The following is a 60,371-nucleotide window of genomic DNA, read 5'->3' as shown; positions in this document are numbered from 1 at the left end:
CAGGCTCTGGGAAGAGCAAGACCCAGCCTTTACAGGAAGGGAGTTGCCCTCTCATTTAGAGTCAGTGGTGGGGAATTTCAGGGGACTTACCGATGCCATCGATGCCATCGCATGCCAGAGCAGTAGTGTGACTTTGCCGCTGTCACACCAGTTTTTTTGTCAAAGCTGAGTTTCGCTTTCGCTTTTCTTCTCTTCTTAAAAACTACAAAGCTGTAAACTTTTTTTTTTTTTTAAGGGAGACTATGATTTGCTTTTGGAGAAGGCAATGGCAGCCCACTCCAGTACTCTTGCCTGGAAAATCCCATGGATGGAGGAGCCTGGTGGGCTGCAGTCCACGGGGTCGCGAAATGTCGGAAACGACTGAGGTACTTCACTTTCACTTTTCACTTTCTTGCATTGGAGAAGGAGATGGCAACCCACACCAGTGTTCTTGCCTGGAAAATCCCAGGGATGGGGGAGCCTGGTGGGCTGCCGTCTATGGGGGTCACACAGAGTCGGACACAACTGAAGCGACTTAGCAGCAGGATTTGCTTTAAGTGGAAAGGTCAATGATTACCTACCTCAAAACATAAAATTGTCGGGACTTTAAAGCCCCTTGGAAGTAGAGTAGGAGGCCGGTGCTATCATCTGGCCTTGTTTGAGAAACCCAAGGTCTCTTCCAACAAAATCTCGGACGACTGTTCCTACTCCAGGAAGCGGGACATTTAGAGGCTCAGAGGTGCCAACCCCCTAGTACACCTTCCAGGCCATTGTAACGACTCTAGGAAATACTGGGTCAGAAGCCATGGGGTGGGCCAGATGGCGTGTTGCACTCCACGGGGCAAGCCTTCAGGAGGTGGGTGCCTCGTGGCATGTGGGACCCAGGACCTCGATGCCCCTGTAGGATGCGTTTGGCTGCAAGAAGCAGAACTTAACTAAAACAGGTTTTGACAGCCTGGACAGTCACTGACTCTGTAACAGGTATCCAGAGGCCGGTGACTCAGATCCATTTCAGTAGCTCATTGAGGCCACTAAGGACCTAGGCTTTTCCATCATGCTGGTGCTGTGTCCCCAGTGACACCCTGCCCGGTCACCATGGCTGCAGCAGCCTCAAGGGGCACATTTTCTCCTGGTGATGTCCAAACGCACTAAAGGAAGGTATTTCTATCACTTGTCTTTTTTTTTTTTCTCCTCCAGGGAATACAGTCTTTCCTATAACCCCCGGCTGGCCTGCTCTCCCTCTTCACTGGCCAGAACTGTCAAGCTTCCCCTTCCAAACCAATCATGGGCAAAGAGAAAGGGGCTTCCACAGCAGCTTCAGACCACTCACGGTGCGTGGACTGGAGCCGGAGGGTCGCCTGCTGCCTGATGAACAGCAGGATCGTGAGCCTGGGAGAAGGTGAGTGACCGTGGTGTGTGTGTGCATCACGGGGAGAGATGGCTCCTGACTATACAATCGACATATGGGATGCACTCCCCTGCTTCTAATTTGGGTGAAAAACAACTTATTTCAAGGCTACAAACAGACAGGAACCAGTTCTCCAACAATCAGACAGCATCTGGCAGGAAAATCCGGGGCGACAGACTCACTGGGGATGGGAGGAGGATGCAGAGAAGGCTTGTGGGTATGTAGAGAGCCTCCGAATTACTGAAACTCGGTCAATTCCTGGAAAAGGTATCCTATTTCTCAGGAAGCATGGGCCTGTGTGCCTTTGCTGTGTGCAGCTCTGCGCCTGTATCCTGCCCCATTTCCTTTCCAGGTAGAGACACAGCTGATTGCCTTTCCACCATCTGCTGTTGTCAGCGTCCCAGCCGTGGTCTTAGACAATTGGGGACATTTGGGGATGGAGTGAATAGTCTCCACATGCTCTCTGCATGTCGACTATCTCTGGCCCTGCCCTGGCAGACGGAACACTTGGCCTGAGAGAGCAGAGGAGCTGGGCTGGAGTCCTGGCCCCACGGAGCCCCAGCCCTCCTCCTTACACAATTGCTTTTCTCCTGTTCCAAGCCAGAACCCTCACTGGTGCTGGAGCCACAGGGAGGGAGGGCCAAGCACACAGGATCCTACCTGGATGGAGGTCCACGCCCAGAGGGGGTGAAGGCAGGCATAGGGAATCCCAGCCAGACACGACCGTGGGGAAGAGGGGGAGGTCCCGGGGGCCTGGTGACCCAGAGGGGATCAGCTCACCAGGCTGGGGCCTGCAGGCCAGCTTCTCAGAGGAGATGGGGGAGAAGAGGAAGGGGGTGTGGGGAGGGGTTGGGATCAGAGAGAACCAGATGTGCAGAGGAGCAGAGGCAAGGTTGAGAAACCGGTCAGGGCAAGGGCACGTTGTCCAGTCAGCCTGGGAAGGGGGAGGCAGGAAGGGGGAGGAGGGGTGAGGAGGGTGGGTCAGCAAGGGCCTGTGAGCTGCCGAAACCATGTGCCCTGTGCTCTAAGGTGAAAGGAAGGTCATGGGCAATATGCCCTCAGGAGGCCACAGGGAGTCTTGGGGAGACTGAATGTGGAGTGGTGGAGAATGGAGGTGGGGGGCACGGGCAGAGGGTGGAGGGGTCACAGTAGCAGGGTCGGGGCTGGCCTGGACCAAGTCAGTGGGTGGGAGCTGGACAAGGCAGTGAACTCAGGATAAACTTCCAGGGTGGGCACTGACCAGACTTCGTGGTTGGATGTAGGTGGCAGGGGTGTGGCTGAGGGTGGGCAGCAGGAAAGAATGTGTTCAGGAGATGGAGGACTTAAGATGGCCCTCTCTGGGGACTAGGAAAGCTGGAAGAGGTGTTGGAACAGGGGATGTCATTCCCTTGATTATGAATGTAGAGGGAACAGAAAAATGATTCATTTTTGCAGCTGGGGTGGCCTGGGGTGGAACACAGGCCATGAGGAATGGGGTGAGGAAAGGGAGTCAGGCAGGACTGTGGGGTGCCTAGTGAGAGCTGTGGGCAAAGGCCCGGCTTGGCCTCTTGGCACAAGTGACCTTGAGCGCGTGGTCACCCTCTGGGAACCCTGGTTCCTGCACCTCTACAATGGGGTGAGGCTCACTTGTTAGGGTGTTGTGTGGGCGGAAGGGCCACAGGGCAGGGGTCCACCCCATTTCTGACAGCTGTGTGATCCCACAAGGTTCTGGCCCCTGGCCGAGCTGCGTGTTGGGTCCCATTAAGATCCCTCCAACTTGCATCTCTCAAGACATCAGCTATGAGAGGAGGGCATCCTGAGGGCAGGAGGGGACCCAAAGATGGGGCCCAATGAGGCCATGGACTCCACGAGCACAGGATGGTGGGCTTGAGGGTCTGTCCGCAAGACTGACTGCCCAGCATTGCCCTGGGTGGGCCTGGTGCTGGGACATGTTGGGAAGATGCTCTGCATGCTCTGTCAAGAGTGCACATGTGCAGAAACACATCCACACAGCCCTGGGTGTACAAAGGTACACCTGAGTGATCACGGACTCAGCCAACACAGTCCCAGGACCCTCCCTCCCTTTCCATGTCTGAGCAGGGTTGGGGGCTGGTGCCCAAGACAAGTGCTTGCACCATCCTGGCTGCCCATCACGTGATGAAGATTAAGCATCACCCCTTCTCCCCAAAGAAGCCACTCTCTGCGCGACAGATGACTTAGGTTCATGTACATCTGGTTTTTCTAGGGCAGGCAGGCCAAACACTGTACCTGGAGATCTGGCTGAGATTTTTTTCAAAGTGTCTATTAGATAAGAATGCGGTCCATCTGTTCCCTGCAAGCGAGGAAGGATTTTCTGTCTAAATGTCAGTCCTGTCCGACTCTCAGTCGTGTCCGACTCTTTATGATCCCATGGCCTATAGCCTGCCAGGCTCCTCTGTCCATAGGGATTCTCCAGGCAAAAATACAGAAGTAGGTTTGCCATGCCCTCCTTCAGGGGATCTTTACAACCCAGGGATTGAACTCAGGTTTCCCACATTGCAAAGCGATTCTTTACCATCTGAGCTACCAGGCAAGACCAAGAATACTGGAGGGAGCTGCCTATCCCTTCTCCAGGAGATCTTCCCAACCCGGGCATCAACCCGGGGTCTCCTACTCTGCAGACAGATTCTTTACCAGCTGAGCTACCTGGGAAGCCCTATTTTCCATTAAGTAGTCTTTTTAATTTTTTAAGTTGGGTTGGTTGTTTTTCAGTTGCTAAGTTGTATCTGACTCTTTGTGACCCCATGGACCCCAGGAAGCATGCCAGGCTTCCCTGTCCTTCACTATATCCTGGAGTTTGCTCAAACTCAAGTTCATTGAGTCGGTGATGCCATCCAACCATCTCACCCTCTGTCTGTTTATTGAGTTATCATTTACATATGGTAAAATTTGTCATTTTTAAGTTCAGATCTGTGAGCTTTGGCAATTATTATGTAACTACTGCCACAAGCAGGATAGAGAATATTTCATCACCCCTCAAATGTCACTTGTAGTCAGCTCCTCCCCCCACCTAGTTTCAGGCAGCCACTACTCTGATTTTTGTCCTTTGCAGTTTGCCTTTTCCAGAATATCATGTGAATGGAATTGACCATATGGAGCTTTCTGGGTCCAGATTCTTTCATTTAACATAATGTTTTAAAAAATTATTACTCATCAATGTTGTTTCATGAAACAGTAGTTTGTTATTTATTTTCACTGGGTAGTGTTCCATTATGTGGCTGTACTATAACTGTTTAATTTTAATTTTAGCTTTTATTTTTAAACTAATTTTTATTGGAGTATAGTTGATTTACCATGCTGTGTCAGTTTCTACTGCATAGCAAAGTGAATCAGTTATACACATGCACACAGATACACCTACTCTTTTTCTGGTTCTGTTTCCATATAACTCATTACAGAGCACTGAATAGAGGTCCTTGTGCTATACAGTAGGGCTTTCTAAGTGGCTCAGTGGTAAAGAATCTGCCTGGCAACAGGAGACGTGGGTTTGATCTTTGGGTTGGGAAGATCCCCTGCAGAAGGAAATGGCAGCCCACTCTAGCATTTCTTGCCTGGGAAATCTGGTGGACATAGAAGCCTGGTGGGCTATAGTCCATGGGTTGCAAGAGAGCTGGACATAACTTAGCGACTGAACAACTGCTATGCAGATGATTCTTAATAGTTATCTAGTCTATCTCAATCTCCCAAATTATGCCTTCTTCCTCCTCTCTTCTGGTAACCACAGGTTTGTTTTCTGTATCTATGACTCTATTTCTGTTTTATAAATAATTCATTTGTAATTATAAATTACAGAATCTGCCTGCAATGCAGGAGAGACTGGTTTGACCCCTGGGTTGGGAAGATCCTCTGGAGAAGGCATAGGCTACCCACTACAGTATTCTTGGGCTTTCCTTGTGGCTCAGCTGGTAAAGAATCCATCTGCAATGCAAGAGACCTGGGTTCGATCCCTGAGTTGAGAAGATCCTCTGGAGAAGGGAAAGGCTACCCATGCCAATATTCTGGCCTGGAGAATTCCGTGGACCGTGTAGTTCATGGAGTCACAAAGAGTTGGACACGGCTGAGTGACTTTCATTTTCTTTTTTCTTTTTTTTTAAGAAGGACATAGTCTCAGGAATTTTTTAATCCTTTAAGACAGAATAAATTCAGCTTTTTAAATAACTCAATACATTATCTTGGTTTTATTCAAATTTCACTGGAAAAGGAAAAATGTTGCCAAGCAGTTCTAGTGCATAGTCTTTTTTTTTTTTTTCATTTATTTTTATTAGTTGGAAGCTAATTACTCTACAATATTGCAGTGGGTTCTGTCACATGTTGACATGAATCAGTCATGGATTTACAAGTATCCCCCATCCCGATCCCCCCTCCCACCTCCCTCTCCACCCGATCCCTCTGGGTCTTCCCAGTGTACCAGGCCCGAGCACTTGTCTCATACATCCAGCCTGGGCTGGTGATCTGTTTCACCCTTGATAATATACATGTTTCGATGCTGTTCTTTCTAAACATCCCACCCTCGCCTTCTCCCACATAGTCCAAAAGTCTGCTCTGTACATCTGTGTCTCTTTTTCTGTTTTGCATATAGGGTTATTGTTACCATCTTTCTAAATTCCATAAATATGCATTAGTATACTGTATTGGTCTTTATCTTTCTGGCTTACTTCACTCTGTATAATGGGCTCCAGTTTCATCCATCTCATTAGAACTGATTCAAATGAATTCTTTTTAATGGCTGAGTAATATTCCATGGTGTATATGTACCACAGCTTCCTTATCCATTCATCTGCTGATGGGCATCTAGGTTGCTTCCATGTCCTGGCTATTATAAACAGTGCTGCGATGAACATTGGGGTGCACGTGTCTCTTTCAGATCTGGTTTCCTCAGTGTGTATGCCCAGAAGTGGGATTGCTGGGTCATATGACAGTTCTATTTCCAGTTTTTTAAGAAATCTCCACACTGTTCTCCATAGCGGCTGTACTAGTTTGCATTCCCACCAACAGTGTAAGAGGGTTCCCTTTTCTCCACACCCTCTCCAGCATTTATTGCTTGTAGACTTTTGGATAGCAGCCATCCTGACTGGCGTGTAATGGTACCTCATTGTGGTTTTGATTTGCATTTCTCTGATAATGAGTGATGTTGAGCATCTTTTCATGTGTTTGTTAGCCATCTGTATGTCTTCTTTGGAGAAATGTCTGTTTAGTTCTTTGGCCCATTTTTTGATTGGGTCATTTATTTTTCTGGAGTTGAGCTGCAGGAGTTGCTTGTGTATTTTTGAGATTAATCCTTTGTCTGTTGCTTTGTTTGCTATTATTCTCTCCCAATCTGAGGGCTGTCTTTTCACCTTACTTATAGTTTCCTTTGTTGTGCAAAAGCTTTTAAGTTTGTTTAGGTCCCATTTGTTTATTTTTGCTTTTATTTCCAATATTCTGGGAGGTGGGTCATAGAGGATCCTGCTGTGATTTATGTCAGAGTATTAGTTTTTAATAAAGTCACTATGGTCATTCAAATGTGGGTTTTTTGCATTGACATGTATTTTCATTTCACTTGGGTGAATTAGGAGTGGGATTGCTGGTCATATGGTAAGTGTATATTTAAGCTAATAAAAAACTGCCAAGCCACCAACCAGTCTTTGAAGTAAATCTGTATTTTGCAGACTTGTTCTTCAGGTTCTCACTACTCACCCTCTCGCTCCTGCTTTCATTGCTATTCCTTCTTTCTCCTCCATCTCACCATCACACATGCACACTCTGCCCACCCACTCCTCCCACCCCACCCCAGGCCCCCTCATACACTTAACATAACATACACCAACCCTACAATCCAGCAATTTCACCTGTAAGTGTTCACCTATTCACCTAAGTGAACAAACAATGTCTTTAGTTAAAGGAAAACCAAGAAAATTTATTACCTGCATCTGCTCTATAACTATTGCTAAAGGAAATTCCTCAGAGAAAAAGAAATGATACTGGGACTTCCCTGGTGGTTCAGTGGCTAGGACTCTGTGCTTCCAATGCAGGGGGCCCGGGTTCAAACCCTGGTCAGGGAACAAGATCCCATGTGCTGTAACTAAGACCTCATGCAGTCAAATAAATAAATAAATATATATTAAAAAAAAAAAAAGAAATGATACTAAAAGGAAATCAGGAACATCAGGAAGGAAGGAAGAACAACAGAAATTAAATATAATAGACCAGTGGTTTTCAGCTGGGGAAATTTAAACCCCCACCCTCTACCACCCTGGACATTTGGCGGTATAACTGCATTGTGTCCAACTTTTTGTGACCCCATGGATTGAAGCATGCCAGGCTCCTCTGTCCTCCAGTATCTCCCTGAGTTTGCTCAAATTCATGTACATTGAGTTGGTAATGCTATCTATCCATGAGAAACAATATCATATCTAAAGCACTTTAATATGCATCAAAAAACAGAACTTCAAAATAAAGGAAGCAAAACCAGACAGAACTGAAAGGAAAAACAGACAAACATGTAATTATAGCTGAAGGCTTTAACATTCCTCTCTGAAAACCTTACAGGACCTGTAGATGGAAAACCAGCAAGAATACAGAAAAGTTGAACAATACCATCAACAAATTGGATCTAACTGACATTTATTGAACAAGTAACATCAGAGTACACATTCAAGTGCCCACAGGAACTTGAAGTTTATATTCTGGATCATGAGAAAATCTTAAAAATTTTAAAATAATTGAAATTATACAAAGTGTGTTCCTGACCATAGTGAAGTTAAACTATAACTCAATAACAGAAAGATATCAGAATGATCTACAATACTTGGAATTAAATAACACACTTTTAAATAATCCACCCATCAAAGAGGAAGTCTCAATGGACATTAGCAAATATTTTAAAATGAACAAAAATGCAAACACAAAATATCAAAATTTGTGTGGTATAGGTAAAGTGCTGAGGAAAAATGTATTATCTTAAATGCTTATACTAGAAAAGAAGAAAAGTTTAAAATCAGTACTCTGAGCTTTCAACTGAAGAAATTAGAAAAAAAGAGCAAAATAAACTAAAGCAAGTAAAAAGAAGGAAATAAAAAATAATAAGGGCAGAAATCTATAAAGTTGGAAACAGAAAACAGTAGAGAAAATCAATAGGGTTGAAGCCATTTTTCTGAAAATACCAATTAAGTTGGTAAAACTCTAGTGAGACTGACAAAGAAAAAAAGGGAAAAAGATTTAAATTACCAATATCAGAAATGAAAGAAGGGTTTTCACTAAAGACCCCATAGACATTGAAAAGATAAGAAAATCATATTATGCCCTGTATGTATGTATTACATTTGATGACTAAGATTAAATGTAGATTGGTACAGCCACTATAGAGAACAGTATGAAGATTCCTTAACAAATTAGGAATAAAATTACCAGATGACCCAACAACCCCACTACTGGGCATATGCTCTGAGAAAACCACAATTCAAAAAGACACATGTACCCTAGTGTTCATCGCAGTACTGTTTACAATAGCCAGGACATGGAAGCAACCTAGATATTCATTGATAGATGAATGGATAAAGAAGATATGGTACATATGTACAATGGAATATTACTCAGCCATAAAAAGGAACAAATTTGAGTCAGTTGTAGTGAGGTGGATGAATCCAGGACCTGTTATACAGAGAAGTCAGAAAGAGCAAAACAAATATTGCCTATTAATGCATATATATGGAATCTAGATTAAATGGACCAATTTCTTGAAAAACACAAACTAACAAAGCCAACCCAAGATAAAATAGATACACAGTCTATTTCTATGTCCTATTAAAAGAATTGAATTTTTAATTAAAAAATCTTTGAAATGGAAATATCCAGGTCTAGATAGCTTCCCCAGCAAATTTCATGAACAGTTTAAAGAAACAATCCCAATGTTTACAAAATTCCAGAAAATAGAGAAGGGGACAGCACTTCTGAGAGAACACACAGATGGAAAATTAGCACATGAAAAGATGCTCAACATCTTTAGCTGCTAGGGAAATACAAATTAAAGCCATAATGAGATACCTCTACACATCAAGAATGGCTAACATAAAAAATCCTGACAATAACAAGTATTGATGAGCATGCAGAACAACTGGAAATTTCATAGATTGCTGGTGGGAATGTGAAATTTCCAAAGCTACTCTGAAATAACTCTGGAAAATAGTTTGATGGTTTCTTATAAAATTAGACATGCATTTACCACATAATCCATCAAGCCCAGTGGTAGGTATTAAACCAAGATAAATGAAGTTACATTCATACAAAGACTTGTATACAAATGTTTTTAGCAGCTCTATTCATAATTGTCAAAAACTGAAAACCACCCAAATGTTCTTCAGTGGGTCAACAGATATATTGTGGTACAATAGAATCATACTGAGTATTAATAATAAATAGAAATGACTCAGTGTTATACACAGCACTTAGATCAGTACCCAAAGGTACTGCTGATTGAAAGAAACCAATTTCAAAGGGTCACATCCTACCTGATTCCATTTATAAGACATTCTCAAAATACAAAATATAGTAATGGTGAGCAGATCAGTGAGTTGCTGGGGGTTAAGTGAAAAAGTTAGCTTAAAGCTTAACATTCATAAAACTAAGATCATGGCATCTGGTCCCATCACCTCATGGGAAATAGATGGGGAGACAGTGGAAACAGTGTCAGACTTTATTTTTTTGGGCTCCAAAACTACTGTAGATGGTGACTGCAGCCATGAAATTAAAAGATGCTTACTCCTTGGAAGGAAAGTTACGACCAACCTAGATAGCATATTAAAAAGTGGAGACATTACTTTGCCAACAAAGGTCCGTCTAGTCAAGACTATGGTTTTTCCAGTGGTCATGTGTGGATGTGAGAGTTGGACTGTGAAGAAAGGTAAGCGCCAAAGAATTGATGCTTTTGAACTGTGATGTTGGAGAAGACTCTTGACAGTCCCTTGGACAGCAAGGAAATCCAACCAGTCCATCCTAAAGGAGATCAGTCTTGGGTGTTCATTGGAAGGACTGATGCTGAAGCTGAAACTCCAGTACTTTGGCCACCTCATGCAAAGAGTTGACTTATTGGAAAAGACCCTGATGCTGGGAGGGATTGGGGGCAGGAGGAGAAGGGGACGACAGAGGATGAGATGGCTGGACATGAGTTTGATGTAAACTCTGGGAGCTGGTGATGGACAGGGAGGCCTGGCGTGCTGCGATTCATGGGGTCGCAAAGAGTCGGACACGACTGAGCGACTGAACTGAACTGAACTGAACTGAAGGGAGGGGGTGGAGAGGTATGATTACACAGAAGTGACACCAAGGAATTTTTTGGAATGACAGAGTTATATATCCTGATTGTATTGGTGGTCATCACACAAATCTAGAATTTTACCCATCCTGGAAAGTCAATTTTACATGTTAATTAAAAAATAAAATAAAAAGTATGGATAACCACTAGAAGTATATAAAATGGAATTCATAACTTTCAAATTAGCTTAAGAAAAAAATGGGAGAGTGATAAAGGAGACTTCATCAATCCAATAGTAAGTATGAAAGCTGAAAACATAAGGACAAAATAGCAATAGTAAGTAGAAAACACAAAATCAGATCATATGAATGATACCAAATATGCCAGGAATCACAGTTGTGGACCTGTGACCAGGCACATGGTCATCTCACAGAGAACACTTCCAGCCTCCCTTGTAGACAGTGTGGCCATGTAACTATTTGCCAATGAGATGTGAGTGCAAATAGTGTGTGCCAATCCCAGGCCTGGGCTTATGACATCAGGTTGCCTTCTCAGTGGTTGAAACCCAGATACAGTGGTGATCATGCCTCAGCCATGCAGGTGATGCTGATGCTCTGGGGTTTGTGGGATGACCCAGAAGGTCCACAGCGAGCAGTTACCCACTGACCTGAACTATTTTCTGTTTATGTGAGAAGGAAATAAACATCTCAATTTTTAAAGCTGCTGTATTTTGGGGTACCTTCATTAGTACCTTTGTTAGGCTTCATTTGGAGTATCTACCTCCTTTTAGAGGCCCCTGAAGGACAGCAGAGCCAAATCCCAGGCTCTCAGAAGAGGGAGCTGCAGAGTTTCTGGAGCCTTCACGTTCTTGTGCCCACCTTCTGCTGTGGGGCCCAAAGCATCTGCAGACTCAGGCTCCTGGTTCCGGAGGTGAGCCAGGCCTGACATCGTGGTGACACTTTTAATGAGGGGAGGAGAGTGGGGTCAGCTGGTGGGGCCCTCGGTATAGGCAGGTCCTCTTCTCTGGCTGGGCCCTCTGGCTCCCTCCTCAGTAGTGGACACAGTAGAGCTGGACACTACCACTGATCCGCAGTTCCCGTAGCTGCTCCAGGACCTGCTGGTCCAGGCTGGTGGCCCCGACGCCCTGCCCATTGACTGCCAGCTTCAGGCCTCCCTCCTGGCACAGGAGCAGCACCTGTATAGAAGGGCATGGGGTGCTGCAGGCTCCCAGGCCCTCCCTTGCCTGCCTGACGCCCCACCCAGTGAGCTTCTCCTTCCATCAAAGGACACAGGGAATGGACCCATGGGGCACCCACTGGTGAAAAAGACAGGATGACGGAGGGGCCCAGGTTGTCATCAGCCCTGCCACAAGGATCTGCCCAGGACTTGGCCTCTGTTTCACCATCTGTAACAGGGGTTGCTTCCCCTAGGGGAGTGGTCTCAACCTCAGCTGCACACTGGAGTCATTAGCAGGGCTTTTTAATAATGCTGAGGCCAGGGCCCACTTTGATTAATTAAATTGGTGTTTCAGGGTGTGCGATCAGGCCCACTGATTTCCTCTCTTCTAGTGGCTCTGGCTCCACATACCGCGCCCCCCCTCCCCGGACGTACCCCCACTCTCCCGGATGGGAGTGCAGCTCTGCGCTCCACCCCAGAGGGACCAGGGGTCTGGGCTCTGACCCACCTCGAAGAATCGCTGGGGGTAGAAGAGAAAGGGGGCCAAGATCAGCTTCTTCCGGCCCCAGCGGGAGACCCAGGCCAGAGTTCTGTCTGCAAAGGACGCCCTGAGAGTCACGGGAACGTGGGCGGCCTCGTCTCGCAGACTGAGCGTGAAACTGTGGGAAGGGGCCGGAGAAGGGGCTTACAGGCTTGCTAAATAAACACCAGATGCTGTGCTAAGCCTTGAGGTCGGTGGCCCAGGGCTTACCTAACCTGTAGAAATGTTCTGGCTGGCCCCCAGTATTGTTCAACTTTAAAGTATTAACATTTTCAAAAACTGAGAAAGTTTATACAAAAGAGAACTTTTGGCTTCTTTTTTAAAAAAAAATTCAGATCTGGCATCAGAAAATCTACAGAAATATTCTTTCCACTTCACCACATTCCCAACCTGGTGCCTCACTGTTTACGTGACCTGCCTGGCCTCTGAGGACATGTGAATTCACGGCCCTTGAGAGAGAGCAGTAAAATGATCTGTGTGTCAACTACTAATAACCATGTGACTTTGAGCTAAGATCTGGCTTCCTGTCTCCAAATTTGGGAAGGAGCGGGGGTTCTTTTCTTCACTGGAAACTTTTCATCTTCCCTGTTCAGGTGGGGTTATCTTTCTCCTTTTTTTCTGATGGGGGAACTCAGGGCTCAGAGGGGTGGAGTGACTTGCCCAAGACCACAGTTTATAAAAGGCAAAACCAGGAATCCAACCCAGTCGTGCCTGGTTTTCGAGGCCCATGCTGCCGAGAGCTTTGCTGCAACCCGCCCAGAATTCACGAACCTGATCAAGAGCATGGGGGGCAAGGATTTAGTCAGGTCAGTGACTTAAAAAACAAGAGCAAAATAGAAGGCGATGGGGCAGGGAAAATACACGGCATTCTCCTTACTCCCCTGCTCTTCCACCACATTTGTGGACCACTTGTTATATGCCTGGCATAATCCCTAAAGCCGGAACTATTTTTACCCCCTTTTACAGACAAGGAAACGGAGGCACAGAGAGGAAAGGTCACTGCTGTGAAGCTGCTCAGATTCGAAGTGTCCTCAACAGAAGTCAAGGGCTTCCCAGGTGGCGCTAGTGGTAAAGAACGCACCTGCCAATGCAGGAGACCTAAGAGACATGGGTTTGATCCCTGGGTTGGGAAGATCCCCTGGAGAAAGAAATGATGACCCACTCCAGTATTATTGCCTGGAGAATTCCATGGACAGAGAAGCCTGGCGGGTACAGTCCCTAGGGTCACACAGAATCGGACACAACTGAAGCGACTTAGCACGCAGGCATGCAACAGAAGTACACCCAGGAAATCGGGTCCAGAAACGTCATGAGATCCAGTGCAGTTCCGGAAAGAAGGAGAGAAGGAAGGATGATGAGGAAGAAGGAAAGAAAAGAAGGAGAAAGAAAGAAAGAAAAGAAAGATACTTGTCTTACTGGAGCCTGCCGGTTTGAGGGATGAAGTAGTAGCGCCCCCTGTGGGAGAGGCCAGGCAGCATCCACTTGACTAGAGTTCCTCTAAGCCCCCACCTCCCAGTGCCGGGCCTGCTCTCTGGGGTCCTCTGGCGGTGTTTCCTAAACCAGGACACTATGGGAGATCACGTGCTCCCATCTGTACGCGACTTTTCAAGTTGTACACTTTTGTTCTCTAGTTTTTATTTTTTTGGCTGAGAGGCATGAGGGAATCTTAGTTTCCTGACCAGAGAGCAAATCTGTGCCCCCTCACTGGAAGCGCAGAGTCCTAACCACTGGGCTGCCGTGGAAGTCCCAGCCTGTGTCTTTAAAGGGCCTTTCCTGAGGCTGCAGCTGGGGCCTGCGGTGAGAGGCTGGCCGGCCTGACCACACGTCCAGGCAGGGAAGACACTCCCAGAATTGGAGCTGCTGGTGCCACAAAGCTACCTGAGCCCTGGAACCAATCCCAGGTGAGACTTTCACAGGCTCTGTGACCTTGGGCAATGTACTTCTGCTCTCTGCTCCTCTGTCTCCTCACCTGGGGGCTAAGCAGTAGTCCTGGAGATTGAAGAGGTGATGCTTCTAAAGCTTGTGCCTGGCACAGAGATGCGTCCCGTCTCCCACCCCGCCCCCCAATTCTGCATACTTACTCCTTGGGCTCCGGTAAGACCAGTCCCCGCACTATGATGACCTGTCCAGGCCAGAGACCCTGGGGAAAGGCATGCGAGCAGGGCACCTCCTGAAGGAACACAGGAAATGACTGAGAGGCGGGGGTGGGGGGGGATCTCACAGAGGGGGTTGGGGAGGGCTACTGCCCGGAAGAGCTGCTTCCTGGGCTGTCCTTAGGGGCCAGGGAGCCCCGAGGCAGGTAAATCTCTGCCTCTGTGCCTGCAGCCAGGAGGAAACAGCCCTGCTCAGTTATTATACACCTACTGCAGGCCGGCCTCCTGTACTCTGCTCTCCCTGTCCTCCCCTTCTCTTCGCCTGCCCCCCTGTGCTGCGAGCCCCTAATGCTGAGCTCCAAATGGTAATGGCTCATTCCTTGGTCTGCCTCCCCACCAGCCTGTAAGCAGCTGGAGGGGTGGAGCTGATATGTACCTCCACCCTGGAGCCTGGTGCTGGGCCTAGCAGGGACGACTATCAGAAAATTGTGTGCAGGATAAATGGAGAATAGGTAAAATGAAGCTGGAGCTTTAGCCTGAAGTTGCCCGTTCACCCACAACTTGCAATTCAAGGGGAAATCCTGGTGCTGGGGGCCATTTCCCGCCAGGTGGGGGCGCCCTCCCAGCCCTGATAGAGCAGGTGAGGGACTGTCCCTCCACCAGATGCAGGAGCAGCGGTCACTCACCAGCCCCGGGCTCCTCAGCAGGAAAGGCTGTCAAGGAAAGAAAGAGGCGACATGGAGGCCACGTGGTGCTCGCTCAATAAAAGGGATCCTTAAAAGTTGGGGATGCTGGGGATTTGCTTCTCTCAGAGACAATACAGGAAAATGATTGGCCCTCCAGTGGGGCCCTCTTGAATTCAGGTGGACACTGGCTCTGGAATAATGGGGAAGAACTGGACGGAGGGTCTGTCATTCACTCACTGCGTGACCCTGGCCGAGTCCCTGGGTCTCATTTCCCTTCTGCCCTGCAGGCCAACCTGCTACCTTGCAGGGTTGCTGAAGCTCCATCTGAGATGGATTCGGCAGAAAGGCTGGGCCCTGCCCACTCCGGGAAGTCAGCCCACCGCATCCGTCCTCCCTAGCTGGCCTTGGCACCAGGGAGAGGCAAATCCAGGCTCCCATGGGCTGAGGCAGGGCCAGCTGTAACCATGGTGTCCGCACAGTGAGGGAAGGGGCAGCTGGGCCTTGTGCAATGTGAGCAGCAGCCCAGAGAATGGCAGGTCCTGCTGGGGTCAGAGAGAGGGGCACCGGCTCAGCTGGGATGGCTGGGACAGCAAAGGCTAACCCAGCTTCCAAGACTCACGTGTCCAACCGGATACTCGCTGCCACCCTCCACGAATGGCTATTGGGAGAAAGAAAAAGCAACAGGCAGGATTCAGGACCACTGCAAGCCTAGAGCTTGACTGTTTTGGCTCCCGTCTGCCCTTCTGTGCCTGGGAAGGAGGGCAGAGGCTGGCTGTGGCTTTGGTAGCTCTTCCTCTCCCCAGAGGCCTTGTCAGGGCTTCTCAAACCTGGCATTTTGATCATGCTGATTCCTGGGCCCTACCTTCGACTTACTAAATCAGAATCTCTGGTGGTGGGTCCCAGAAATCTGCATTTTTAAATCAACTCCTCAACTGGGAATGATACAGCCAGTGCTACGTTTGGGTCCCACGGCTCCAAGACTCCAAGTCATTTGCCACTGTTCCACATTGACCAGACCCCACGCCCGGGATAGCTCCTCTGGCAGCTCAGTTGGTAAAGAATCTGTCTGCAAAGCAAAGGACCCTGGTTTGATTCCTGGGTTGGGAAGATCCCCTGAAGAAGGGATAGGCTATCCATTCCAGTATTCACGGGCTTCCCTGGTGGCTCAGACGGTAAAGAATCCTCCTGCAATGTGGGAGACCTGGGTTTGATCCTTGGGTTGGGAAGATCCCCTGGATAAAGGAACAGTTTCCCACTCCAGTATTCTTGCCTGGAGAATTCCATGGGCCGAACAGCCTGGCAGGCTACAGTCCATGGGGTCTCAAAGAGTCAGACACAGCTGAGCGACTTTCACTTTCACGTCCAGGATAGACTTCTGCCCCAGGCTCTCGGGCCCCTCTTCTGTGGTCACCTCTTCCCTCAGCCCCGCCATGTCCCACACCTGGATGGGTGCCCTCCACCTTGGCTGTAATTGGTGTCAGGACTTGTCTGGGATGGAAAGGGGTCCCAGGCTTGTCCAGGCATCAGGAGAAGTCAGAGGCTGCTGCCACCTAGGCCTTGGCCCCAGAGGAACTTACATTGGCGTTCAGGAATCCAACAGCCGTCACCAAGATGTCGCCAAATATGCCCAGGGTGTCTACCCGAGACAGCGGGAGCCGGTAGCGGTAGTGGAGGAAGTGCTGTCCATTTACACTCACCTGGAGAAAAAGACGAGGCTGAGACCATACTGACGTGCCAGACATCCACTGAGTCTCTTACTGGAATTTTCCTCTTTTAACTTCACACCAACTCTAGGAGGCAGGTATGTTTTACAGACAGGTGCCCAAGGCTTGGGGGAACTTAAATAGCCTCCCCGAGGTTGTGGAACTGGCAGGCAGAGCACCTTCAGGCCTCCGCCTGGTCCCTGACACACCACGCTGGCCCCCTTTCGCCTCTCAGCTGACCTGCCAGCAGCTGCAGCAGCCCTCCGCCTGCCCCATCCACAGGTGAGGAGCCTCAGGGGCTCTGGGACCCCTATCTCTCTCTGCAGTGCTGGCTCGCACCAGCTCCCTCTGCCCTGGAGAAGTCTGAAGATCCTTCTGGCAGGAGTTCGCAGCAGCGGTGAAAGCCTTGAGGCCAAGTTTCTTTCTCCCTTCCTTCCCCACTGTTCTGTGTGATGGGGAGAATGAAAGTTCCCTCCTCATGGGTTGTTGTGAGGAGTCAGTGAGCTGAGAACAGCGTCTGGCATCTGCAGTGCTCTCTAGACGCTCCCTAGACAGTGGCAGCACCTTGGCATCTGCTGAATACCGCCATGTATACCGGGCCAGGTGGGCCCAGGGCAGCTTGGAACCGGGGCTGGCAGCTCCTTGGTGCTCTGAGTACTGGATTCTGTGCTCCATCCCTCCAAATATCCCTTAACTCAGTGACAAGGGGGACGGGTGAAGGAAAGAGAGGCAGAAGGACACGAGTTCTAGACCCCGTGATGTCCCCTCCCGTGCGTGCGTGCTAAGTCGCTTCAGTCGTGTCCGACTCTTTGCGACCCTATGGACTGTAGCCCTCCAGGCTCCTCTGTCTATGGAATTCTCCAGGCAAGAGTACTGGAGTGGGTTGTCATGTCCTTCAGGGGGTCTTCCCGATCCAGGGATCGTCTCTTGCATCTCCTCCATTGGCAGCCAGGTTCTTTACCACGAGCACCAGCTGGGAAGCCCTGGTGTCCTCTCCTGCTCACCTTCATCTCCTCATTTCCAAAGAGGAAGAGGATGAGGAAGCTGGCCCCTCTCTGCAGGGCCACGTGGGGCCACCGGGCCTCGGCTTGCCAGCACCCACGGTACAGGGTGTTGCAGATGACGTGGGGTTTGGTGGTGTGGAAGCGAGGGTTGAAGTGGATGGCGATGTCTGGTCGGGGGTGCAGGCTGCAGCCGCACTGGAAGTCCACCATGAACCTGTGGGGAGGTGAGGCTCTCAAAGGGCACCTCTGGTCAGAGACTCCCAGAGACCCTCAAGGCAGAGAGGAAGCCCTGTGGAGCACTTCCCTTACCTGCGTGCATTTAGAGGGACCGCTCCCTGGAGCATGACCATCTTGCCTGCTCGCAGGCCACCAAAAATTGTTGTGACATAAGGAATCACCTGAACAAAGAAGAAACTCATCCGTACAAGGTTGGAGAAAGGGCCTAGGGACCCCTGTGTTGGGGGTGGGATGGGGAGGGAAGAGGAACAAGATAACTCTCCCACCCCAAACAGAAAATGTCCTGATGGGGAAAAACAAGTTTTCTCTGAAATGTTCTCTTTCGTCTCCTCTCCTGTCTTGGACCTTCACAACATCCAGGCCACACCACACAGGGGAAGCTGGATTCAGCTCCACTGCACCCTGGGAGCACCAGCCCAGCCCCCGCTCAGCTCCTAGGGCACAGCAGTGACCCCACTGAGGTTCACAGTCCCCTGGCTGCCACCCTGGCCTCCACCAGCCTGGTGTCCAGTCTCCCTGAGGACTGTTTATAGGCCAGAACCTGGGAACTGGGAGGCAGAGGGATGGACAAGTTGGGATCTGAGCACAGATCCTGGCATGGATGCCTGATAATGACTCAGTCTACCTTCTCAGCTCACCTTTCCCCCTGGTATTCCTAAAAGACGACGCACACTTTTACCGCTTCTGGCCCTTTCTGGGACTGTTTCCTCAGCCCTCCCTCCACCTTGTGAAATCTGACTTGACTTCCCAGGCTCTGATTGCTTTTTCAAGCATCATCCATTTTGGTGCCTGAATTATCCCTTCCCTCACTGTGCTCTCTACTGCCGTGGCTAGTCTGGCCCTTGGCTGACTGGCTTAGAGACCTATGGCTGGTTGTTGCTGCTGGGAGGGACAAGCCCCTAAGACAAAGTCCTGTCTTTAGCTTCTACAGGCTCAGTGCCTGGCCTGGCACAGAGTGGGCTCTAAAGAGGTATCTGCAGAATAAACATGAACTTGCCCAGGTTCATACTGGGCAGTGTCACAAGATGGGCCCTTACCCAGTGTTTTCCAACTCCCGGCAGCTTTCAGAAGCCCAAACTGCCGAGAAGAGCTGAGACCCAACAGCTCTGCCCTCTCGGTGGGAGCTTGCAGCTTGCAAAGCAAGGGGTCCCTCTAACCTGGGGAGGATCGGGAGGCCCCGGCTATCAGAGTGCCCACAGCTTAGCCGGGCTCAGCATGTCAGTCCCTCCCACTTCCCAAGCTTCTTCGGGCCTGGCCTGTAATTAACTGAGCTGAAGCTGTTCTCCTGAGAGAGGACCAAGGAAAGAGAAAGTATAATTAGTGCTCATTAGTGGGAGGGTGGGTCTCCTGGGAGTTTGGTCTTCTGTAATGCACTGTCAGGCTTCAGGAAATCTGCCGGGCACTGGGCCAAAGGAGGAGTCCAGGAAACCCCAACCCCTTGTCTGACTGGGAGGTTCTGACCTGACTCCCAGGCTGGAGATGAGACTGCCCTTCCTAAGTGATCAGGGTCCCCTAACGATACTACGCACTCCCCCCCACGCCCTCTTAACCACCCACTGTGGAATAGGAGACAGCACTGTCTTCAGGCTCTACTGCTTTTAAAATGCAATCATCCCATGAGCTCATTGAGAGCAAGTGAAAATGAGCTGTCAGTCACTCTAAGCTCAGGAGGACCTTCCAAGAGCCATGGGCAGGGGCTGGGGAAACAGGGTCCATGACTCAGAGCCTCTCCAGCCCCCTGCCAACCTGGAAGACCGGGCCCAGCTGGAAGGGGGAGCCCTGAGACCCAGGAGGTTCCAGACCTGAGCGGCTGCTCACCGGGTGGAAGACTGGCGGCTGCAGGATGAAAGTGTCAGGAAGCGGGTCCAGTTTCTCTCCAGGTGACATGGGGGTGGGGTGGGGTGCCTGGGGCAGCTCTCCCAGCAGTCAGTCTCACTCGCACTCTGCAGGGTCCTAGTGGCGCTGGGAGGTGTCTACCCCCAGCGCCCGGCCCCAGCTCCAGCCCCACCGGCTGGATTGGGTGTCAGCAGAAGTCCAGGTCGAGGGGTGTGAAGCTTGCAGTAACTAATCCTCAGGGTCTGAAGCACGCAGCCTGTTGCAGAGGGAAGCCAGAAGCTGGTTCCTTTGAGGTCCGTAGCGGGTTGTGGTTTCCAGGGCGGCAGCCGGAGCCCTTCAAGGTTCAGAGGCAGAGCTGGTGGTACATGTGGGCAGGTTCTAGGAGAAGCCCCGCCCCCAACTTCCTAGACACCAATGGGGGGCTTCCCCTTCCCTCCGCATAAAAGGTTTCCACCTCTCCCTTCTTTTCTGCCGCTTTCCCCACTCTTCTCCTCTTGGCAAGTTTCATAGTCCTTTGGGGCTCCACTTCAGCAATGGCTGGAAATGCCAGGGCCCAGTTGGGGTCACAAGGAAGTGGCATGGGGAGAGGTAAGAACAGGCAGGGTGAGAGGAGACCCTCTCTGGCTCAGAAGAGGCAGGTGAGCAGAGGGGAGCACACAACTACACCAAAGGAGGCCTGGGTTCTTGCTCAGCCTCTGCTCTAGTGTGCTGTTCCCCAGGACAAGTCACTTACCCTCGCTGGGGCTCCTTTTGATAATTTACATATAGAAAAGGTGATCACAGTAGCGTGTCTTCTGTCTTGAAGGGAGGTCTGTATCTGGGAGTGGGTCTAGATTTCTGTTTTGTTTTTTTTTTTTAAGCTACCCTGTTCTCCTTTGGTGGAGAAGGAAATAGCAACCCACTCCAGTATTTTTGCCTGGAGAATCCCATGGACAGAGGAGCCTGGTGGGCTACAGTCCATGGGGATGCAAAGTCAAACACGACTTAACTGAACAACAACAACAACAGATGATCCTTGGGACTGGAACCATTCCAGTTCTGGTTCAAATTCCAATAAGCCTTTTCCTTCAAAAAGCAGCACAACCTCTCAACTTTATCCTGAGTTGGGAAGTCCCAGGATCTGACCACTGTGTCGACTTGGCAGCAGAGAATTCCTGGCAGGACGAAGCTGGGCAAAGGTTCAAGGGTCCGCGGTGGGGAGGGGAAAGGAAGCAGCTGCTCTGATGGGTGAGCCCTTGGGGGGTCCTAGGGAAAGAGGCTGCATCCGTAGCTCCTGGGAACTTGTTGGGTTTCCCTGGTGGCTCAGATGGCAAAGAATCTGCTTGCAATGCAGGAGACTCAGGTTCAATCCCTGGGTCTGGAAGATCCAGAAATATAAACTTTGAGCCCCACCCCAGAGACATTGGGGTGGAAGAGCCCAGGAATCAGCATTTTAATGTTTGAGAAACACTGACTTATTTTTTTTTTAACTTTCTTTTTCTTTTTATTTTTTTTTCATTTATTTTTATTAGTTGGAGGCTAATTACTTTACAATATTGTAGTGTTTTTTGCCATACATTGACATGAATCAGCTATGGATTTACATGGAAACACTGACTTAGATCCTAACCTGCAGAGCTCCAGGTACAGAACCAGGCTGTTTACTCAGACCCTGCTGGGTAGGGGGAGCTGGGCAGCTGAAGGTGTTCTGTGTGGGAAAATTGGATCTGAGGTGCGTTCAGGAAGAATAATCTATATACACAGCAGGCGGGAGAAAACCAGAGGTAGAGAAACCAGCTGGGCAGGGATGGGGAGCCCTGCACCTAGAGGGCGGAGCTCAGCTTGGCGGCACCCAAATGATGCCCATCCCCCACACCCTTTCCAGCCTCAGTGCCTCCTCCCTGAATTGAGGAACTAGGGCCAGCATAACAGAACACTGGGGGCTGGGTGGCTGAGACAACAGGTGTTTATTTTCTCACGGTTCTGGAGGCTAGAAGCCCAGATCAAGCTGTCAGCAGGGTTGTTTTTTCCCTGGGGTTGTTTTTCTCCTTGGTTTGCATCCTCATCTTTTCTTGTAGGGAGGCCGGTCACATTGGATTAGGGTCCACCCATCTGACCACATTTTACCTTCCTTTTCCTTTCAAAGGCCTTATCTCCAAACAGAACACACCCTCACATTCTACATACTGTGGTTTTGTTGTTTAGTCTCTAAGTCGTGCCCAGCTCTTGGTGACCCCATGGACTGTAGACCACTGGGCTCCTCTGTTCATGGGACTTCCCAGGCAAGAATACTGGAGTGAGATGCCATTTCCTTCTCCAGGGGATCTTCCCAACCCAGGACTGAAGCTGCATCTTCTGCATTGGTAGACGGCTTCTCTACCACTGAGCCACCGGGGAAGCCATACTTGGGGTCAGGACTCAACAGATGATTTGGGGGTGGTGGACACAATTCAGCCCATAACAGGAGAGTGGTTCTGAAACCCCAGGTGGTTATAACTGTTTCTCTTTGCAACGGTCAGGAGTGGAGGCTGCTGAGGGCCTGCAGGAGGGAGGCAGCAGAAGAAAGGGGGATGGTGCATGTCATTTCTCTTTTCTGATGACTCCAACTTTTGACAGCTGGTGGCAGATGGGGACCTGGTTGGTTTAAAGCACACATCCAGACTTGCTGGATCTGATCCGAGAGGCTCCAGAGTAAGAGAAGGTCTTAGTTAGTCTGTCCAGGGGTGGCATGGGGCGGTGGAGTAAATTTCTCTTCCTGAGCCAGAGTGAGGGGGCACTTGTGGGAGAGGTTCAGGAGGGGGCTGAGGGTGACCTGACGCTGGCAGGTGGGGTTCCCCTGCCGCAGACTGGCACTCGCCCACCCCACCTCCATACCCTCCATCCTGTACCTTTTCCTCAGAGCATTTATCATAGCTTGTCATTATGTATTGAAGAATTGTTTAATGTCTGTCTCTTATTCCCCCCACTCCTCACCTGTAAGTTCCAAGAGGGCAGATTCTTACAACCAAATGCCTGACACAGGGAAAGTTCTCAGAATATAGACTGGGTGACTGTGAGAGGTGATGGTTTATAGTTCCTGTCCTGTCTCTGCCTTTTTCTCTGTCTCTCCCTTAGCAGGTGTGGAATCATGGCCCAACTGCAAAATAGCCCACATACTCTTCTAACTAGCTACAGATTGTAACTGAGACATTAAAAAAAAAAATCAATATTTGTCAATTACCAATTAATAGTTTGGGAAACATAATCCATGCTCAGGGACCTCAAGATGCCCCACTTCCCCCATTCTTTGATCTAGGAGCCTCTTTCACTGCTCCTGAATAGGTAGAACTCTCTGGGCCTAGGGAGGGACTACTGCATAGATTAACCTACTTTGATCTATGTCTCCATCCCTTTCTTCTATCTAATTCCCTTCTAGGTCACTGAAAATGCTCATGGATTCTTTTTCTCTCGGAACCAGTTTTGCATCATCCTAAAACATAGTGGCAGGATAGAAGAATTGACAAGGCGAGAAGAATTGGCAGAACCTGACAGCTGGCTGGATAAGGGAGACAGGGAAAAAGGACTCCCAAAAGGGACTCCAACATCTTGAATTAAATGATTCAGAAAATTCTGGAAAAACAGGGAAGATTGAGGTATAATCTGGAGGGGGTGGCAAGCTGGTTAATTCCAGCCAAGATCATTTTGGAGGAGGTGGGGTATAAGAATCAGTTTAGGTGGAGCCTGGACACAGGGGATGTTCAATCAGTGTGTTTGAAGGAATGAAGGTACTATGGTCTGAAAGCAGGTTCGTATACTCTTGAGTAAACAGTTTCAATTTCTTTTGGTGGCTATGCTGCCCTGTAAGTGAGTTTTAGTGACTGCAGCAATTTTTAAAAAATAACTGGATGCTGCATTTGTTAAAGGGATCAGCAATCAATCTTGCTCTCAGGATGCCTCCAGTCTAATTGGAGAGAGAAGACATATACTTGGAGGGGAGAACCAACAGGACAAAGCCAGCTGTTTTTATTTCTCTTTCCCCCCTCCAAAGAGATAGATAGAAATATCATAAAATTGGGAAAAGGACAAGCAACACTCATAGGTTCAGTAGGCTAACATGACATTTCTTGTTATTAATATTTTGATGTGTATCTTACTGAACCAACCAACCAAAGAATCCAAAAATCCCAAACCACAACTCAATCAGTGCACAGCTTTTGCTCTCCTGTCCTTTTTGCTGGGGGAGAGATGCAAGGCCTGGAAGAGCAGAAGCACAGTCTGCTCCTGTGGGCACCTTCCCACTGCAGTGTCCTGAATGGGAGGGGAGGTGGAAAGGTCCTGAATGTGGGGATGGAGGAGGAGAGCCATGGGGGCCCACCAGGCACTCCTTCTATCTCTGGGCAGTTCTAGTGCTGGGGGCCTCAGTAGAAATAGTGTAGAAATAGAACAGGCAAAGTTCTTTTACTCCAGCACTCTCTGTCATGGAGGAGGCCCTCAGAGAGGCACCTGGGTCTCCCTTTGGGCCCTTTCAGAGGCAGGAGCCTGTCCTCCCCTAGCCCTCCCAACCCGCCTGGCTGCCTGAACAGCCCTGTGGCTCTTGCTTCTTCATATGATACCCCAGGAACCTCTGAGGTCCTCATCTGGGCACCATGAGAGTCAGGAGTTCAGTTCAGTTTAGTAGCTCAGTCATGTCCGACTCTCTGCAACCCCATGGACTGCAGCACGCCAGGCTTCCCTGTCCATCATCAGCTCCTGAAGCTTGCTCAAACTCATGTCCATCGAGCCGATGATGCCATCCAACCATCTCATCCTCTGCCATCCCCTTCTCCTCCTGCCTTCAATCTTTCCCAGCATCAGGATCTTTTCCAATGAGTCAGTTTTTTGAATCAGGTGGCCAAAGTATTGGAGTTTCAGCTTCAGCATCAGTCTTTCCAATGAATATTCAAGACTGATTTCCTATAGGATTTGATCTGGTTTGATCTTGCAGTCCAAGGGACTCTCAAGAGTCTTCTCCAACACCACAGTTCAAAGGCATCAATTCTTCGGCGCTCAGCTTTCTTTATGGTCCAACTCTCACATCCATATATGACTATTGGAAAAACCACAGCTTTGACAAGATGGACCTTTGTCAGCAAAGTAATGTTTCTGTTTTTTAATAGGCTGTCTGGATTGGTCATAGCTTTTGTTCCAAGGAGCAAGCGTCTGGAGCAAGCCAGGAGTTCATCACCCACAGATGTTTACTACAGGAACTTCAAAGGGCTATATTTTAGGAAGAAGAAAGATGGCTTCAGAGGGAAGGTTTGTGATGTGAGAAGGAATGATAAACAAATGGAGTGGCAAATGTATAGGCAAATCTAAGCATATATGTATATATAATATAATAATGGTACCAACAGTAATGTGAATTTGGGGTTTTAAAAAAGGGCAGAACTAAAATAGCATGGAAGGGGCAGATTGGAGTGAAAGTGTTCCAAGGTTCTCACATTGCTTCAGAGGGGTGTTTAGGATATTACTTTAAACCTTTGAGCATGAATGTTAAAATTTTGAGGGCAATAAATAAAAGAATAGAGTGTAAACTTTCAAATGAATAGAGAAAAAAAAGTAATACACACCTAAGATCAAATATCTATGAAGAATATTATAAAAGTTCATTGAGAGACATTAAAGAAGTCCTAACAAGAAGAGAGATATAATATGTAATAGATTGGAAAACTCAATTTTGTAAAGATCTCAAAATTGCTAAATTGATTTATGAATTCAATGTAATGTCAATCAAGGTGATGACACACTCTTTTGAGCAACCTGACAAGCTGATTCTGAAATATTTATGGAAGGGCAAAAACTCAAGAGTAGTCAAGAAACTCCTGGGGAAGAATAAGGGGAATCTGAAGATATCTATATATTAAGATTTATCATAAAGGTATAGTAATTAAGATCATATGATAAAATCACTGGATCCCTTCCAGGGTCCAAGAGTGAGTGGGCTCTTGTTTAACACTCAGAAATGGATTGTCCAAGGAGACACACACACTGACAAAGCAAGAGACTTTATTGGGAAGGGGCTCCCAGGCAGAGAGGTAGGGTAAGGGAACCCAGGAGAACTGCTCTGCCATGCGGCTTGCAGTTCCCAATTTTATGGTGATGGGATTCGTTTCCAGGTTTTCTCTGGCCAGTCACTCTGACTCAGGGTCCTTCCTAGTGGCACATGCATTGCTTAGCCAAGATGGATGCAGTGAGAAGGATTCTGGGAGGTGGTAGGACAGGTGGTATCTTCTTTTGACCTTTCCCAGATTCCTCCCATTGGTGGTGGCTTGTTAGTTCTGTGTTCCTTGCCAGGACCTCCTGTTGTAAAATAACTCACACAAATGGTTACTATGGTGCCTGGCCAGGGTGGGAGGTTTCAGTCAATGTTTCCCTTAACAGTAGTAGCACGAAGACAAACACATTTTCCTGTGGAGTAGAATAAGAGCCAACAATATTCCTGCTCATTCACGAAAACCTGACATGTGACAGAGGTGGCCTTGCTCATCATGAGGGTGGGGGTTGGGGGTGGGGTTGGGAGGGAAGGAAGAAACTACCAGTAAGTGATGCTGAGATAAACGATTATTCATATGAGGGAAACACACATTGGATCTCTGCCTCACATGCACACAAAAATCAATTCCAGGTTGACAGAATGAAAAGAATGTTTTAAAAAATTTACAAGAAAATGTAGAAAAATATTTTTTCTGAATTCAGGGCAAAGTAAGACTTCATGGAAAGACACAGGGAGCTGACCTCAGAAGGAAGAATTGGTAAATTCTGCTTCCTTAAAGTCCATAATTTCTCTTCAAAAGATTTCATAGACAGAGTGAAAAGACAAGCCAGGAACTGGAAGAAAATGTGTGCAAACAAATATGACCAGCTAAAGATGAATATCGAGAATTTATAAACAATACCTACAAATCAGTAAGAGTGCAACTCCAAAGACAAATGGGCAGAAGACACAAACAGGCACATTTAAAAGAGAGAGTCTAAATGGCTAATAAATATATGTAAAGGTCTCAATGTTATTAGTGATTTGCTTAGTTGCTCAGATATGTCCAACTCTTTGAGATCCCATGAACTATAGCCTGGGCTTCCCAGGTGGCTTAAAGGTAAAGAATCTGCCAGCAATGCAGGAGACCTGGGTTCGATCCCTAGGTTGGGAAGATCCTCTAGAGGAAGGCATGGCAACCCACTCCAGTATTCTTGCCTAGATAATGCCCATGGACAGAGCAGTCTGGCAGTCTACAGTTCATGGGGTCTCGAAGAGTCAGACATGACTGAGTGACTACACACAGCACAGGATTATAGCCTGCTCGGCTCCTCTGTCCATGGGATTCCCCAGGCAAGAATCCAGGAGTGGGTTGCCATTCCCTTCTCCAGGAGATCTTCCCAACCCAGGATCAAACCCAGGTCTCCTGCATTGCAGGTGGATGCTTTACTGTCTGAGCCACCAGGGAAGCCCCATTAGTGATCAGTTATGTGCAAATGAAAACTTCAGTGAAATACTTTTATATCTGCTCACCTGGAAAAATTAAGTAAGATAGTACTGCTGCTGCTGCTAAGTCACTTCAGTCGTGTCCAACTCTGTGCAACCCCATAGACATCAGCCCACCAGGCTCCCCCGTCCCTGGGATTCCCCAGGCAAGAACACTGGAGTGGGTTGCCATTTCCTTCTCCAATGCGTGAAAGTGAAAAGTGAAAGTGAAGTTGCTCAGCTGTGTCCGACTCTTAGCGACCCCGTGGACCGCAGCTACCAGGCTCCTCCATCCATGGGATTTTCCAGGCAAGAGTACTGGACTGGGGTGCCATTGCCTTCTCTCTCTCTACGTGTTGGCAAAGATGTAAATCAACAAGAATTCTTACCCACTACTGGTGGAAGTGGAACTGGTACCACCAACTGGGAAAATGTTTTAGTGTTCTGTTGCGGCACTTTAATGAACTGAAACCTGGTGATCCGGAGTCGATGATAAGAAAATGAAAGAGAGAGAGGGAGAGAGAGAGAGAAAAAAAGACACGGGGACCCAAGCTCTGATGGAGCAAGGGTGCTTTATTAGCAGAAATGCAGGCTTATATATCTTTAGTAAGATGATTACTCAGCTATTACACAGGATGAAATTTTATCAATAGCCACAATATGGATAGTCTAATACATACAAGGTCGCTGACGCTGAAAAGAGTCACTGAAGGGGATTCATGCATGTCTCATCCTATGACCTCAGTCCTGGGAATAGTGTGCCGTTTCACTCGTTCCCATTGCCAGGAACTGATAAGGAACAGAGGATTTACGAGAAATAGAAATCAGCACCCAGGAATCCTCCTGTTAAATGTTCCTTGACAGTGTTCTACTATAAAGTTGAATATTTTCATATCTTGCTAGCTATTAAATCCTATAGACTCTCTTGCATGCATACACCAGGACACAGTTTGGGTTCTTCTCAATATTTTTCTAAATCCAAAATAGAAATAACCCCAAGTAATTTCATCAGGAGATCAATAAATTGTCTATTCACATAATGGAATATTTTTCAGCAAGGGAAGCAAATTACAGATTTGTATAGCAATGTGAATGCATTATAGAGACAACTTTAAAAGAAACAGATTGCAGAAGATACAGCGTGATTAAATTGTGTTATGAGCTTCAAATAAGCAAAATGAAACAGCGTGTTAGGAATACAAAGAAGAGATTTAAAAAATGTTTTATAAAGCAAGAGCATGATAGACAGGAGAGAGGTAACCTATCAGGGGTGGGGGTGAGGAGGAGCTGGGAGACAGGATAAGGGAAGAAGGTACGGCAGGAGGAGCATCTGTGCTAGGTATTGATGTGATGCAGCGTTCTTACCAACGATGGTATATTGCTGCTGCTGCTTAGTCGCTCAGCAGTGTCTGTTTGCAGCCCTGTGGACTGTAGCCCACCAGGCTCCTCTGTCCAGGGAATTTTCCTGGCAAGAACACTGGAGCAGGTTGCCATTTCCTACTCCAGGGGATCTTCCCAACCTAGGGACTGAACCCGCATCTCTTGCATCTCCTGCATTGGCAGGCAGATTCTTTAACCCCTGGTGCCAGCCGGGAAACCCTGGATGGTGCATTCATCCGTGGTAACTTCATCATCGTTTCAAAACTACATGTATCCCATTATTATTATTTTTTTATGTGTGTACATATATGTACATATATATATAACATATGTATATAATTTAATTAAAAGTTTGTAAAAGACTATCTGTCCATCTACCTAGTCTGAATCTCCCAAGATTTTAACTCCTAAACAACAATAAGATGCCTCTCCAAGACCTCCTAACCAGGCCTCAACTCCTGTCTCCATTTGTCGCTCCCCTGTCTGCACCGTTGACCTTCAGCTTCTCCAATCACATCAGATTCCACCTGAGTCCTATGCAAACGGTTGTTACTTTCCATCCCACCAACAGCCCACGCTGCTTTTTCCGGCCTTTCCTCTCAACATCCCTCCGCCCCCAGGTTCCTGGGCCTTCAAGCGCGCGATCGGTGCCCGCCCTGTTCGGGCACGTGCTCACCGCGCCCGAGCCCCCGGCGCTCCGAGCGCTCTGGCCGCGCGCCCCCGCCGTTTGCTGCGCGCCCGCGTGCCGGCTCCGCGCCCCTCTGCCCTCCCTGCGCGCCGCCGACCGGGCCCGCGCCGTCTGGGAGCTAGCCCGGCGCGTCGCCCCCTGCGAGGCCCGGGGACCGGCGGGGCGGCAGCAAACCGGATGGGCCTGAGCTCCGCCGCCCGGGGCGAGGGCGGGCGCCGCCTCCCTAGGTCCTTACGCTCCCGCGTCAGGCCCGCCTTGGGAACCGCGAGTACTGGGCCGAATGGCACCCAGCCCGCTCCTGGACTTCCTGCCGGGCCCCGGTCAGGCCGCCGCGGGCGTGGGGCTTCTCCCCACCGAGCCGCCACGCCCGGGCCTGGAGCCTTCCGGGGTCGTTCTCCAGGTCCCAGCAGGCCCTCGGACCTCCAGAAAGGTCACCGTGGTTTCCTTCAACTCTCCTCATAGATATTTGTTCACTGTTAGAGATGCTTGTTAACCGAAATAAGTGAATAGTTAGGAATGGTCGTTGGCTATTAATTTAATTAAAGCGGGCCAGGCATCCAGCGACCCTCGCGAGTATTTACCCTGTAAACAGACGCGGCTGCTGCCCGGCAGGTAGAGTTCAGAACAACTCCAGCCCCACAGAAGCTTCTGCCATTGGGTTTAACCCCAAGGCTTCTGCCATCTAGGTTAGAGGCAACAGTTCCCCGATTCCGTACCCAGAAATTCCAAAATCTCTCTTTCCCGGAGGAGGAAACCTTTTCAGGATGGCCTCACAGCCCCCTTTATCCCAGAATTTATTCAGGGCTAAGACGCTTACTCCTGGGAAGGAAAGTTATGACCAACCTAGACAGCATATTAAAAAGCAGAGACATTACTTTGCCAACAAAGGTCCGTTTGGTCAAGGCTATGGTTTTTCCAGTGGTCATGTATGGATGTGAGAGTTGGACTGTGAAGAAAGCTGAGCGCCGAAAAACTGATGCTTTTGAACTGTGGTGTTGGAGAAGACTCTTGAGAGTCCCTTGAACAGCAAGGAGATCCAACCAATCCATCCTAAGGGAGATCAGTCCTGGATGTTCATTGGAAGGACTGATGTTGAAGCTGAAACTCCAGTACTTTGGCCACCTCATGGGAAGAGTTGACTCATTGGAAAAGACCCTGATGCTGGGAGGGATTGGGGGCAGGAGGAGAAGGGGACGACAGAGGATGAGATGGCTGAATGGCATCACCGACTGGATGGACATGAGTTTGAGTAAACTCCGGGAGTTGGTGATGGACAGGGGGGCCTGACGTGCTGTGATTCATGGGGTCGCAAAGAGTCGGACACGGCTGAGCAACTGAACTGAACTGACTGAACTGGGAGCCGGGCTCAGTGCTAGACTGGAGCTCCCACCTTCCCAATGCTGTCAAGGCCTGGCTCCAGCCGTCCTTTCATGGGTTACACTCCCCATAGAAGGCAGTTGTGGTTTAAATATTCAGTAACATGATTTCTTTTTTTCATTTGCATTAGAAGAATCTGTGGGATCTCAGGCGTTGGACCAGCTTTTGCCCAAGCAGCCACAGCAGGACACGATAGAACAGGGCAGAAGCAGTGTCCAGCAGGGGTAAGATTCTTTCTTTGTGTGGAAGGACTGGGTCTTTTAGGGGTGGTTTTGAAGAACTGACTTTGATGACAGTTCTGTAATACAAATCCTTAGCTGGTGTCTGCATGAACCAGGCTGCCAGCGAGGCCTGGCATGCTCCTGGTGATAACAGCGGGAGGGCAGTCCTGGGACCTGCAGGCCAGGCCTGGAGGCTGCCTTGTAGTAGTTTCTAGCCACAGGGCCATTCTGCAGACCCCTGAGAACTGAACTGCTTCCCAAGAATGCTTACAATATTGCCAGCTGGTCTCACTAACTAATGAATGATGCAACCGTCTTCCAGTTTCTGCAACTGACTTTCTTGAGAAACATGATATTTGTCTCTGTTTAAGATTCTGAGAGCTGAAAGTTTGGAGAAGAACAATACTGAAAACGGGGAGTATGTCCCATCTCCTCCCCATCATTCCCATACACTGTACCTTTGGAGAAGAGTTAAAATTTGGGGATGTAAGGAAAAAGCCATTTTGGGGGTGGTCATTCTGAACCCAGTGATCACACCTGGGTCTCCTACATTGCAGACAGATTCTTTACCATCTGAGACACCAGGGAAGCTAGATGTATACATATGCTTTTTCATTTAACCCTCTTGATAACTGTGAGACCAATATTAGCATCTCTAGTTTATAGACAGTCAAACTGAGGTTCAGACCGACTAGTTTACTAGCTCAAGGATGCACAGCAAATATGAGAGCCATGATTCAAACTCAGGTCTTTGTGGCCCCATATAATTCACTCTACTGTTCTACCCCAAAATCATATCCCTGCCTTTAGTTTCAGTCCTCTCCTGTAACATTTTGCTTCGAGGAACAATATATACTGATTTCTATCGCATTACTGGCAGTTACAGTGTTGTCAACAGGCTTTCTCAGAAATATGGAGCTAATTATTGGAAGAAACAATCCAACAGTTGAGGGGCCCTTCTTCTGGCCTGGAGGACTGGGAGGGGAAGGAAAGAAGAGGCCTGTTGAATTTCCTTAGAAATCATTGTGTACTATTTTTAAAAAAGCTATGTCTAAATATTTAAAAACATCAAAAAAAGATTATTAGAGGGAGGAAAACACCTCTGAAAACTACTCATTGCTGTCATTAGCATTTAAACAATTGTCTGAAAAGCAGAAAATAGCCATTATTTTTGCAGGACAGAATGGCATCACAGAAACAAATTTCATAGGCAAAATGTTTCCTAGAATCTCAAAATTGAAAGATATCTTAAAATCGTAACTCTGAAGTAATACAGAATTTCCAATAGTTGTGAAGTAGTGGTTTTTCTATTAACTATATGATCACAAAATTCATTCAGGGAGAAGCCCGTAGTCAGCCTGGAGTCCACACCCAACCAGAAGAGAACAGAGCGGAATTCAACCCCGAAGCCTGGGACTGCGGGCAGGTTAACGAAGCAAGCAGCGGAGGTGGGTACTGTGGGAATTCTCAGACCAGGTATATCTTTAATTGCTGGAGACTTCTCTACATTATACTGTATTTTACTTTATTTATATGGTGGAAGGTTGAATTGCACACTGATTAGGGATGTTGCTTTCAGTTCAGTTCAGTTCAGTTGCTCAGTCGTGTCCGACTCTGCATCCCCATGGACTGCAGCACACCAGGCCTCCCTGGTCATCACCAACTCTCGGAGTTCACCTAAACTCATGTCCATTGAGTTGGTGATGCCATCCAACCATCTCATCCTCTGTCATCCCCTTCTCCTCCTGCCCTCAATCTTTCCAGGCATCAAGGTCTTTTCAAATGAATCAGTTCTTCCCATCAGGTGGCCAAAGTATTGCAGTTTCAGCTTCAACAGCAGTCCTTCCAATGAACACTCAGGACTGATCTCCTTTAGGATGGACTGGTTGGATCTCCTTGCAGTCCAAGGGACTCTCAAGAGTCTTCTCCAACACCACAGTTCAAAAGCATCAATTCTTAAGTGCTCAGCTTTCCTTATAGTCCAACTCTCACATCCATACATGCCTAAAAAAAAAACATAGCCTTGACTGGACGAACCTTTGTTGGCAAAGTAGTGTCTCTGCTTTTTAATATGCTGTCTAGGTTGGTCATAGTTTTTCTTCCAAGGAGCAAGCGTCTTTTAATTTCATGGCTGCAGTGATTTTGGAACCCCCCAAAATAAAGTCTCTCACTGTTTCCACTGTTTCCCTATCTATTTGCCAAGAAGTGATGGGACCAGATGGCATGGTCTTAGTTTTCTGAATGTTGAGGTTTAAGCCAACTTTTTCACTCTCCTCTTTCACTTGCATCGAGAGGCTCTTTAATTCTTCACTTTCTGCCATAAGGGTGGTGTCATCTGCATATCTGAGGTTATTGATCTTTTCTCCCTGCAATCTTGATTCTAGCTTGTGCTTCCTCCAGCCCAGCATTTCTCATGATTTACTCTGCATATAAGTTAAATAACCAGGGTGACAGTATACAGCCTTGATGTGTTCCTTTTCCTATTTGGAACCAGTTTATTGTTCCATGTCCAGTTCTAACTGTTGCTTCCTGACCTGCATACAGATTTCTCAAGAGGCAGGTCAGGTGGTCTGGTATTCCCATCTCTTTCAGAATTTTCCACAATTTGTTGTGATCCACAAAGTCAAAGGCTTTGGAGTATTCAGTCAATAAAGCAGAAATAGATGTTTTTCAGGAACTCCCTTGCTTTTTCAATGATCTAGCAGATGTTGGCAATTTGATCTCTGGTTCCTCTGTCTTTTCTAAATCCATCTTGAACATCTGGAAGTTCACGGTTCATGTAGTGCTGAAGCCTGGCTTGGAGAATTTTGAGCATTACTTTGATAGCGTGTGAGATGAGTGCACTTGTGTGGTAGTTTGAGCATTCTTTGGCATTGCCTTTTTTTGGGATTGGAATGAAAAGTGACCTTTTCCAGTCCTGTGGCCACTGCTGAGTTTTCCAAATTTGCTGGCATATTGAGTGCAGCACTTTCACAGCATCATCTTTTAGGATTTGAAATAATTCAACTGGAATTCCATCACCTCCGCTAGCTTTGTTCATAGTGATGCTTCCTAAGGCCTGCTTGGCTTCACATTCCAGATATCTGGCTCTACATGAGTGATCACACCATTGTGGTTATCTGGGTCATGAAGATCTTTTTTGTACAGTTCTTCTGTGTATTTTTGCCACCTCTTCTTAACATCGTCTGCTTCTGTTAGGTCCATACCATTTCTGTCCTTTATTGTGCCCATCTTTGCATGAAATGTTACCTTGGTATCTCTAATTTTCTTGAAGAAATCTCTAGTCTTTCCTATTCTGTTGTTTTCCTCTATTTCTTTGCACTGATCACTGAGGAAGGCTTTCTTATCTCTCCTTGCTATTCTTTGGAACTCTGCATTCAAATGGGTATATCTTTCTTTTTCTCCTTTGCTTTTTGCTTCTCTTTTTTCACAACTATTTGTAAGGCCTCCTCAGATGGCCATTTTGCTTTTTTGTTTTTCTTTTCCATGGGGATGGTCTTGATCCCTGTCTCCTATACAGTGTCACAAACCCCCATCCATAGTTCATCAGGCACTCTGTCTATCAGATCTAGTCCCTTAAATGTATTTCTCACTTCCACTGTATAATCGTAAGGGATTTGATTTAGGTCATACCTGAATGGTCTGGTGGTTTTCCCTACTTTCTTCAGTTTAAATCTGAATTTGGCAACTAGGAGTTCATGATCTGAGACACAGTTAGCGCCTGGTCTTGTTTTTGCTGCCTGTATAGAACTTCTCCATCTTTGGCTGCAAAGAATGTAATCAATCTGATTTCGGTGTTGACCATCTGGTGATGTCCATATGTAGAGTCTTCACGTGTTGTTGGAAGAGGGTGTTTGCTACGACTAGCGTGTTCTCTTGGAAAACTCTATTAGCCTTTGCCCTGCTTCATTCTGTACTCCAAGGCCAAATTTGCCCATTACTCCAGGTGTTTCTTGACTTCTTACTTTTGCATTCTAGTCCCCTATAATGAAAAGGACATTTTTTTTTGGGTATAGTTCTAAAAGGTCTTGTAGGTCTTAATATAACTGTTCAACTTCAGCTTCTTTAGCGTTACTGGTTGGGGCATAGACTTGGATTACCGTGATATTGAATGGTTTGCCTTGGAAATGAACAGAGATCATTCTGTCGTTTTTGAGATTGCATCCACGTACTGCATTTCGGACTCTTTTGTTGACTATGATGGCTACTCCATTTCTTCTAAGGGATTCTTGCCCACAGTAGTAGATATAATGGTCATGTTAGTTAAATTCACCCATTCCAGTACATTTTAGTTTGCTGATTCCTAAAATGTCAATGTTCACTCTTGCCATCTTCTGTTTGACCATTTCCAATTTGTCTTGATTCATGGACCTAACATTACAGGTTCCTACAATATTGCTGTTTACAGCATCGGACCTTGTTTCTACCACCAGTCACATCCACAACTGGGTGTTGTTTTTGCTTTGGCCCCGTCTCTTCATTCTTTCTGGAGTTATTTCTCCACTGATCTCCAGTAGCATATTGGGCACCTACTGACCTGGGGAGTTCATCTTTCAGTGTTCTGTATTTTTGGCTTTTCATACTGTTCATGGGTTCTCAAGGCAAGAATACTGAGGTGGTTTGCCATTCCCTTCCTCAGTGGACCATGTTTTGTCAGAACTTTCCACCATGACCTATCCATCTTGGATGGACCTCCACGGCATGGTTTAGTTTCATTGAGTTAGACAAGGCTGTGGTCCATGTGATTAGATGTTGCTTATGCCTTTTAAATTGTTTAGAAACAACGTTATGGATCTGTTTATTGAGCGTTATTGATGTATAACCAACATACCATAAACTGCATATATTCAGAGTGTACAATTGGATATGATTTGACCCATGTATTTGCCCATGAAACCATCACCACAGTCAAGATAATAAATAACCAGGGAATTCCCTGGCAGCCCAATGGATAGGACTCTGTGCTTTCACTGCTAAGAGTGCAGGTTCAATCCCCGGTGGGGGCAGAGACATCTGCCTCACTCCCACAGCTTTCTTTGTCCCCCTCTGTAAACCCCTCCCTCTTCCACTCCCATCCCCACGCAACAACTGATGTGCTCTCTATTGCTATGCGTTAGTTTACATTTTCTAGAGGCTTGCATAAATGGAATCATATTGTATGTGTTTTTCTGGGTCTCTCTCCTTTCACATAATTTCATATTATTCCAAGTTATATCTGTGTTGCCGCATGTTATCAATAGTTTATTTCTTTTTATGACTAAATAGTATTTCATTGTATGGATCGACCACTATTTGTTCATTCACTCACCCGTTGATAGGCATTTGGGTTGTTTCTAGTGTTTGGCTGTTGCAAACAAAGCTGCTTATGAACACGTGTGTACAGATTGTTATAGAGAAGAGCCAATTTTGACTCCATATTGGATCTGTTTCTTTGACTTTAACTTGTGTTTCCCATTCTTTTGGTCACTAAAAGGATACTTTCCATACATAATGGCCTGTCTCAGGGAGCCCTCCCCTCTGCTGTAGGCATGAAGAAGCCCTCCGCCCACTTCCTTGCATCACCCCTCAGAGTTATAAGACTTTCAGAAACTTTTATCGTCTAGGGGCCTCATGAAAGACTGGTTTTTCTAAACAGGTGCCTATATCTGGGAGAAGGGCCAGGGCTGGGCTGCCAGCCTGTGCAAAGGAAATGGATGGAAGATTTTGAAGTGACATCTTATTTCCAAGAGAGTAAAAGGACAGAGAAAGCTTAATCTGGATTTGGAGACTGGAGCACCGGCTGGGGCTGGAGGTCAACCTGGAGAATATAGACTGGTTCCTGAGGTTCATGAAGCGCTGGGGGCTGGGGAAAGTCAAGGATAAGAAAGGATGAGGCCTTGGAAAAGCTCCCAGTGTGGCTACAACCTTGGCTGCCACTAGAGGCACTCAAGGAGCTCTTAAAACTCTGGTTCTCAGGCCATACTCCACATTAGTCTTAATTTTTCAGAGTTCTGCAGGGGATTTCCACGTGCAGCCAAAGTTGAGACCCAAAGCTCAATACAATGTTTATAGTGGGACAAACTTCAGCAAGAGAGCAGGTGACTATTAAGCAGGTGACTCTAGGTGACTGTTAAGTCTGTTGTAAATTCCATCCAAGTTTTCACCTTCCTACCCCTGTTAAAACTCAACTTTCAAAAAACCAAAGATTATGGCATACGGTCCCATCACTTCATGGCAAATAGATGGGGAAAATGTGGAAACAGTGACAGATTTTATTTTCTTGGGCTCCAAAATCACTGTGGACAGTGACTGCAGCCATGAAATTAAAAGACACTTTCTCCTTGGAAGAAAAGCTATGACAAACCTAGACAGCATATTAAGAGGCAGAGACATCATGTTGCCGACAAAGGTCTGTATAGTCAAAGCTATAGTTTTTCTAGTAGTTGTGGACGGATGTGAGAGTTGGACCGTAAAGAAGGCTGAGTGCCAAAGAATCGATGCTTCTGAACTGTGGTGCTGGAGAAGACTCTTGAGAGTCCCTTGGACTGCAAGGAGATCAAACCAGTCAATTCATTCAGAATATTCAACCCTGAATATTCATTGGAAGGACTGGTGCTGAAGCTGAAACTACAGTCCTTTGGCCATCTGATACAATCCTTTGGCCATCTGATGCTGGGACAAGATGCTGATCCTGGGGAAGATTGAGGGCAGGAGGTGAAGGGGGTGACAGAGGATGAATTAGTTGAATGGTGTCACTAATTCAATGGACATGAGTTTGAGCAAACTCAGGGAGATAGTAAAGGACAGGGACGCCTGGAGTGCTGCAGTCCATGGGGTGGCAAAGAGTCAGACATGAATTAGCAACTGAACAACAATAACCCTTATCCAGTGGCAATGTTGCAGGTGGATTAAAATTCTAAAATCCACTCCCTTCAGTGCTGAAACTTTCTGTTTCTTGTACCAAGCTTGTTAAACATCCTTGATGGCCAGCATGTGGTTTTCTTTTGATTTTTTTTTTTTCTGGCTTAGACTAGCATCAGAATAAATTGTTCTGTCTTCCTAATGGCAGTCATTCCAGGAAAATTCAGCAAGGATAGTGATTGCACTGTCCACATGGGAAGGCTGGTTTGGGGCGCCCTCTAGTGGGAACTCCCTTGCTATTGTATTTTCTCTTTCAGGCAGGAGTTAGTTTGGTCAGGGGGTAGAAACCTGGTTTTGGTCCTAGCTCTGCCAGCTGACTTGCATAGGACTTTGGCAAAGCACTTCATCTTTCTTGGCCACAATTTCTTCCATGTAGTATCGCTGGGTCAATGGTCTGCATTGTGCCCATAAAAATTCATTCCCTCAAGTGGGTAGGACTTCTGAAATGGCTGAGGATCTCAGAAAATCTCCCCAATAGCAAAAATAGAGCTGGATGAAACTGTCGAATACAATGATTTAAAGACTCTGGGGCTTCCCTGGTGGCCCAGTGGTAAAGAACCCGCCTGCCAATGCAGGAGATGCATGCTCAATTCCTGGTCCAGGAGGATCCCACATGCTACGGAGCAACTAAGCCCATGTGCCACAACTATTGAGGCTGTGCTCCAGAGCCTGGGAACAGCAACTACTGAAGCCACACTCCCTAGAGCCTGTGCTTAACAACAAGAGAAGCCAACACAATGATAAGCCTGCACACCACAAGGAAGAGTGGCCCCTGCTTGCTGCAACTAGAGAAAAACCTGTGCAGCAACAAAGACCCAGCACAACCAATAAATAAATAAAAGAAAACTCTGAAATTTGACCAGCATACAGTAAGTTGATATATATTAAATCAAGAAAGTCTACTGAACCCTGGAATCTCAGAACAATGGAGATCTGTAGTGTCTTAGGATGCCCTCCATCCCCTACCTTCCTCAGCTCTGTGGTGGGAAAGTGGGTGGGACATGCCAGGAGGATTGGCAGTGGCCACAGAGGGAAACTTTATTTGAAACAAAACGTGGAAAATTCCATGCCCAGGGATGTTGTTGAAAACAATAGTTACCTCAGTGACAAACATCATGGAAGGCCAAAATTGCAGCTAGCTTGAGTTTTCAGTGTTTGTTGGGACAAGCAATAGATTAACAGACTAACCAGAAATTTAATACAGAAATGCAGGTACTGAGACAGTTAAAGAGGGCCTAGAAAAGCTGCTGGTCTGGAAGGGGTGCACAGGCTGCACACACACTCAGGAGACACTGGAGGGGCCTGTCCTTCCATTCCTGGAGGAGCATGAGGCCTTGTGAATGCAGAAAGTATTAAATAACAGCTCACAGACTCTTCAACTTTAGAACCTTGAATGAATTCTCCAAACCACACCAAGCTCCATAGAAAAAAAGTGATGCCTTATTGGCCCAAGATGTGTGTCAGCCTCTGACCAGTCACTGGCTTAGCATTAAGCCATGTCAGGCTTAAAAATAGAAGCAAGAAAACAAAACAAAACTGGAGCAGATACACCAGGGGTTGAATACTGTGAGGGAAACAGACATTGAAGAATTAACCCAGGCAGGCCTCTAAGCAAACAAACAGCAGCAACCACCAGCTCTGGGGGAATCAGAATCAAAACAGTTGAAACATCTTGAAAGCCACAAGAGAGAGAGAAAGAGGAAAAAAAAAAAAGACTCATCGTGTACAAAGGAACCACAATAAAACTGATAGCTGGTTTTTTGTCAGAAATGATGGAGGCCAGAAAGCAGTGGGATGGCGTATGAAAAGTGACAAAAGAAAAAAAAAAAAGGCTGTCAATCAGAAATCCTGTGTCTGGTAAACTATCTTTCAAAAATGAAGATGGAATAAAGTGAAGTCTGAGATAAGTGAAGACTGGCAGAAAGTGTTGCTAGAGGACTTGCCTGAAAGGAAGTAGCAAAGAAAGTTCTTCAGGCTGAAAGGAAGTCACACCAGACAGTAACTAATCTACATGAAGAAATACAAAGCACCAGTAAAGGTAACTACATAGGTTATTGTAAAAGAATATAAATATATGTTTTAGCTTTTGTTCTAACTAATTTTAAAGTCATGGAGCTTATATTGGATTAAGGACTCCAGATGGGAATTTGAATCCACAGTTTCACAGCAGTTTGTGACTCAAACAGTCCAAAAAAGGATCGTCTGACTTGCCAATACAAGATCCAGTTACAGGCCACCTACAAGAGACAAACTATTTTTTTTTTCCTTTATTTTTATTAGCTGGAGGCTAATTACTTCACAGCATTTCAGTGGGTTTTGTCATACATTGACATGAATCAGCCATGGATTTACATGTATTCCCCATCCCGATCCCCCCTCCCACCTCCCTCTCCACCCGATTCCTCTGGGTCTTCCCAGTGCACCAGGCCTGAGCACTTGTCTCATGCATCCCACCTGGGCTGGTGATCTGTTTCACTATAGATAATATTCATGCTGTTCTCTCGAAACATCCCACCCTCACCTTCTCCCACAGAATTCAAAAGTCTGTTCTGTACATCTGTGTGAGACAAACTATTTATTTATTATTTTGGCTGCATGGCTTACAGGATCTTAGTTCCCTGATCAGGAATTAAACCTGGGGTCATGGCAGTGAGAGTGCTGAGTCCTAACCAGTGGACCACCAGGGAATTCCCAGGAGGCACTCTTTAGATTCAAGGTCATAAATAGGTTGGATGTAGAAGGATGCAAGAAGAATCACAGCTGGAGTGGTTATACTAATATTAAAAAAAAAATAGACTTTTAAAAGAAGAAATTTTATTATGGAGAGCAACAGTTTTGATGATAAAAGGTTAATTCATCAGGAAGATATAACAATTGTAAACACATATACATTTAATAATATAAGCCCCAAATTCATGAAGAAAAGCTGACAGAATTGAAGAGAGAAATAGGCAATTCAGAAATAATAGTTGGGGACTTAGATACTCTACTCTCTATACTGGATAGAACAACTGGACAAAAAATCAGTGAGCATATAGAAGATTTGAACAGTGATATTAATCAACTTTACCTGACTTTTACAGAATAGTCTACTCAAAAATAGAATACATATTCTTCTTAAGCAGACTTAATATCCCCCAAGATAGATCATATTCTAGGCCATAAAACAAGTCTCAGCAAATTTAAAGGGATTGAAATCATACAAAGTATTTCTTTGTTCACATGAAATTAAACTAGAAATCAATAACAGAATGAAATTTGGGAAATATGTATTTGGAAATTAAAAACATACTTATGAATAATCCATGGGTGAAATAAAAATATACAAATTAGAAGATATTTTCAGTTGAATAAAAATGAAAGCATATCAAATTTTATGAGATGCAGTTAAAGCAGTGCTTAATATAAGCTATAAATGCCTATATTAAAAAAGAATAGAGATTTCAAATCAAGAATCCAAGTTCTTACCTTGATAAACTGGAAAAAGGAAAGCAAGCTAAACTCAAAGCAAGTAGAAGGAAGCCATATGTTGGTTCTCTGAGATGATAAACAAAATGGGCAAAACTTTTGCTACATTCATTGACCAAGAAAAAAAGAGAGAAAACTCAAATTACCAAAATCGACACTGAAAGAGGGAGCTCGTTAACAATCTTGCAGAAATTAAAAGGATAATAGAGGAGTACTAAGGGCAACTTTATACTACCAAATTAGAAAACATACATGAAATGAACGAACTCCTAGAAAGACACAGATTACAAAACTGGCTCAGGAATAACTCAAAAATCTGAACAGACCTACAACAAGTAAATTGAATTTGTAAATAAAAGATCTTTTCACAAGGAAAAACTCAGGCCCAGATGGCTTGACTTGATAATTCTACTATACCTCTAAAAAAGAAAAGTTACCAATTCCTCATAAACTCTGAAAAATAGAGGAGGGAATGCTTCCCAACTCATTCTGAGGTCAGTGTTACCCTGATACTAAAATCAGGCAAAGAAAAGAATTACAGACCTTATGAATATAGATGTAAAAGTCCTCCACAAAATATTAGCAAACTGAATTTAACAACATAAAAAAAGGATTATACATCATTACTAAGTGAGATTTATCCCAAGAATTAAGAGTTTGGTGTAAGGAGACCAGAACCTGCAGGAGATCCCCTTCCTCTTGCAGTGTCTCTCTAGCGCCCTCTATTGAAAAAGTTTGCATGGTGCGCAGCGTCAAGGAGAATGAGTACAGGCGCTCCATCACTTACTGAAGGGCATGTATACATGTGAGCTGCGCATTTGGAGCTGGTGCTGTTAGCCTCTGTGGCTTTAATAATGAGGGCGGTAGCAGGAGTGGGTGGGTCCTTCATTCATTTGTGTGGAAAGATCTTTTTGCACCCTGCTGCTGCTGTGTTGCTTCAGTCATGTCCGACTCTGTGCGACCCCATAGACAGCAGCCCCTCAGGCTCCTCCGTCCCTGGGATTCTCCAGGCAAGAACACTGGAGTGGGCTCCCTTTTCCTTCTCCAATGCATGAAAGTGAAAAGTGAAAGTGAATTTGCTCATGTGTGTCCGACTCTTCGCGACCCCATGGACTGCAGCCTACCAGGCTCCTCCATCCATGGGATTTTCCAGGCAAGAGTACTGGAGTGGGTTGCCATTTCCTTCTCCTTGGGTTTTGGTAATGTGATGAAAGGCAGTGTCTTCACACTGAGTTGTAGCTGATCCCCAAACAGGATCTCTGGATTTCCCTGGGCACGTGAAGTCTCATTTTATTTTGTTTTTCCATCATAGGATAAACCAAAACCCAGACCCGGAGACCTGATTGAGATTTTTCGGATTGGCTATGAGCACTGGGCCATCTATGTGGAAGATGATTGTGTGGTTCACCTGGCTCCCCCAAGTAAGAGTGGATACTCTACTGCAGGCATCCCCAACCCCTGGGTCATGGACCAGTTCAGGTCCATGGCCTGTTAGGAACTGGGCAGTACAGTAGGAGGTGAGTGGTGGGCCAGTGAGTGAAGCTTCAACTGTATTTACAGTGGCTCCCCATCGCTCACTTTTCCAAATTGTCACAATGTGATAATAGAAATAAAGTGCACAATAAATTTAATGTGCTTGAATCATCCCGAAACCATCCTGTCCTGACCCATGGAAAAATTGTCTTCCATGAAAATGGTCCCTGGTGCCAAAAAGGTTGGGGACCACTGCTCTATTGAAATATTGATACTGAAGTTAGCAACGTAAAAGGGACAGTTAATTATTGTGTCCTTCAGCTGCTACCTTAGTTCAGTTCAGTCGCTCAGTCGTGACCGATTCTTTGCGACCCCATGAACTGCAGCACGCCAGGTCTCCCTGTCCATCACCAACTCCCGGAGTTCACCCAAATCGATGTCCATCAAGTCAGTGATGCCATCCAGCCATCTCATCCTCTGTCATCCCCTTCTCCTCCTGCCCTCAATCTTTTCCAGCATCAGGGTCTTTTCAAATGAGTCAGCTCTTCCCATCAGGTGGCCAAAGTATTGCAGTTTCAGCTTTAACATCAGTCCTTCCAATGAACACTCAGGACTGATCTCCTTTAGGATGAACTGGTTGGATCTCCTTGCAGTCCAAGGGACTCTCAAGAGTCTTCTCCAACACCACAGTTCAAAAACATCAATTCTTTGGTGCTCAGTTTTCTTTATAGTCCAACTCTTACATCCATACATGACCACTGAAAAAACCATAGCATTGACGAGATGGACCTTTGTTGGCAAAGTAATGTCTCTGCTTTTTAATATGCTGTCTAGGTTGGTTATAACTTTCCTTCCAAGGAGTAAGCGTCTTTTAATTTCATGGCTGCAATCACCATCTGCAGTGATTTTGGAGCTCCCAAAAATGAAGTCTCTCACTGTTTCCACTGTTTCCCTATCTATTTGCCATGAAGTGATGGGACCAGATGCCATGATCTTAGTTTTCTGAATGTTGAGCTTTAGGCCAACTTTTTCACTCTCCTCTTTCACTTTCATCAAGAGGCTCTTTAGTTCTTCTTCACTTTCTGCCATAACGGTGGTGTCATCTCCAAATCTGAGGTTATTGATATTTCTCCCAGCAATCTTGATTCCAGCTTGTGCTTCATCCAGCCCAGCGTTTCTCATGATGTACTCTGCATATAAGTTAAATAAGCAGGGTGACGATATACAGCCTTGACGTACTCCTTTTCCTATTTGGAACCAGTCTGTTGTTCCATGTCCAGTTCTAACTGTTGCTTCCTGACCTACATACAGGTTCTCAAGAGGCAGGTCAGGTGGTCTGGTATTCCCATCTCTTTCAGAATTTTCCACAGTTTGTTGTGGTCCATGCAGTCAAAGGCTTTGGAGTAGTCAGTCAATAAAGCAGAAATAGATGTTTTTCTGGAACTCTCTTGCTTTTTCGATGATTCAGCAGATGTTGGCAATTTGATCTCTGGTTCCTCTGCCTTTTCTAAAACCAGCCTGAACGTCTGGAAGTTAATGGTTCACGTATTGCTGAAGCCTGGCTTGGAGAATTTTGAGCTGCTACCTTACTTCAACAATAAAATACCAGAAGCATGACTGGACCTTAATTTACTGTGTGGTTGAGCTTGATCTCTGCCCATCAAAAACCACCGAGTGTCCAGCCCTAAGACAGACATAAGTGTGAAGAACATCCCTGAGTTCCCTGGCTGCCTAGACCACCCTTTCTTTTAAAATAGAAATGTCAGGTGGCTCAGTAGTAAAGAACCCATATGCCAAGCAGGAGATGCAGGTTTGATCCCTGGGTCAGGAAGATCCCTCAGAGAAGGAAATAGCACTCCACTCCAGTATTCTTGCCTGAAATATCTCACGGACAGAGGAGCCTAGGGGTTGCAAGGAGTCAGACATAACTTGGTTCAAGATCTTCCTATTTCTGAGGATTCCCCGGGAGGGGTGCAGATGCTTACGCATTCTGATTGCCCACTTGTTTCCTGTTGTCCCCAAATGCTGCTTCCAGCTTCCTGCTCACCTTCGGCAGCTCCACCCTCTCTGGGTCTCCGTGCTTTCCAACCAATCCTAGGTGGCTTCCCCCTCAGTGTGGACACTGTTCTCCTTTCATTTCAGCATGAACACAGGGCTGAGATCAAACAGGTGACTAACTAAATTTTAGTTGAGGCTTGCTGGGGGTGGAATTGGTGATAGTGGAAGATTACAGCACGGAATGGGAAGCGGCTTAAAACTGGACATCTAGAGCTGTTGGTCACATGGTGTCCTCAGGAGATGGGACCTGGGGGAGTTGGAAGGTGGAGAGGCATGGGGCTCCACTGTGTAATCTTTGACGCCTCTGGAATTTTGCCTCCTGTGTTTGTACTGCCAGTTCAAGCTGAGATTACAAAAGGGGAGTGATACCAAATGCCTATGGCCACACCGTGATCACACCGACTCGATGGACCTGAGTTTGAATGGACTCTGGGAGTTGGTGATGGACAGGGAGGCCTGGCATGCTGCAGTCCACGGGGTCGCGAAGAGTCGGACACGACTGAGTGACTGAACCGAACTGAACACTGTGGTCATGGCTCTCCTGCCCGTGTCCTGTCCCCTTTGGTTGGCCCAGCTTCTCACCTGGCTGAGACCTTCCCGTAGAGCAGAGTCCCTCTCTCCTGCTTTGCTTCCCCACTGCCTGTCCCACTTCCTGTCTGCATGCCTACGTGAAAAATGAAAAATCACTTCACAATGCATTCATCTCCCCTCTCCTTTCCAGTCTAAATCCAGAAAACTTCTTCTGGTATAACCAGAGTTGTTATAGGGATAAGGTAACAGTTATGTCCCTATCCTCCCTGTCAGATCTTCCTCTAAAAATGAATTCTGTCATCTTTGTTCCCAAAAGCTGAATTGCCTACTGCCAGCTTTTGTGAAATCAGCAGATAGACTTCAAATGCTTTGCAAAGGAAACAGGGGACATTTCTTGCGCTCACACAACTTACAGCAGGGGACGGTTCCCATGTTTGCATATCCATATGGTTGTAGCAGGAAGACAGTCCTGTATTAAATCGCCACTTAACTGGCCTTGAGTGGGTTCCTGACCCTCTCTGAGGCTCTCCTGTAAGGACTGAGTATGATAATACAGCAGCTTCAGATGTTTCTTTTTTCAAAGGTGTGGAACCCTGGTATTAAATAAGCCCTCAAGGAGAATCCTAATACTTGAGTGGAGAGAAAGGGAGAATGGCTTTGGGTGGAAGCTAGTTGGAATGGGTCCCATCTAGAGTCCTGTCTGCATGGCCTCTTGGTTTCACCTGCACCCATGACAGGCAGGGGGAGGCCTGTCATGAAGCCATAATCCTTCCTCCAGGAGCCAGTGACTCTTACATGTAAGGGTGCTTGTCACCCTGGGTTCTGGTTAGGAAAGCAAGATTCCAGTCCTAGGACTTGGTCGGGTCAGTACACAGAACGGAATCTGGGGCCACACCGTAAGGTGCTTCCAGAGCTTGGTGAGAAAGAGATTGCTGTGAGGGTTGAAAGCGGGGAGTGCAGAAAACAGGGCAGAAGGTTTCTTGGGGAGGCCGGCCCTTTGCATTTCATTTAGCCCAACCCCCCATTCTCTGTTGTGGCTTTTAGAGACAGTGAAACTGGGGCCCTAAGAGAAGCCATTCACCCAGCCCCTGGAGCGAGCTGATGGCTCTGTACCGTGGCCGCTTGCAGCTCCCAACTTTGGCTTGTCTTTGGCCGCCAGGTGAGGAGTTTGAGGCTGGCAGCATCACTTCTGTCTTCAGCAACCGGGCGGTGGTGAAATACAGTCGTCTGGAGGACGTGCTGCACGGCTGCTCCTGGAAGGTCAACAACAAGCTGGATGGGACGTACCTGCCCCTGCCTGTGGACAAGATCATCCAGCGGACAAAAAAGATGGTCAACAGGATCGTGCAGTACAGCCTGATCGAGGGCAACTGCGAGCACTTTGTTAACGACCTGCGATACGGCGTGCCCAGGAGCCAGCAGGTGTGGTATTCCACTCCCGGGAGACCTTGCTCTAGTGCTCCAGGCTCGGTGGGCCCTGGCGTGAGGGGTCTCTCATCTCACGAGCATTTGCCTGTGGAAAGAAGACACCAGGGAGCAAGGGGGTGATAGGAGGTCCTCCCAAGGAGCCTGGGCCGGGCGTTCAGGAGACCCAAGCCCAGGTCTGTGTGAAACTGATCCCTGTGTGACTGTGTCCAAGGGGGCGCCCCTCCCCACCTCTCGGGCCCCCTGTATGTAGAATAAGGGACTCAGCGGCTGTGCCCTTCTGACTGTCACGCTACAGGCAGACCCTGGGCTGAATGGCTCTGGGGGAGCAGGAGAACTAGGAGCCCAGGTTGCCTCCTGGAGGAAAGGGCTCCCCCCTGCCTCCGATGCCTGTCTTGGGCAATCCTGGCTTGTCCAGGTCTCTCGCAGCTGTAGCATCTTTGGGAATATATGGTGGCTTCCTCCTAGGCAGGCCAGTTCCTGAAGGGAGTGGTGAGGGAGGGGTGGGCCTCACCGAGGGTCCTGTGAGCTGGTCTCCTTTGCAGGTGGAGCACGTGCTGATGCAGGGAGCCAAGGCGGCAGGGGCGGTGCTGTCAGCCGTGGTGGACAGCATAAGACCCAAATCAGTGACAGCCTGAAGGTGCTGAAAACCCCAGGCAGAAGAAGAGCGGCTGAGCTGGCAAAGAGAACCCAGGCCTCCTTCCCTCCCCTGCCTTCCTCTCTCCATGGCCCCTTGTAAGAAAATTGTGAGCTTCTGGAAGAATCTAGAATGTACCCAATTGCCCCTCCAGAAATACATCCAATGTATGTGCTCATAGGCCCTGGACGCTCAGGGTGGGAAGAACCTAATATTTGTTATGCATCTATTAGGCACCAGGCACTGTGCTAGGCATTTCATATACTTCATCTTAGCTTTTTTTTTTTTTTGGTAGGAAAAGGGCCTTACTTACTTCTTAGGCTGAACCTAGTCTGTGATGCTTTTTAACATCCTGGAAGATCTGCTGAATGTTCCCAGGAGCAAAGAACTCTTTCCAGAAGTTCTCTTTACTGTCCTTTTCAGACCCCCCTAGTGTGGTTCAGGGGAGGAAGCCTTTAAGGAAACCTGTAACTCTCTGCTCAGGGCCAACTGTGCCTTCATCCAGAAGCAGGTTTCCCAAGAAATATTTTCTTTTAAAAATTATACATCAGCTTTATTCTTTATTGTCTAAAAAGTGTCCCAATGTAAAGTTTAATTGATGAGACCATTTATCTTGCTTTTTCTGCCTCATAAGCACCAGAAAATTTAGAAATTTCCATCTTCACCAATTTCAGAGGAATATTTAAAATAATTTAATCAATGGACTTTGGTGTGAATGAGGGAGAGAAAGGAGTGATTTTTGTGCTTTGAAGAATGTGGACATGACACTAAAGCTAAAATGATGGCCGGAGATTGTCAGTGCTAGCAGAGAGTTGAAGCTAGCCTAGAAAGCCAGAGAAGGACTCTCGAAATGCCTGGGAAGCATGAGAATTTGGAATAGAGGGGGATGGCACCCCCAGAGCATCTCACATCAGGTCCGTTAGGATCTTCCATCTTTCTCCCGTTTGGAAGAAATAGACCTGCAGTGAAACCATTCAGTTTCCCCTGCTCTGTTCTGTTCTTAGTCATCCAGGCTTGACTGACTCCTCCTGTCTCCTAGATTTTGGAGTCTGGATGTGTGTCTTTGACTGATTCCCCTCTGCCCTGCCTAAAGGGCCTCTCTCTCTGCTTTGCGCAACAGTTTCAGGTGCTGGCGAGTGGAGCTTGCCCCCATCTCTGTGAATCACGACTAGGATAAAGTCGTTGCCCCTGGTTCCTGCCATCACCTCCTCCCTGCCCCCCAACATCACCAGAGTTCCCAGTATCCCTCCCTTCGGCCATGATATGGTCCACGTTGGAGACTTCCTTTAGAGGAGAATCCAAGTGCCAGGGTTATACTTTATAGATTTTAGCTTTGAATGAACTCAGTGATAGATTAGTAAACCTTTTGATCTGAAGGTCACTTTGAACTCACAGACCATATTAATCATTAATCAAAGGAACAGGGTGTTGTTTGATTAACAAACAACTCTGTCACACCAGGATGTATTTAGTAACTTTGAAATAAGGACTTATCTATTTCTTGCTTATGTTTGGAACAGAAAGACACTTCCATGGGTCCTTTCTGGTTTGTATTAGGTGGGACAGAGACCCTCAGAAGCATCTTCAGGGCTTATGTTCACTCAGTTCATCCAACAAACATGTTGGAATGTCTGCCATGTGTCAAGCCCTGGCTCCGCCCACCTTTGTCTGAACCCATGCGTGGTGGTCTGGGATGGCAGTGAGTAGTTCTGAGATGGTTGGAGGGATGCAAGACACAGTGGAGCATGGGTTGGAGACCACCTACTGGACAGTGGCCTCCCCCTGCTTCCAAGCTGTCCATAAAGTCATGAGCTCTAGGAGGCACTCTTCACACTTTGCAGATGAGGAGGGGAGGGTTTCTTAAAGTGTCATTAAAAACTTGTTGCTGCATTCTAGGGTAAAAAGAACTCTGCTTTGAGTGGGACCGTGGTGTGTATATGTGTGTGTGTGTGAACGCTCAGTTGTGTCCAACTCTTTGCAACCCCCTTTGGCTGTAGCCTGCTAGCCTCTTCTGTCCATGGGATTTTCCAGGCAAGAATACTGGAGTGGGTTGCCATTTCCTTCTCCAGGCATCTTCCCAACCCAGGGATCGAACCTTCATCTCTGGCGAATCCTGCCTTGGCAGGTGGATTATTTACCACTAGTACCACCTGGAAAGCACTTGGGTGAGCCTGTTTAGTCTTGTAAATATAAAACACATACCCACAATTGGAGAGGAGGTCCCAAGGGAAAGCCATCTGAATGCAAATATTTCTGAGATGTTAACTACTGGTTTGTGTTCTTTTTTTTTAGTGTCTGTTCCTTTTTGCTTTGGCAGGTGTGGGTGAGTGGGGACGGTGGTGGCATTGGTTCGCTTGGCGTATCACATGGAACAGAGAACACAAATGTGCTGTGTGGTTAATGGTGGGGAGGCCCACTCTAAGAGACTCGTGGGCTGGCAGCTCCTAGGTACAACCCAGATGTTCTGCTTAACGACACAGGAGAGACGGACTTTGGGAAACCCTGAATAACCTCTGCAGAGATTACTGTGACAACAAAGGGATCTGGTTTTGCTGGCCAGGCGTTGGGAGATAGGAGGGGAAATATGCCAGTCAGGCCTGCAAACTGACACAATGGGAATGAACCCCCACCACTGGGGCAGCAGGCCAGAGCCTGAGGGGAGAAATGGAGGGGACCCCCCGAGTGACCCTGGGAGTAGAGATAAGCTGCTCCCAAGTTCCTGGTTTTAAGTTTTTGTCTTATGCCTATAATCACTTATTGTTACCTGTAAGCCTTGTATTTGCTGCGTTTGGCACATAAAGGAAGGGGCCGGTATGCATGGTTTGTAGCACCTCAGAGGGCTGCAGCTAAGGGAAGAAGCTCTCAGGGACCCCAGAGGGGAGTGCATTAGAAGCAAGCTGACCAGAGATTCCGTGGGGGGTCCTTTGGAATACTGCGGGACAGAACGGATTTCCTGCAGGCCAGTGGGAGGGGAGCTCATTCAAAGAAGTAAAGATTTTTAAAGGGGAAGTTGACTCAATTCTGCAGGACTAGGATTTTTATATCACACAGAGTCAAGCGCAACATAAGGAGAGGGGGTGCTGGACACAGTCTGACCCCAGGCTGTTCCTACTGAAACTAATGTTAATGCTGTAGCAGAACAATACACAGTTAAACAAACTTTAAGAAGGCTGAGTTCAAACTCAAGGTTCTGTTCTCTAGAAGGGTCTGTTCTCTGTGCTTTCGAAGCCAGCCAGCCCGTTGTCAGCCAGCTGAGCAGACGCTTTAATGAGAAGGCAGCTATCTGTCGACCGCGTTGGTGATGTTTCTTGGTGCAGAGAAAGTGGTTCATTTTTTAAAATTTGTTAAATTATGGTGGTGGATATTAAAAAACATTCAGTTTTCTAGGTTAAATATAAAAAATAATTTTTATGTTTTCAGAAAAATTGCTTCAAGTTCAACTTAAAAGGTAAAGCATATGTGAGTTTGTAGCAGGTGGGGGGATGCCTTGTAAATGAGTAATTTTGGATTCTTCCAGTTGTGTTTCAAAAGAAGGGTGTTTGAAAAAGACAATCGACTGAGGAAAAAAAAAAAATTGACCGAGGCCACAGGTTCCTGGCCTTTACATCTTGATGCAGGAGTCCTTGCCTGACCTTTGCATGAGCCCGCGAGCTGTGACCAAGGTGGTGGGGAGACAGTCTGAGTTGGAAAAACACGGGAGGTCTGTCTTCAGGGGATTTTCCAGAGCAGTGCTTTCCAAGCGTTGCCTGAGCGGTGGAACCCTCCCTGCAGGCAGAATGTCGTGGAGCTGCCCGATGCCAGAAACAAGAAAAGTGGAGCAGCTGTGGGTAAAGCCGAGTCCAGACCTTCACCACCAGCTAGCCTTGGGGGAGGGCGTGTGCTGGACCCGAAGGCTTCATTGACAGGCTCCCAACAGTTCAGGGGAATAAAACAATAATGCCGAGGACGGCAGTGACAGCAGAGAGCTCACCCTGTTCCAGGCACTGTTTTTTTTTTTTTTTTTTTTAATTAGAGTGAATTTTATTTAATTTTTAATTTTTATTTAATTTTGGGGTATAGTTGATTTCCAATGTTGTGTTTCAGGTGTACAACAACGTGATTCCCTTCTATAAAATACATGTATCTATTCTTTTTCAGGGCTTCCCAGGTGGCATTAGTGGTAAAGAACCCGCCTGCCAATGCAGGCGACACGAGACTCAGGTTCTATCCCTGGGTTGGGAAGATCCCCTGGAGGAGGGCATGGCAATTCCCTCCAGTATTCTTGCCTGGAGAATCTTATGGACAGAGGAGCCTGGCAGGTTACCGTCCATAGGGTTGTAAAGAGTCAGACATGACTGATGTGATTTAATACACACACACATTCTTTTCCAGCTTCTTTTCCTGTATAGGTTATTACAGAATATTGAGTAGAGTTCCCTGTGCTGTATAGTAGGTACTTGTTATTTTATATACAGTACTGTGTGTCTGTTAATCCCAGCCTCCTGATGACCATCAGTGACCCTGTGGCTCTGTGTGTTCATTATCTCCATCAGAGACTCAGTGCCCGCTGTGAACAGGTGGTACCCACTCACCCACCTTTGCCCAGTCCTTTAAGTGGGTAAATGTTTATAGCAGTAATGTCTCCACTTGGCAAAATAAGGACTTTGAGATTAAGACCTGCGTTATAATGACATGAGGGAAGAGGGTAATTAAGGCCAGCAGATGCATAATGAAAAGGCTATGTGGGGCAGGGACAAAGGGTTCCTCATCCACAGCAAAGGCAAAATCAATTGCACATAATCTTTATATCAGACTTTGGCTGTTGGATGAATATTAACAGATATGAGTAGGATAAATTTTTGATCTGATCTATGGTAACTGGGCTTCCTTGGTGGCTCAGCCAGTAAAGAATCCACCTGCAATGCAGGAGGCATAGGTTAGGTTCCTGGGTTGGGAAGACACCTTGGAGAAGGGAATGTTTATCCACTCCAATATTCTTGCCTGGAGAATCCCATGGACAGAGGAACCTGGAAGGCTACAGTTCATAGGACTGCAAAGAGTCGGACATAACTGAGTGACTAAGCAAGCAGGCATGATACCTTTGGACAGGAAGTCCCTGCAGGATACGGACACTGACAGTATCTCTCTCACGGCTGAAGCAAGAAAGTGTGTCGTCTCTACTGGAAAGTGGTGGGAGAAAAGTTAATCTCTTCCTTTTGTACCTCTTTGATGCAAATCCAGGATTGATGCACAGAGTCACATGCCCCTCGCCCCCCCCCCCCAGCCCCTTGCACCTCACCTGACCCCCTGTGGCTGCGGCAGAGCTTGCCTGGGTGCTCTGGAGTCTCAGGGAGCCCATTTCGGCACACTGTATCAGGAGCAGGCTTCACTACCATCTAGGCTCAGGGATAAAGCAAGATGTTCCAGCATGTCTTGCTCACATGCAGACACCGAGGGTTCTGTTCTTCCATAGGTCTGCCTGGTGGGTGACTGTCCAGGGCAGCCCTGGGACTTCACAGGGCAATAGGAAAACAGTGCTCTAACAGTGAAGAAATTACCTTTTAGGGGCTCACATTCAGGATTTCTAATCTGCAAGGCTGGTCTCTGGAAGGGTGGGGCAGGGGTGGAGTTAATCAAGCCTTGTCTAACAGCATTACCTAGACGCCAAATAGGAGGACCCGGCCAGGTAGTAAAATTAAGAAAAGTGTGGAAAGGATATTTGGTGTGGTTGAGCTGTCATCTTCCAAACACAGGTAAATAATCCTGGAGTGTGAAGTCAAGTGGGCCTTAGGAAGCATTACTACAAACAAAGCTAGTGGAGGTGATGGAATTCTAGCTGAGCTATTTCAAATCTTAAATGATGATGCTGTGAAAGTGCTGCACTCAATATGCCAGCAAATTTTGAAAACTCAGCAATGGCCACAGGACTGGAAAAGGTCAGTTTTCATTCCAATCCTAAAGAAAGGCAATACCAAAGAATGTTCAGACTACCACACAATTGCACTTATTTCACATGCTAGCAAGGTAATGTTCAAAATCCTTCAAGCTAGGTTTCAACAGACCCTGAACTGAGAACTTCCAGATGTACAAGCTGGATTTAGAAAAGGCAAAGAAACCAGAGGTCAAATTGCCAAGATCTGTTGGATCATAGAAAAAGCAAGAGAATTCCAGAAAAATATCTGCTTCATTGACTATGCTAAAGCCTTTGTGTGGATCACAACAAACTGTGGAAAATTCTTAAAGAGGTGGGAATACCAGACCATCTTACCTGCCTCCTGAGAAATATGTGTGCAGGTCAAGAAGCAACAGTTAGAACTGGAAATGGAACAACAGACTTGTTCCAAATTGGGATAGGAGTATGTCAAGGCTGTATATTGTCACCTTCCTTATTTAACCTATATTCAGAGTAAATCATGAGAAATGCTGGGCTGGATGAAGCACAAACTGGGATGAAGATTGCTGGGAAAAATATCAATAACCTCAGATATGAAGATGATACCACCTTAATGGCAGAAAGGACAGAGGAACTAAAGAGCCTCATGATGAGGTTGAAAGAGGAGCATGAAAAACCTGACTTAAAACTCAATATTAAAAAAACTAAGATCATGGCATCCAGTCCCATCGCTTCATGGCAAATAGATGGGGAAACAATGGAAACAGTGACAGACTTTATTTTCTTGGACTCCAAAATCACTGCAGATGGTGACTGCAGCCATGAAATTAAAAGACGCTTGCATCTTGGAAGAAAAGCTTTGACCAACCTAGACCGCATATTAAAAAGCAGAGACATCACTTTGCTGACAAAGGTCCATAGAGTCAAGGCTATGGTTTTTCCATTAGTCATATATGGATGTGAAAGTTGGACCATAAAGAAAGCTGAGTGCTGAAGAATTGATGCTTTTGAACTGTGGAGAAGACTCTTGAGAATCCCTTGGACAGCAAGAAGATCAGACCAGTCAATCTTTGCCACCATATGGACTACAGCATGCCCTGCCTTCCTGTCCCTCATTGCCTGCTGGAGTTTGCCAGTGAGTTGGCAAAGAGCCAGACACAACTCAGCGACTGAACAACAGCAGCAACCATTATATTGCCTATCAGACTAGCAGTTCCATTTTGGCAGCAGCACCACCATCTTTGACTATACAGCAGAGTTCGTGCACTTATAAGTCCACCCCTTGGACTACAGCATGCCAGGCCTTCCTGTCCCTCACCGTCTCCCAGAGTTTGCCCAAGTTCATGTCCACTGAGTAGGTGATCCTATCCAACCATCTCATCTCATAATAGTTGCTCAGTAGTGCCAAATGCTTAACCATTGATGTATGAAGAGCAGCCTATCAAAGGTGAATTTTATTTTATTTATTTCTTTTTCTCTCTTACTCAAAGGTGAATTTTAATGTTTAATACATAAAGATTAAGATTTTGTGAAACTCAAATGCATGGAAAGTGAAGCTGTTCCTGCCCTGTTAATACAGCATCATAATAACTAACCAGAAATATATTAGTCCTTCCAATAGGAGGAAGTGCCAAAGAGTTGATGCTTTCAATTTGTGATGCTGGAGAAGACTCTTGAGAGTTCCTTGGACTGCGAGGAGATCAAACCAGCCAATCCTAAAGGAAATCAACCCTGAATATTCATTGGAAAGACTGATGCTGAAGTTGAAGCTCCAATATTTTGGCCACTTGATGCAAAGTGCCGACTCGTTGGAAAAAACCCTGATGCTGGGAAAGAATGAAGGCAAAAAAAAGAAGGAGGTGGCAGAGGATGTTTGTTAGATAGCATCACTGACTCAATGGACAGGAATTTGAGCAAACTCTGGGAGACTGTGGAGGACAGAAGAGCCTGGTGTGCTGCAGTCCATGGGGTTGCAAAGATTTGGATATGATATAGTGACTGAACAACAACGAAAGGAGGAATTGAGGGAAGGACATTTATTCAGAGAAAAAAGAGCTTATCTCCTGGCTACTTATAAAAGAGCTGTGTATTCCTGGCCATGGATGAATAAATTTGAACTAAACTGACCTATCTTAAATGGGGTATCCCTGCCCTTGGATTTATCATTCACAGCTAGGGTCAACCGGTTGGGAACTATGTATGAGGTTACCAGAGAATCATTCTGAGCAATCATTTCTCTCCTGGGAATTTGAAACTTGGCTGAAGAGATGTGCAGAAGGTAAATTGTTGGTCTGAGGCATTTTAATGGGTTCAGCATAAAAAGTCCAAATTCCTGCTTTTGGGGCTCCAGAGGGACCCCCACCCCTGCCTTTCTGAGACCTGCTTCTTCAAATCTTCTTTTGATTTTCTAAGTGCCCTGGGGCTCAGGGAGATAGGGTGGGAGAAATATGGCTCCCCTTTGTCCATTGCTGGTTCTCTTCTTGCTGGAGAATGGGGCCAGGTCCCCAGTGCCAACGGGTTAGAGGAAGGATTTCAAAATTCTTTGATTGTATCAGTTCCAGTGTTACTGAGATAGAACAAGCTCCCCAGACTGACTGCTGCCAGTGTCTCCAGTGGGGAGTCCCAGTTCCCTTTGCCTCTCCAGGAGGCTCTTCAAGATCAGCCAGGCTCCTTTCAAACTACTGCTTCTGTGCTTCCAAGTGTTAGGACTTGGGGCTTGTGAGATGTTGCATGCACCATTTAAAAGGAGAGTCTGTCTCCTACAGCTCTCTGGTTCTCTTGAATATAATCCTGCTGGTTTTCAAATGAGATGTTTTTGGGGTCTTGTTTTCCTGGTTCAGGACCCTTGGGCTAGGGACCCTGATGTGGACCCCTCAATCCTTGAGGAAGACCTCTACAATTGTGATAGTCCTCCCATTTGTGATAGTCCTCCCTAGGCACTCACTGATTTGTGGGGGTCTGCATCCTGACAATATTATGTCTCTGTCCCTCCTCCTGGCTTGCTGTAGTTCCTTATGTCTTTAGTTGTGGACAATCTTTTCTGCTAGTCTTCAGAGTGTTCTCACAGATATTTGTTCCACTAGTAGTAATTTTGGTGTGTCCATGTAGGAGGTGAGTTTGGGTCTTCCTCCTCCACCATCTTGGTCACCTGCCAAATCATTGAATATTGGATTTAGGAATAGAAAAAGGGAAGAAATCAAACCAACTCCTCAGTTTCTTTTTTGTGCATTGGAATGACATTGTCTAAAATCGGAATACAGGAAGGGCAAAAATTTGCTTTCTTTCTATTATTTTTTTGGGGATATCTATGTAGGGTTTTCCACTTGAGATTTGAAATACTTCTTTAGACAAAATAGTGAGTCTAAGCTGCAGACATAGTAGGTATAATTTTGTTCAGTCACTCAGTCATGTCTGACTTTTTGTCACCCCAAGAACTGCAGCACACCAGGCTTGTTTATGGTCCAATTCTCACATAGGTACAGGACTAGTGGAAAAACAATAAATTTGACTATATGGACCTTTGTAGGCAAAGTGATGTCTCTGCTTTTTAATACACTGTCTAGGTTCATCATAGCTTTTCCTGCAAGGAGCAGGTGTCTTTTAATAGCATGGCTGCAGTCACCATCCTGCAGTGATTTTGGAGACCAAGATAATAAAAGTCTGTCACTGTTTCCATTTATATAGCAGGTATAGGTGCACACTAAGTACCTATCAGTGGCAGAAGCACCAGAGAAGACCATATAAAATGAAAAGAGAAGAAGCCTAAGGATGAGCTTTTAGAACTCTGATTTTAAGTAGAGCATTGAGAAGATAGAGCCAGCAAAGAACAGATCAGAAATGGCTAGACAAACTATAGGAGAAATAGAAATGTATCTTCCTACTGCAGACTTAAAAAAAAATACTCATGAAACTTCCCTGGTGACTAGGGATAAAGAATCCACCTGTCAGTGCAGGAGACACAGTTTCGATTCCTGATCTAGGAGGATCCCACATGCCACAGAGCAGCTAAGTCTGTGTGCCACAATTACTGAGCCTGTGCTGTAGAGCCTGAGAGCTGCAACTGCTGAAGCCCATGTGCCCTAGAGCCCATGCTCCAAAACAGGAGAAGCCATTCCAATGAGAAGCCTGGGCACAGCAGCCAGAGGGTAGACCCCACTTGCCGTAAATAGAGGAAAGCCCACACAGCATTGAAGACCCAGCACAATAAGCAAAGTTATTAAAAAAATTCACAACCCACAAGTTGAGAGTTATGTTTTATTTTAGGACTGCAAGCCTGGGAGACAGCACTTCAAGTAACTATGAGAGAACTGCTCTGAGGAGGTGAGGGGAGGAGCCAGGTTATGCAGAAGTTTTGCAACAAAGGGGAGGTAGTTCAAATGACTAAAGTTTTTGTAAATTAAAGAAAATCAGATATATAAGGATATGAGTTCACTGAAATCATTCCTTTGATATGCACCTCAGCTATCTTGAGGCCAGTATCTTGCAACTCATTTGCCAACAACACAAGAGATAACTCTACACATAGACATCACCAGATGGTCAATACCATAATCAGATTGATTATATTCTTTGCAGCCAAGATGGAGAAATTCTATACAGTCAGCAAAAATAAGACCAGGAGCTGACTGTGGCTCAGATCATGAAGTCCTTATTGCCAAATTCAGACTTAAATTGAAGAAAGTTTGGAAAACCATTAGACCATTTTCAGGTATGACCTAAATCAAATCCCTTACAATTATACAGTGGAAGTGACAAATAGATTCAAAGGATTAGATCTGATAGAGTGCCTGAAGAACTATGGAGGGAGGTTCGTGACACTGTACAGCAGGCAGTGATCCAGACCATCCCTAAGAAAAATATGCAAAAAGGCATAATGGTTGTCTGAGGAGGCCTTACAAATAGCTGAGAAAAGAGAAGCAAAAGGCAAAGGAGAAAAGGAAAGATATACCCATTTGAATGCAGAGTTCCAAAGAATAATAAGGAGAGATTAAAAAAAAGCTTCCTCAGTGATCAATGCAAAGAAACAGAGGAAAACAGCAGAATTGAAAGACTAGAGATCTCTTCAAGAAAATTAGAGATACCAAGGGAACATTTCACGCAAAGATAGGCACAATAAAGGACAGAAATGGTACGGACCTAAGAAAAGCAGAAGATATTAAGAAGAGGTGGCAAGAATACACAGAAGAACTATACAAAAAAAGATCTTCGTGACCCAGATAACCACAATGATGTGATCACTCACCTAGAGCCAGACATCCTAGAATGTGAAATCAAGTGAATCTTAGGAAGCATCACTATGAACAAAGCTAGTGGAAGTGGTGGAATTCCAGTTGAGCTATTTCAAATCCTAAAAGATGATGCTGTGAAAGTGTTGCACTCAATATGCTGAGAAAGTTGGAAAATGCTGCAGTGGTCACAGGACTGGAAGGTCAGTTTTCATTCCAATCCCAAAGAATGACAATGCCAAAGAATGTTCAAACTACTGCACAATTGCACTCATCTGAACACACTAGTAAAGTAATGCTCAAAATTCTCCAAGTCAGGCTTCAACAGTATGTGAACCATGAACTTCCAGATGTTCAAACTGGATTTAGAAAAGGCAGAGGAACCAGAGATCAAATTGCCAACATCCATTGGCTCATCAAAAGAGCAAGAGAGTTCCAGAAAAACATCTACTTCTGCTTTATTGACTGACTACTCCAAAGCCTTTGACTGTGTGGATCACAACAAACTGGAAAATTCTGAAAAAGATGGGAATACCAGACCACCTGACCTGCCTCTTGAGAAATCTGTATGCAGGTTAAGAAACAACAGTTAGAGCTGGAAATGGAACAACAGTCTTGTTCCAAAATGGGATAGGAGCATGTCAAGGCTGTATATTGTCACCCTGCTTATTTAACTTATATGCAGAGTACATCATGAGAAATGCTGGGCTGGAGGAAGCACAAGCTGGAATCAAGATTGCTGGGAAAAATATCAATAACCTCAGATATGCAGATGACACCACCCTTATGGCAGAAAGTGAAATAGGACTAAAAAGCCTCTTGATGAAAATGAAAGAGGAGAGTGAAAAGTTTGGCTTAAAACTCAACATTCAGAAAACTAAGGTCATGATATTTGGTCCCATCAGTTCATGGCAAATAGATGGGGAAACAAAGGAAACAGTGACAGAGTTAATTTTCTTGGGCTCCAAAATCACTGCAGATGGTGATTGCAGCCATGAAATTAAAAGATGCTTGCCCCTTAGAAGAAAAGATATGACAAATCTAGACAGCATATTAAAAAGCAGAGACATTCCTTTACCAACAAAGGTCCATCTAGTCAAAGTTATGGTTTTTTCAGTAGTCATGTATGGATGTGACAGTTGGATTATAAAGAAAGCTGAGCGCCGAAGAATTTATGCTTTTGAACTGTGGTGTTGGAGAAGACTCTTGAGAGTCCCTTGGACTGCAAGGAGATTCGATCAGTCAATCCTAAAGGAAATCAGTCCTGAATATTCATTGGAAGGACTGATGCTGAAGCTGAAACTCCAATACTTTGGCCACCTGCTGCGAAGAACTGACTCATTGGAAAAGACCATGATTCTGAGAAAGATTGAAGGTGGGAGAAGAAGGGGATGACAGAGGATGAGATGGTTGGATGGTATCACCGACTCAATGGACATGAGTTTGAGTGAGCTCCAGGAGTTGGTGATGACAGGGAAGCCTGGCATGCTGCAGTCCATGGGGTTGCAAAGAGTCAGACTCGACTGAGCAACTGAACTGAACTGAACTGATCTTGTTCTCACATCCTGAGCTTCCTTTTCTCAGGCTCACAGTAGGGAGTGGCTACAGTCTGATGGCCGCTAGATGGCAGGTATTCTTTTCTTCCTGAATTCCCTCAGGGATTTCTGGCTCAGTTGCTGATGACTGTGACAGCCTTGTTTACTGATATGGCAGGAAATATTTCATTCTTCACTACTGTCTCCTCATGTTC

At 46.4% G+C, this 60,371-nt stretch overlaps 2 protein-coding genes and 1 non-coding gene across 13 annotated transcripts; 2 read left to right on the top strand and 1 right to left on the bottom strand.

The window, feature by feature from the left end:
* Positions 1-7,373: 7,373 nt before the first annotated feature.
* On the top strand, positions 7,374-7,446 carry TRNAG-UCC. The gene has a single exon. It is a non-coding gene; the product is annotated as a tRNA-Gly (tRNA).
* A 3,098-nt stretch (positions 7,447-10,544) lies between these two features.
* Positions 10,545-20,829, bottom strand: LGALS12 (galectin 12). 11 transcript variants are annotated; one of them, XM_043452554.1, is made up of 10 exons: positions 20,644-20,829; positions 19,893-20,265; positions 18,147-18,235; positions 17,838-18,051; positions 16,708-16,827; positions 15,750-15,788; positions 15,131-15,157; positions 14,433-14,521; positions 12,246-12,469; positions 10,545-11,829 (listed from the first exon to the last, which is right to left on the bottom strand). In XM_043452554.1, the coding sequence occupies exons 2-10, from the start codon at positions 19,959-19,961 to the stop codon at positions 11,711-11,713; spliced, it is 990 nt and encodes a 329-aa protein (XP_043308489.1). In that variant the 5' UTR covers positions 19,962-20,265; positions 20,644-20,829; the 3' UTR covers positions 10,545-11,710. The 11 variants fall into 11 exon arrangements, with proteins under 11 accessions (XP_043308489.1, XP_043308488.1, XP_043308487.1 ...); XM_043452553.1 differs by having other exon boundaries at positions 19,893-20,244; XM_043452552.1 differs by lacking the exon at positions 20,644-20,829 and having other exon boundaries at positions 19,893-20,058; positions 20,103-20,596.
* An 8,489-nt stretch (positions 20,830-29,318) lies between these two features.
* PLAAT5 (phospholipase A and acyltransferase 5) lies at positions 29,319-48,092 on the top strand. Its single transcript, XM_043452564.1, has 6 exons — positions 29,319-29,864; positions 30,942-31,035; positions 32,372-32,480; positions 42,713-42,821; positions 46,622-46,884; positions 47,433-48,092. The coding sequence occupies exons 1-6, from the start codon at positions 29,612-29,614 to the stop codon at positions 47,523-47,525; spliced, it is 921 nt and encodes a 306-aa protein (XP_043308499.1). The 5' UTR covers positions 29,319-29,611; the 3' UTR covers positions 47,526-48,092.
* The last annotated feature ends 12,279 nt before the right edge of the window (positions 48,093-60,371 follow it).

Source organism: Cervus canadensis, chromosome 29 (genome assembly GCF_019320065.1).
Source record: "Cervus canadensis isolate Bull #8, Minnesota chromosome 29, ASM1932006v1, whole genome shotgun sequence".
Lineage (NCBI taxonomy): Eukaryota > Metazoa > Chordata > Mammalia > Artiodactyla > Cervidae > Cervus > Cervus canadensis.
The sequence above is the reverse complement of the archived record's forward strand: the minus strand, read 5'-3'. Positions and strand labels throughout refer to the sequence as shown.

Coding starts and splice junctions, on each gene's coding strand:
- LGALS12 (XM_043452554.1), bottom strand. CDS start 19,961: ATGTCACCTGGAGAGAAACTGGACCCGCTTCCTGACACTTTCATCCTG. Junction 14,522..15,130: donor TGCTGAGGAGCCCGGGGCTG/GTGAGTGACCGC, acceptor GTGTTCCTTCAG/GAGGTGCCCTGCTCGCATGC. Junction 12,470..14,432: donor GTCTTACCGGAGCCCAAGGA/GTAAGTATGCAG, acceptor CCCTTCCCACAG/TTTCACGCTCAGTCTGCGAG.
- PLAAT5 (XM_043452564.1), top strand. CDS start 29,612: ATGGGCCTGAGCTCCGCCGCCCGGGGCGAGGGCGGGCGCCGCCTCCCT. Junction 31,036..32,371: donor AGAAGCAGTGTCCAGCAGGG/GTAAGATTCTTT, acceptor AAATTCATTCAG/GGAGAAGCCCGTAGTCAGCC. Junction 42,822..46,621: donor GGTTCACCTGGCTCCCCCAA/GTAAGAGTGGAT, acceptor TTTGGCCGCCAG/GTGAGGAGTTTGAGGCTGGC.